Here is a 70543-nt window from a genome sequence, read left to right on the forward strand (position 1 = left end):
TCCGAATGATTCTAACAGATGTCGATACCTTTCGACTGGGTTGAGTAAGTAATCAATGGATGGCGCTGCTATGGTAAATCTACGAACGTGTCATATAAGCTACATTTTAACAGCATAACTAGCAACCCATCCCGGCTTCGCACGGGCATATAATAATATAATAAAAGAAAATACACAATGTTTACAGTGAGTTTCTAGAAAAATAGCATTTATATTATTACTTAATATTATTATATGCCCGTGCGAAGCCGGGATGGGCTGCTAGTATATTAATAGATTTTGTCAACATACGGTAAGACATGCATATGCGGTATTAGTTTACAGGTGAAACAAAAGTACGGAGCAAAACGCATACCGATATTTTATTGCGGAACGCAGCCGGACAATGATGGGGAATACCGAGACCGCTTCCAGCTCGAGCAATTTGCGAATAAATTAACGCAAACGGGGGATCGCGGGGTTGGGGGAGGGAATCGACGACGGGACACCCACGCCTGCACGGTCCTGCGCCCGTGTACCTCCCCGATTTTTACCTCCGATAATTACAGCTAATGGCACTGTGGTAGTCGCATTGCGAATGCGCGATCCTTGCTACGGCTCCGGTACACGGCACATGTTGCGGGTTACGGGACACAAGTCGCAGAGGGTAGACATTCGAGCCCTGCATCGAACCGTGATGCATCGCTGCTCTTCGGTCCAGCCATTTACCGGGTATGGTGCTCCTTGAATTATACGGATACGTCGATGATGTATCATTCGTTCGCGAATCGCCGGGCTGATCAGCGCGTCGTAATTTTACTGATCGCCTTGCACTTAATGCACTGTATACAATTGACGGTGTTAAAATTGACCCCAAAGTGACCGATATGGACTACTATAGGACAATTCTTGCGGTCGATTCAGAATTTGAACATCAGATAGTGTCAAATTGACGACAGGTAGTATTGGATTGACAATGAAAAATATTCTTTAGCAGTCTGCATCGCATTTTTTTTTTTTTTTTTATAGATTGCATATTCACACGCGCGAAGTAAAATACGATCGAACATGTCTAATACGAAATTTCAGGATCAGGTTGAGATGTTTCACCGGATGATTAGGGAAAATTCGTTGTATGATCGTGGAGATATCCCCGCACGCATCTACATAAACGCTACCGTGCATGTATCGCTACCACCCCGCGTACTACAATATTACTTACAATTAGGTGTTAGTTGAATCGTTTCCCACGGTTGGACGTACTTTACCGTGTAACATCAGGATTGCAACAGCGGAGAGTAAATAACTGGCATAGATCTCGCGCTGTATCGTAATTATACCTTTTAAGTCCCAACCTCGGAAGCTGTGAATACCTAATATCAAGAAAACGATGAGAAAGAAAGAGAGAGAATGCGGCCCCGGAGCAAACGTCGGCTTCTACGATAAATGCAAGAGATGTGAAACAAGACGAATAACCAGCACATGCCAAGTTTCCTTTTTTGAGACGTATATTCGCAATTACCATTACTAAAATTTTCAATGTTTTGTCCATCAGTCCACATTAAGCGAGGACTCCGGTGAAATTTTAATAATACCGAGTTTTTAGTTTTTGATATGACTAAAAACGATGTAATAAAAATTTCTTATAACAAGGTTTAGATTATGGTACCATTCCTAATAACATTTATAATACCATCGTGCCATAATCGAATTCTTGTTGGGAGGAATTTTTGATTACATATTTTTTAGTCATTTCAAAAACGAACAAGTCGGTACTATCAAAATTTCACTGGATTCCCGTGTTAAAATGAAAAAGAGTGACAAAAAAATTAACATTATTGATCTTCAAAATTTCATTCCCACGTAAAGGAAGAAAATTTTCTTCCATCTGCATACATTTTTTATTTTCCGAGCTTTTTTTCTAATTTACCCAGATTCTCAAAACTCTATAGATCGTAATCGGCAGATTTAAGTATATTTGAACCGTTGACATCCGTTTTATGCGATACGCTTATCATTTATAGGTTTAGTCGAGTTCAAGGGTCATTATAGAGTCGCGTGTTCCGCGCACCGATAACGTCTGTGTACAACATCTCCGCGTATGATAAGTCGGCGGGACGAGAGGAGGGAAGCTTCGAGCGGCGGGAGATCTGAGGCTAAATAATAACGCAGGAGCAAAAGGTAGAAAACACCGGTAGGAAGTTTTGTAGCTGTTTTTATCTGCTTCTGGGGATCAGCGTTCCGCGGTGGGCCTGCGATCTCGTGGTCCTGAATGCGCGCCGGGACGCATCTTGGGGGTTCGTGTGGGAACGAACGTCTCTTTAGTCCCCCGATGCTGGATCGCGCGGGGCTTCGCCTCGCGTTTCTCCTTTTGCTTCATTTATCCCCGCGCGGTTCGACTGCTCGCCTGGCTGCGATACTTGTTGCTTTCCTTCGCGGGGCGAGGTCACCCGGGTCACCGACGCTCCGCTGCTCTCGGCGATACACGGTGCCCTATATTTACGCACGGCATCGCGCCCGACCCCCCGGGACGTCCTGGGGAACTCGAGGGGCACGGATCGCCCGCGCTCCCCGGGTTCCATTATTTGGTTGGGCATACCCCGAGTCGAAATTTAGCGCCTACATTTGACCCTACCAAGGTTCATATAAGCCTACTTTGAAGGAATCTGAACCCAGAAATCCTACATTGATCCTCTAACTCCTAAAAATTTAAGAACAAACGCTATATTGAACCTCCAACTCCTAAAAATTAAAGTACCAAACCCTATTTTAACGCTCTCAGTAGACGATTGAACCTATTTTGATGCTATTCAGTCTACAGCTCCTCCATTGGACCTGTAACTCCTTCTCTATACAGGGTGTCCTATTTAAGCTTACACAGCTGGATAACTCAAGAAATTTGAATAGCCAATCATAAAATGTTTAAAATAAAAGTTGTTGGCTATCGGGGGGCTGACCCAACTATGTCCTTTGCTTTAGCATTGACCCTCATTTTTAAGGTTATTTGAAGGTCAACTTGAGTTCTTCAAACAAAAACCCCTATCTTTGACCTCGTATTCCGAACAAGCACGAAATTCCACGTTCAGATAAGTATCCATGCTAGGGGTCAAAATGACTACTAGGAGTCATTTGAACGTTAAATTTTCGCTTGATGTAGGAAAGTTGGTAAATCGTTATATTGCTGTTTGAGTTAAAAAATGCCATACATCGGTGACTTTGACCAATGATGCGTATTTTTGTTATGGGTCGAAATGGCCCTAAAAGCTAAATTAATGTATTAAATGACACATTTCGTTACTCGGCCACTTGAGGCACTAGTTCGTACAGCGACAAAGATTTATTAATAAGGAGACCCCTTCTCCGCGATGCTTACTCACGCATATTTTCATGCCACGTGTAAGCATCCTCGGAGCCGACGTGGAGAACGTAAGGTGCTTTCCGGCTCCATTTCTCCAAATTTGACCTTTAAATGACTCGTAGAGGTCACTTTGACCCGTAACACGGATACCTATCTGAACGAAAAATTTCGTGCTCTTTCGGAATCGTAACTCAAAAATAGGGGATTTTATTTGAAAAACACAAGTTGACCTTTAAATTACCTTAAAAATGAATGTCAATGCCAAAGCGAAGCTCATCCTTTCGAACGATACCCAACAACTTTTATTCAAAACGTTTTTTAATTGGCATGCAATTTTTTAGTTATTCAGCTGTGTAAGTTTAAATGGGACACCCTGTAGATATATTATTACAGCAACATTCAAGTCTTCACAATAAATAATCTAAGGGCTATCACACAAAATTTTGATAAGTTTCAATGACATTTGAAAATTAAGTATTGCATTTCAACTGTATTTAATCAACGTTCTTACGAATACAAAAACCCTTACTGATTGAATATACAGAAAATACGATTAAACACATGTGTAAATCAAATTGCATTTATTGGGATTTTAATTTTAACTCATAAGTTGTATTCGTATTTCTTGTATTCCAATCATAATCAATCGGAATCGATGGACTTTTAATCAGCAGAGTAGGATTTTGCGCGTTAAAGGAAGGTTACAAACAAGCAGGTTCTGGAGCGTTAAAGGAGGTTCTACCTGATCCTACTTTGAGCCTAAACTTGGTTAATCGAGAAATTTCGGACATTTTGAGCGTTAAAGTAGGATCTGATATTGCATTGAAATAAAACCTACTTTAGGTACTATCTTTAAACCCTAGGTAGGAGCTCCTACGTAGGGTTTAAAGTAGGCGCTAAATTACAACTCGGAACCATTCCACCGCGATATTCACTACTTGTTTCATTTTTTCAATTTCCGCAAGCATTATGCATGAGAAGGCTAACGAACACTATTTTTCCACTGACGATATTGTTTCGATTCGATTTTCCTTCATCGTCGATTGACCGACTCCGGAAGCAAAATGTTCGCGTGATCATCGTAACTGCAGGATACACAGAGAATCTCAGCTCCTTACGGCGCAGCAGGTAGATAAACGACGGGAACGATCTTTGGATTCTACAGCGGCAAACAGATTCTTCGGACAATGGGGAAGACCTCAGTGGTTGCGGGATAAGCTTGATACGTCCGAATAAATAATTATACTCAAGTAAGCAAACGCCAGTTATCTACACTGTTAAAAATTATTGTGAATTTACTACACATTTACTGTACAAAAGAGTTGTCAATTTACGAAAGCAGGCTGCAAATTTACAAATTCGGTGCAGCGACGCAAATTACTATGTATTTGTCGTAAATTTGCAATGAAAATTTTTGACTTTACTAAAATTTATAGGAAAAACACAAGAAAGTAATTTGAATTTACTAAATTGTGTAGTAAATTTATTGTACTTGCAAATTGAATCGACAGTAAATGTAGGTTAATTTACTGTTCCGTATCCGAATAAAACTTCAAATACAGGGTGGGAAGTGCGAAACAAAAATTTGTAACAGTGTACCTCGGATCACCATCCATCCGCGGTCCGATCACTGTAGCAAGATATACTTATTATTTTTTGAAAGGAGCTTATTTCATCGCGCAAGGCTTTTTCTTGCATTATACTTAAAGCCCTTTTGAAAATTCTTGGTATATATATGCGCTTTCACTGCCGGGAAATTGGAGTAACAATAATCAGTCGTGAAAACCGTGACGTGCGTCATACGACTGTACGCGTTATGCGTACTACGAGGCAAAGCTTGACTGGAAAAAAAAAGAGGAAGAGTGGGGAGTCAAATGTGAAACTGGGCCTCCAGTCACACGCGTTTAAGCGTGTATTAACTTTTTTACTATCACACTTTACTCTTCTTCGTAGCTCAGTTTTTTTACGGACGAGTTTCACCCCAAATCCTGCAGCACAACCCCCTTCGACAGACAAACGAGATAAAACATTAGTGCGTCACCACGCAGCGTCTTGTATTTCATTTTAATGTCTCACGACTTCGAAGCCTCGCCCGTTACGTAAGTAACAGATTAGAAGAAACGTGTTCATTCATAACTACGCGTCGGTTCTTCAATGATTAAGCTCCTGCTGCTTACGCGCATTCGCATGGTATAAGTATGTATGCCTAGTATATCATACGTAGTATACCACTTTCCATTTTCCCCGTGTTACTTACTGCAGCCGCCGACACTCATGCATCCCGATTACTGATCTTTTTACACACTGATCACCCATAAGCGGGAAATATAAATTTTCTCTGGTGCCAGTCTAGGACGAACTGTTACATTTCCAGAATGCAGTCGTGAATCTCGAAAATTATTCTGCATATAAAGATCATGCGAGGCAGAGAGCGGAGGGCGAGCGGAAGGAAAACATGTATTTGGATTTACATGCGACTTCTGATACTGAAATATAGATCGACAGTCACCATTATCCAGATGTGCCAGAGCTCTACAGGCATATTACGTACGATTCTTTACGAATTCAAAGAATTGTTGAGGATAATTTATTCGCTTCTTCTTAAAGCCACAGAACCAACGCGCGCAAGCTACGAGCGATAAGTGCACCACGTGGTTACGGCCAGAATGATAGATATGGTGGCAATGACGACGGAAAGGTGGTCGGAAGTAGCGCGATTACAGGGTAACGCCCACTGTGCAAGCTATTTTATCCGTATAAAGAAAACCGGCCCTTTCTTCCACGACGCGCCTTTTGTGAATGACGCGCAACTGTAAAAATTTGAAATTGTGGAATCTCTAGCTGTAGGGTAAGCTCTCGCTGCTGACTTTTGTCATGGTGACAAAAATCTCTTCGCGCGCTTTCTATAGAGAAACCTGTGAAGCTGTACTAGTTACGGTGATATGACAGCTTATAAAGCACCGTGACAAAAGACACCAGTGAGCGCCTACCCTTACACCTTGCACGGAGATAAAGTTTAGAAAATTTGACACTGCTTATAGGCTGGAGCTCCGAGTGAAAGCGTGTAGAATAATCTCATCGTCAATAGTATAGGTACACGAACAAAGCAAGCCTATAGGTTGCAAATCTCGCACGGTCAAAAACACCGCGTACCGTAACTTTAATAATCTTCCAATTCCTGTACCATGTCGTGTAGTCTTTAGAATGTGTGCCGTCTCCCAAAAAACGGATATGGTATTTCGCTGTGGCGTAATCCGTATAACCATGCACGTAATATCGCGCCGATCGAATGAAAGTTACGGAACTATAATACGATTCGCCGACTGGCTGGAACACTAATATAAATGTACAATTGTCCGTAAAATGGTAAAGGAAAAAGAAATAAATGAAACACAAAAAGCAGGAAAAACTGTCGGAGAATATTTACGTGTACGTATATACTATGTCAGATCCGGATATGTATCTCGGGCTCATTTATAATTAGGTTCACCGATCTAATCCCCCCCCCCCAGCCTTCTTAACTACCGCAATCCAACAGTTTTTCTCGTTGGCATCGACCATTTTATACCAGGCAGGATTTGCGCCCCGCGCGCAAAAACTTTTCCTACCATTTCCTTACTTTTTTATTTACTTTCATTACGGCCTTTTCTTTACTACTGAAAGTTATTTGTATTATACAGTGACTAATCCCGCGTAGATCAGTCTTTTCATTATTTATGGTTATCGTCGTTATTCTTGTAATTACTAACATTTTATTTGACAACCTGAGGTAAGAATATCTGCATAATTAAGAATCAATGGAATTGTGAAATAAATTTACGAAATAATCGAGCGTAACATTTTTTCACAACAACCGCGAACAAGGATGTAGATCAATTTTGCACAACCACAATCAGAGCAGGATAATATCCCGTGACGCGACCAATAATTCCAATGCTAATAAATTTTACAATACATCGGCGAAACCCTGCGGTATGTCGGTATATCACACATCTAATAATTTATCGTCAGTACAAGACTGCATATACTCGGTAGCACGCGTCGCCTTATGATAATTCTGACGAAGGTGTGTCTAACAGCTGCATGTGTATGTAATAAAGCGCGTGTACCTTTACTATGTGTAAGTAGATATTATGCTAATTCGGTCAACATTCTACGAAGTGTTTGTTCGGATTTATTATATATCCAGCAATGTACCGTGTATCTTAACTTATGATCTAGCAAATTGGAAAATCCAACCTAGACAAACTTAGATGTACGATATATAAAATATCGTGTGGGTGTGGGTATAACGCTTCGAGTGATCGTCACTTAACAAAAGCGTGATAATTAATTACGGAATTTTCAGTGGCGTAAATCTATTTTTAATGCCCCGCCAAGCGCCATGTTACTAATTTCTTTCTTATTGCACATGCGCACAAAATGCTTGACGTCGGCCATAGCCACTTAGCGTGTGACGGAGATTTCGGGTTTTCCTCTCATTGCCGCGTCACTTCCCTTCCCTTTGCGACACGTATTATTTCTACGCGTATAGAATACCCCCGTTACACACACACACCGCGATTCAACGAAATCCACTTGCGCGTATGCGGCGTACGTAAATAAGTTTCTTACATTGCGGGACGATAATGGGACATTCCTCACCAATTTACTTATCCTTGGAATTAGTTCGAGGCGTTAGCTGGGGGTGTTATTACCATTATCATTATAGCTCCGCATAATAACGCTAATATGAATGTTGAATTAGAAAGAAAGAACGCACTTTTCATTCGAAATTCCGCAAATAACTATTGGCAATTGCACACTCGTAATTACGGAAGATGGTACCTACAGGTCAAACGGTAATGCCTCTCAAGCCAACATTCGGGCTATAACGCCACAATCAGCCCACCGTGAACCAATGCAACAGTTTCATAATTTACCTACCTTCCAACGCGGATCTAATAAGTACTAACCGCCCACAGGAATAACTCGTTCCTCATTATACATTTATTACACGTATTGTGTTTGCCGGTTGCGAGTGATACATTAATAATCTATAATGCTGCATCATTCACGATAACATGCAACCGACAATCTCCCATACGTCTTGTTTATGTCCATGCAATATTGTCAGTTAATTACATATCTCGCGGGTCATTGGTTTCAAATTCCACGTATACACACCTTTATATTATACAACATGTATACTATACCCCGAGGAACGGAGAACTCGAGTTATGTCGCGACTTTTGAATGACGTACATTTTTCAACAAGTGCATCCTCAATTCTTTTTGCCTAGGCATACACGAGGTATGTACGAAGCATTAGAACAATTGATTAGAGGGTTCGATTCACGTGTAAAATTTCTTCGCGTACGCATACATATAAATTAAGTCATAATTCGGTACGGTACCTCCAACTTTGATAACACTATAATTATCGTTGCGAAAAGGTTAGGCAGCTTGGCGAATCGCTGCTGATCATCTACATACATCCACCGCGTTGAAATATATCTTGCAGAGCGAGATACGCGCGTCTCTATACCTGTGGATCGGAACACGCAGACTCGTCACACCTTTGATGTTTTGATTACGGATTGTAATTGTTAACCATTTCGAACGAAATTAACGAACCAGCAATCGTCTCTAGTGAAAATTTCAACGAGATACACATACATATCTGCGGTGATATAATTCGAAGTTGCCGAGGAAAATTAGCTTTACAACACGGTAATCGGTCGGTGGATTTAAAAATCGAAACTGTAACCACGCTGGAAAGTTACGTAACGCGCGATGGTGTGCAGAAAATTTTCGCCTGTTTACACGGTCAATTGGACAAACCCCTCCCCCGCGACCGACCCGCAACATTTACGTAAGAGTAAAACTCCGAGTAAACAATTATATCTTGATCTGGGGTGCCCGCTTTGCCGAGATTGCCGCACGGCGCATGCGCGGACACTAGTTTGTAGGTCGAGCGATCGTCGTCGCTGGCGCGATGCTTTGCGAGTTTGGCGCGCGCTGTTCGCCGCGCTGCGAGTCGACGGCTGTACCGCGAGCGGGCTGATTCAGTTACGCCGAGACCTCTCGAGACGCAACAGATGTATAGGGATAGGCCATTCATGTTTTGACCAACGAGTGCGCGATTCTATTTTTATTGTTTATTTATTATTTCTTACGTGCGTGCAAGCCGCCCACGTTTCGACCTCTCCGATCCCCCCTCTCTGCGGGACCCGCATTTATTTATTTATTTATTTATTTATGTATTTATTCATTCATTCGTTCGTCCGTGTTCAGACATTCGCGAGTGATACATAAATCTTGAATCACCCAACTGTTTGTACGCGCCCTACACGATCATCAGTGACAGATCTCGTCATGGTGTACGGCAGTAGCTTCGACATGGATTCGGTAAGTCTTTGGTCTGGTTCTTTTTTTCTTTTTCTCTTCTTTTTGACCAATTTACGCATGTCGGTCTCCGAGCGTAGAAATCCCGCGCCGACGCAATCACTGGGGATAAGGAGTCAATGATCTACAGGTATCTTTCATCGATCGCAACATGCAATGCAGACTATTGTCGTTGCATATCGGCCATTTGTTTTCTCCAAACTATTCTTGGATTGTACGTATTTCATATACTACAGTATCGCGCGTACTTGCGAACGTAAAGATCTGCTTTAATCGTTATCATTTCTGAGGGACAGAAAGAAAACATTTGTGCCAAATGTCCGAATATATCGATCCAACATGCCTCACGGTTCAAGATAACTTTTTACTCTTCCGCAAATATTTTCACGGCAGCAAGAGAAAACCTCGAGGGACGAACAATTTATTATGCTTACCTTATACGTAGCCTAGTTCCTGGAAATTGACTTGGATGAAGTGAGGCAACGCGAGTTGCGGTCACGAGAAATCTACTTACCGTTCCTTTGGCGCTATCGTTTGATTGCGAGTCGAGCATCGCTCGGAGTAGCTGCCCAATTCCATTTTATTCTTTTACATAATTTGAACTAAAAGAGAAATCAAAAACTCGACTATTCGTTCTCGAACACGTGAGACAAGCCATAGTAAGTTGAACGTGATTGTTTCGCATCTTTCGCAGAAACAACGACGTTCTTCCTCATCTCCTGCGGAAGTTAGCGAAGTTAACGATTCTCTCGTAATCGTCTTCCGAATTATAGGATGTTGCGCCTTGTTCAAGGATTACGGAAGAGGGACGCTGGCTGAACTACAAAACCAACGAAAGCGAAGGGAAGATCAGTCGGCGAAGAGTCAGCGACGTTTGTTCGGCTCTATCTCCGAAAGCAGCATCTTTTTTCTGTAATTAAGCGCGCCGCTTACGTGTTTGGATGATATAGGTATATGGTATAACATACGTGTAATAGCTGGCACAGGGTTCAGCACGAGTAAATACGCCCCTGTCATAGAAAGACCGGCCTAGCTGCCAGCGCGTCAGCACACTTTCGAATCGACTACTTCTTCGCGTCGCCGAGCGTGTGTCTAGAAATTCAATCGAGACTAAGAACGTGTACTGGTACAAGTATCAGCGTATGCGTGGATGGAAAATTTTGCGAGGTAAAACTTCACTTCTTTCTTGCTACGGACCATTTTCTTTTTTGCACGAGGTTTTGTATTCTTGTCCCGACATTTCGTACCCACAGAATCCGAACTCCTCACTCATTTCCTTCATTGATACGAACAATCCGCCAACAAACCGTTAGTGTCCCGTTTATCACATTACATTTCACATAAAAGCTACGGTATTTGCGAGCCTTTTATTAGGCGCTTTTTTGCCTGCCAATCGGCTTGCTATTACGTGAACAGGTATGTACATACATGCGAGTTAGTTCGGAGAAATAATTAATCGTCAATTGTAACGGAAAATTGTTCTGTTCATCCGAGTCCGAAAATGTAAAGTGTCGGTACGAGTACGAAGGCGAATTTTTATGGAAACTATGCAGAGTCCACGCCGTTGCGTCATGAAAATCGGTTGCGAAAATCTAAATAGTAGACAAATCCCCCGCTCCCGTCCCTCGCCCCATGTGACAGGCCTCTGCTCTTAATCGCTGTACGCGTGAACAAATGATGAAGTGCGGGTGATTGTCGGTCGGACTTGTTCCTCGGACATGCTTTCGCGAATGGTACAGCAAGCGATCAGTAGAAAAAGACATGCTTTGTGCCGACACGCTGGTTATCCCTGCTGCACGTAGGTGTATGGGCATCTATGTAGTTGACGTCCTTGCCGGCGTTCGTATAATGACCCAGTGTGCATATTACATTGTAAACGTACCCTGCACAAATTCGAATTCCCGGCTCAAGGGCGTGATCAATTTTCTACCAGCCTCTCCTCCGTCATTCTGCAAAACACTTTCAAGTCAATAATTTATCTATCCTACCGCAGGCGTATAAAAATGTATACGCTGTTTGTCTTTAATGCGCATTGCGATGCGATTTCAAGGGTGGAGTGAGAGGACTCGGCTGGAGAACCGCTTAATCGGCTAGCTATTGGAATGGTTGCTTTCTTACGACTTTGACTTTCGATGCAGCTGTAGCTCTAACTTGAGACGGCGTTGATCGAGAAATCAGAGAATCAGAGAAGCGTGGAACGAGAGCAGCTACCTGTATATGAAGCCTTCCGTGTACAGTGGACACTGCCTCAAAGAAGAACGAATCTTATACCGATTGTAAGATGGCGGCCCGGATACCTGGTAGGAAGACGAGAAATTTTGGTGAAAGTGGTTACATGATCGCGTGGTGCGTTCGTTGAGGTTTTTGTTCCACGAAATACCGCCGCGACGGCGTTGACCGCTCTACCCGTCACTCGTTGTCTTTTTACGTGCACCGGCTTGGATGTACCTAAGTTCCTATTACATCGACCTCTATAAAACGGCGAGAATTTTATTGTTCCCGACGAGAGCGCAGAGCGATACTTTTCGGAATCCCTATCTCGGTTGGAAAAATTACACCGTCGAAGGGTCGATTTGCGCCGCTCAAGTACTCCGCCAATTTCTCTGCCGCAATTCGCCGTATTTATTTCACTTGTATGACCAGCGCTTTATCGACTGGTTCGCGGAGAGTAATCGCGGGCGCGGGTAGGATATCCCACGAAGCTGGACAATGGAGAAGAAGAGCTTTTAAGCAGACTTTTATGCCCCGTGCGGTACCGAGCTCGACTGTCCGAAAGCAGTCCGCGTATTACCTGGTTGCCTGCCTCTTGGTTCGACCTTCTGCCTTTTCTCGGAATGAGAATGAACTGCTCGACGATGCTGGATGAGGACGACGGCCTGTGCTCTGATCCGCATCCTTCTGCCGTGCAGGAGGAACATCGGCGACACACCGCCAGCCATCCCCGAGGCATGTTCCTGGGGGAACATCCGAATCCTGTACACGCGAATCGCGTTATGTACCATTTGATACATGCGTGTACTCGATACTCATACTGGTACTTCCGTATAAGATTAAGGCGGTCCTCATGCATCGCGACGTCGCTGCCGCTACGGATCAGCGCTACGTATAATCATTTCCTAATTCGAAAGTCCTTCACGCGCGCTCGCCCGAGTTGATATACCGGTATATAAATATAGTTCACCTTGATATATCAGAGTAACATGTATAATATGTGCATATTATATACATGTATATTGTAATATACCTATACCAGCAGTGTATATGCTTGATACTCGCGCATGTATCCCGCGTTGAATGAATTATTGACTCTCGCATTATTGCGTCATTCCCGTGTTGGGTGGCTCGATCTTTTGCTCCTATGTACACCTATCTACATACTTATACCTACGTATTACAAAATGCCAGGTTTATATTTTGGCGCGATATTAATCACGGTGATCTGTCCCCTCTCATCCCCGGACCCTGACGCCGGGAGAGAAAGAGAGGTAGAAAAATCTTATTAAATGAACACACTTTTATTATCCATACAGTCGTCATACTTGTCCGTAACAATACCCGAGCCCGACGGACGAGACATGTATACATCACCTACACGCGTAATATGCATACAGAAAGATCGCAGTATAAATAGCCGCGTACGTATAATCTTAATATTCCTGTCATCTTCCTCGTTGGTATTAAGCAATAAACGCAGTGCAGACCTGGCGGCCTGTGGACTATTCCTCCACGTACTGCAGGCCACTCGATATGACTTTCACTGGAAGACTACTCACGTTCCCCCGGGATAGGTTGTATTATAGATACATACGTTGCATACTTCATATACATACTTTACTTTATCGGTAGTTAGTGAGTACATTTAACGAAGTTCAGTTGTTATGCAGCGAACAAGCACAGCAAAAAATAACATTGGCAAATAAAAATTGTGAGACAGGAAAGAAAGGTTTTTGATGCTGTTGTCTATTAATCTTATTGGCATTTGCAAATGTCCCGCACATTTTTAACCATGTTCAAATGTTCTCGCAGTTTCTGCGTATATTCTACACGATCCGCTATATCGTTGTTTGCGAGAAAAAATCATTTATATGAAGCGAGCACATTTTACGCGTTTTTCCATGTATATTAATTGCACACAAAGTACCCGTTTCTATGACGGTCGCGTGAGTCTGCAAATGCGCATGAGCGAAGTACCGAAAACATCACTTTTAAGTCCTAGGAGGTAAAAGTGGTCTTTTCTACACTGCGCGCATGCGCTGTCGCGAACAAATCTGACATTACGTGACTCTTCTCCTCAATTTCGTGCTTAGTGGAAAAACGCGTAACATATTCTTGATGTATGAAGAATCGTGTGAGACAAGGAAGCAACGGTCTTTTCACCTAGCTTATTTGCAATATTCGTCTTCGGCTCACCTACGACTCGTATCGTAATCTTACGCTCGGCCCGAAAAGACCGAATTTTCCTCCTTGTTACATAGTATAATATTTTATTTTCCCGTAAATGAAACCTTTTTTTCTCACTTATGATCGAGCAAGAGGCAATCAGACCAGTGTAGGACAACACGCTGCGACGTAGAAACAGGCTTATATGTATTCGCTTATGTTAGAGCAAGGAGGATTGGGTAAAACGGGCAAATCGTTTTGTGGCAAAGAATTCGGTGTACCCGCAGTATCAGTGAATTGCGACGAACAACGCTGTGCAGTTCCCTGAAGCAACGAGCAAGCGCCGTAGCCCGCGTTTTATACACATACACACAAACGCACGCGCACATGCGCGCCTAAGCATATACGTATAATAGAAAGTAGAGACGTATACGTGTGCACAAGGCATAGGTAAGTTACTGGAGCTCTTGGCAAAAGCGCGCTTGAGAGACAAGACAAAGAATGAGCGTATAATGGCCGTTGTAAATTTAACTTGAAGTCGTATTTCTACCCCGGAGGCATTCAATTTCGAAACTGCAATGTCTTGACCACGTCGCCCTGCAGCGAAATTCATTAAACAAAACGATGGAGGGAAAATGAAAACAGAAGATAGTGGGTAATTATATCGAAGGAGAACAAGCTGTATAAATGATCGACATTTTCATCCCCATTTCGTTTATCCACGCAAGGGTCGCGGCAAATATTTCATATTTTTTCTTTTCAATCCTCTGTTACCTGAAATCTTGCGTTTATGAACATTTGTACACGCACACGAAGATGAAGCTACACACGATGCAATCGACATGTGCATAACGCATCTCTGTACCCGCGACGATGCGTCGAATATTTGAAAATGTATCATTAAAATTTGTCACTTGTTTCATTTTCGTTCGGACAGCTGCGAGGCTTCTGAATTTCTTGTCCATTTTTTTCGGCTCAACTTCGTTCCTTTTATTGTCGTGTACATTCATCACACTTCCATGATATTCCACCCGGGTCATATATGTACCCACACCTTCAACATTCCCGATAATGAAGATCTGAAATATATGTATTCATACTAGAGAATGAGCAGAACTTGTGTGTCCTTTAATTCCCTATCTTTGTCTTAAATAAGTCAGTATTATCAAATTAAAGTTGTAAAATTCATTGGTAAATCATGGTGGCATTTAAAAAAAATTGTAGGTATGAGAGGGACGGGCTCTAAGGTGTGTCACGTATACGTGCACGCGTGTCTTCATGTGTAACGTCATACAAGAACAGCAACACGGTACGTTTAACCGTTATTGACTACGCGTGGAATGATCCTTCTCTGCAACTTTACACGTGCGTGCAGACTACACGTACAAAGTCAGTCGCCAAGCTAATGGGCGAGTTGAGAGAGATAAAAATTTTCTAAAATTAACTAGGGGCATTAGATACATGTATATGTATAATATATGGAATGCGCATCATCCCTTATTCTGTTATTCCTTTATCCGATTCTTAAATCATGATCCGATTCGCATCTCATGCTCTTTGCCCCTTTCCTCGTTTTCTTGTGTTGTGGGGAAAAACATGGCGGTTCACGATACGAGTCAAATACCTTAGGAAATCAGCATGTGCAGTTTGTCAAATGTTTTTTTTCTTTTTTTCTTTTATATCATTCATGTTTTTACCTTCTAATATAACATATACAACTATTGAAACTTGAAACATCGGTAAAGTGAATAATGACGATATCACGAGGCATTTCAGCTTGTGAAACATGTCTTGTTGACGATAAAAATCACCTCCCTGTTCCGAATCTATAGTGCGGTGCATCTTTTTTCCACTCTTTCGTACTCCTAGCAGGCACATCTATAAATACATATTGTTGTACAAATCTATATTATACTCATGTTCGCGGTTTTATAGTATTCCGTTAGGAATCAAGTTTCGCGTACCCGTATACTCTGTACTTCTGTGTACACAATATTTATTGTTAACGCCTGTATCTGTAACTCCAGCGATACGATAGCAGATTCCTTTTTCCTCTTATATTATTGGCTATCTTATGTTCAATTCAGTGGCATGTCTACATGCATGCTACTGTGCGGTATGCAGCGGGTGGCGATACATAGGTATAGCTGTCGTTGGATGCACTCGAACAAAAGTGTTAAAAGATTGCAGGGCGATGAATGAAATTCTTTCTTATCATCTTGTGCATTATAAGAATCATACTTTCGAGGAAACTTTAACGGTTTCACCTTCACCGCACAGACGCTACTGTTCGGATATATCATTTTTTGTAAAATACGAATGGTAAATTTCGTTAAAAAGAAAATTATTCTACGTTTATGATCATATCTCATTCACACGCCGATTACTTCGGAATTATAGTGATACCTTATACCAAGGCCAGTGACATGGCTATCAAAATTGGTCCAGACCATAAATATTGCGCGTTGGCGTACGTATAACAATGGTGTTTGTTGTACCTTTTACATTATACATCATATTATTATTTGATGGTGAGGTAATAATTATGGTACAAGGACAGAGAGAATTTCTACAGTTAGGCCCGTTGACTTGAAGGGAAAACCGGTAATACACCCAACTTCGGGTCTGACGCATCTCTTCGAAATTCGGATACTCGAATAGGTAGAAAGAAAGGAAAAATTTCACACCTTACGAAATCTCGAATTGTGAACGTTCCTCCCGCGGCTCCAATAGTACCCACACATGTTATGTACAGCCATGCCTGTCGGTACTGCAGATGAAAGTAGTTCCCGCCGTATATATGCATGTCATACATGCACGAGTATAACACCTAGGCGCATAGCTGGGACCGAGTCGTACTAGTCGTATGGTTCGGCAGTTCGGTATTATAATAGATTCGAGCCGAAGGGTTCGCGTATTGAGATATCAGTCGGTCGTGGAGTAAGTAGGTATAAGGTAAGCACATCGCGGCACATACTGCAATGGCCTCCTCTTCTCTTCCGAGAATCACCCGGTCACACATTCACAAACGTCGTATCGTATTTGCATTATACATACGTATGTAAATCTCATACCCTGCGAAGCTCCGAGATGCGGAGGAGGGAGTTATACGTGCCACACACGGTATTATCCGCATAGCTCAAAGCGTGGATACACGGAATGTGCGGTATCTTACAAGTATTAGGTGAGGAACGCTTCACACCCGCAACTGCACGCATGCACGTATCGCGGGGTGGGAGGCTCACATGTATATGTATATGTAGGGTGTCCCATATTTAGCGTGCTGACGAATTTTTTCAAGCGTACCACCCAAATAAATTTCAAATAATTCAAAAACAATTACCCAATATTTTTCACATTTTCATCTCAACTCTAACCTGTGCCGACAACAGGGTGGATTACACCGTTCAAGATACATTCAAGATACTCGTGTTGCGTACACGTTCTCAGCATATATTTTATTACAAAAGTAATAATGTTAAAAAAAATCTGTACCTGCGAGATCTTAATGGTCATTAGTGCTTCTATATGAGAAAAAATTCATATCATCATACCATGCAATCTCGACGAATTGCACTTCCTTTAAACGCAATGCGGCAGATTTCGAAGGTGTGCAATTCGTCGCGATTTCATGGTATGATGATGTGAATTTTTTCTCAGATTGTAGGACTAATGACCACTAAAACCTCGCAGTTACACGTTTTTTTGAACATTATTACTTTTATAATAAAGTATATTCTGAGAACGTGTCCAAAACACGTGTATTTTCAACGGGGAAATTCACCATGCTGTGTATATATATATATATATATATATATATATATATAAATGTAAATGTACACATACAATATAAATACATATATATACTATATATACAAAAGTGTGTACGTACGGCATGCATTAGTGCACCTACCTCCAATTATAAGATCTATGAGCAGCAGAAACCCCGTTGCATTCGTTATACTTGATACAGATACTGCAGGCGCGAAGTTGAGCGTACCTACATACTAGTATCGTAATGTGCTCTCTTTAGCGGTCAGATTTATAATTGCGCGTTATTGCACAAATGGTAGGATGTAATGAAAGTCTGAAAATCTTTCAAGTGCTGTGTTATACCTGCTTACATCCTATGAGGAAGTTACAGGCGGTAAGTATCGAATCCATTTTGCGCCGCATTTTGGATGTATCGTAATAATTATGATATTAGGTACGATATTTGCGTCGGCTCGGTACAGGTCTGCTTGCAGCAGACGATACGGATAGCGAACTTGAACGTGTATGGTGCAGGGGAATAGTCAGGGCATGTGTAACGTTGTGCTATAGGTGCAGCCACCGACCAGGGTACGACGGGGAATTCCCGAGAATATTTGATTGCTTCCATACCGTTTGGAGAATCCGAGTTAGCCTAGGCTAGTCCAGTCGAAGCGCCGCGGTACATACGTGCGTTATTATATACGCGTTTAATTATATTCCCAGTAGTAATTTTGTAGTGAATTGGAGGCCGCTTTGCCCCCCAGGACAGACTCAGCAGCAACGCGGTATTCGTACCAAAACATCGGAAAACTACCGCCAGGCTTGTCGTCGTATAGGTATATATATATACCTACAGGTGATATGTTATTGTATAGTCGCGTGAAAATTAACCGATTGCGCACTTGTCAGGTTTAATGGAACCGCGATAGCCGTTATGAATTTTATTTTTAGTTCAAGCCTTTCTTTCGCGATTTAACCATTTATGTAATTCTTTGTTACAAGCGTTAGTAACCGTGTAGCGGGTAGTATCCAATATTGAAAGAACTGCTTTGCTCACAAAGTTAATATCATGTGACGCAATTTGAGGTTTTTTCTTTTTTTTCTCTTCTTTCATTAAGGCGGATTTTTTCAGCAAGCATGTAAGTGATTTCATTCCTACATGTGAGTGGGTATTATATGCTATAACAATAAACACAACGCTGGGAACAATATACAAGCGATACGTAATTTTCGTGATTTATAGTAACGGGTGTCCGTGTATGATGTATGTATACGTATGTAACGCATAAGCGTGTATATTATACACACGTACGCGAGCCTCGTAAATAAATTAGATCATCGACGGTTAAAAATTCAGGCGAATTGTACTGGCGTTCGTTTTTTTTTTTTTTCTTTTTACCAGCCCGATCGCCTTGCTGTCAATTATTTCATTATTATTAACGCGCACAAGATAGTGATAATTTTATTATTTTGGTTTTCGTCTTTTTTTTTCTGATCGCGCTACGCGTTTTTTAGTGAGCTGAAGATCGGAATGCGGTAGGATTGCTTTATCCACACAAACGCAACTCGATTATGAGTGTGTAGATACACATACTACGCACAGGTGTACAATAATGAAACTAAATTTATCTTGTCCAAGGTACCATCTGTGTACTTATAAATGCGCACAGCTCAAAAGCGTTTCGCGGATACCTTGATACAGCAAAGCGACTGGAAATGTCCAATTCGCAAGTAGAATGATATGGTTATGCAGGACGGCGAACGTCCGTTACCTTTCCGTGATGTTTCTGCGGCGCCATTCGGCTCGTTTCACCCACAAGTCTAATGCTTAAGCAATATATAATCAAAAGAAGAGCAAATTCTAAATCCATGCTAATCGCGGCTCGCCTTTTTTTGATCGACGTCCCCGCGAAATCGGTATACCTTATACGTAATACATACTGGAAGTGCTTTATACAAATGTGTATAATAGGCGGTGAGTGTGAGTACTAGTAGTAGTAGTAGTAGTAGTAGTATTAGTATTAGTAGTAGTAGTAGTAGTGGAAGTAGTAGTACTAGTACTAGTTCCCCGTCGCTGATCAGAAGCTCGCGCCGCGTCTGTCTCTGCACGTTACTTTTTTTCTCTCCTCCTTCTTCATGTTTATTTTGTACGACGAAGACGGAGATAGGAAGTAGTTGGCCGTAGGGACCCGCGAGCACGGTTTGGAAAACCCAACGGCGTGGACGGCCTTGAATTCAATGTGCCGTGGGCCCCTTCTCTCTCCCCATGATGACGGCGACGACGACGACCACCAACAAGAAGACGATGATCGCGACCAGAGGAGATGGAAGCGGACAATCTCATTTCAATTTAAAACATTATGCTCCGAGCTGCCAGCTGCACGTGCAGGCCGTGATCGTTCATCCTCCGAACCCATACGATGACTGACTCACTGACTGACTGACTGACTGACTGACTGACTGATTGACAGAATCCCGGCAGTGTACACGATGTACAAACTCGATTCCTGTACATACGATTGAATTCCGTGACGGAGAGACGCGATTGGGCCTAGCTTTTCATGACGTTCGTAGCACTTCACGGTGAAGCTTCCTGTGCAGCTACTGCTGTTGCTGTTGCTGATACAGACTGCAGAAAGAGGAGGTTTGATGTAGATCGCGGCGGTTTAAAGGTGAAGCGAGACTCTACGTGCAGGCTAGTCACTCTTACTTGTTAGCTTGGGGGGCTAACACACGTCTGCATTTCATGAACGGTGAATGTCTCTGAACGCGAGGCAGTCGAGGGCCATGCCTCCGAGTCGGCCACTCTCGGAGATATTCACCTTATACCTGTGTAGGTGTCGACGGGCGGAGTGAGGTAATGCGGCGTAACGCCTAACTTCACACACCGTAGCGCACCTACTGACGCATTTCTATTACCATTATACCTTTATGCACCTTGTAAGAGTTGATTCCCATTATTATACCACGGCCCGGCTTACACGGATAATTATTAATTGTTCACGCAACTCGGATACCGCAATTGGGAAATTGTACAAATATGAAAATTTGCACAGCGAGAAACGTTCGTACTTACGCACATATTCTCAACCGTGAGTACATCGGTGCCGCGGTACTTTTTTATCTCTGCGAACGTAAGGTCAAAGTCAAAACGATTATGCTAGATGCAGAGAAAAGGAGGGTGCGGCCGCTGCACCGAAGGGAATTCGAGGAAGACGAATAAACGACACGGATGTTGTACAATATGCCGCAGAGAGAATTGCCCGATATGGCGTAAAAGTAGTAATACAATTTAATCCTCCCATAATGGGAGCATATTGAGGCTTCGGGTAGGTAGCTACCCTACATCTCGCTCCTCTACGAGCTGGAAGAGGAGAATTAGGATCACTGCTCGAACCTCTCGGCGAGCTTTTGCCGTTATTAAATATTTTACAGTCTTACGAAACGCTTTGGTACATCTCTCGGGTAATTTTTGAACGCGTTTCGATGGATGACTCCCTCCACCTCCGTTGGCGTCCTTACTTTAACTGTTTGTTCAAACTTTGTCTTTCAACACTCATACACCTGTAACATGTTTCTACGCTGCATATACGCGTCTCGGTATCTCGGTTCTCTCGCATATAATTAAGAAGACGCAAACACCTTACGCAAGCGTATGACTCGCAAATCGCCGCCACGCGTTCCTTCCGAAATAAAATGATGAGTTGGAAAAACCGACGCATCGTACATATTTATCGCTCGATCGGTTCCCTGAGCCTGAACCTTGGAACGCGAACCTATTATAATACGATTGAATTCAACGATTATTATTGTTATTATTAATATTATTTTCTTGAAACCATATCAAGTTCTTTTTGTTTTCATTCGACAATTATAACTGAGGAAACCTGTGCCTGGTTCTAAGTCTGAAACGAACGATTGAAAAAATGTTTTCAATTTCGATAACAGTATAATTATGAATAATCGTCGTCGGTTCGGACTTAAACTGAAATACGAGCAAGCACGGCGGGGATACCCTGCCGGACAACGTCGTTCATATACGTGGGCAGTAGATACACTGTTTCATACGTATAATAGTACATACCCCTATGCTTTTGCACTATCGAAATTCAAGGATTTTGTACGCACCCATACCTCTCTCGACCGTCTCGTGTACCTGTGACATTTTTGAACAATCCTCCGTGAGTATATCTTGTTACACACCTATATTACAAAATATGAATCGGCGAGGGGCCCGCTTCGTCACGTGATACCGGAAACTGGCGCAAACACGAAATGCGAATGAAATTATGAACGTGAAAAAAAAAAATTGCATGGGTCAAGGCCCAGTGATCAATCGCCGTTTAATCAACGCCATCATCTACCGGTGGGACGTACGACTTGTTCAAATCGAAAAGGAAAAGGGAATCACAAATACAACCATAGCTGTCGAACGAATCAAAATGTATGGATATAATCGCAACGGCGAAATCTGTATGGACGGATAGAAGTGGTGGTGTAAAATTGCCGTACTTACGCCTCCACATCGGCGCACCTCTCGATCTGAAAATGAGAGACAAAGACGAAAACGAGATACGCTGACCGCGGCGCGAAGTCGAGCGGGGAATTGGTCAGGGACAGTTTCTTTCACGTACCGGTCCGCTGGACCACGTTGTCGGTAGAATTTGCTCGAGGGACGGTGACGACGCAAAGAGACGAAGGGGGGATCGGGGGGAGAATTTTGGCTATGAGAGGAGGACGAGTCGCTGGTTTACCTGAGAGAAGGAAAGAGAAAGAGAGCGATAGATAGATATAGAGATTGGTGCGATCCTTCAATTTTAAATCGGAGGGAGAGAAGAAGCTGAAACTAACCCACACCACTCTCCTCGAGCCATAAGACACGCAACTGTCATGGCGGCCACACGTGACGCCGGAGAGTTGAACGTCGACGTCGTTTTATAAGTTGCTTATTTATTTATTATTTATTTATTTATTTATTTATTTATTATTTATTTATTTATTTATTCACTCATTCACTCATTCCAAGGGAAGTAAGAACGAGAAAAAAATAGCTTTCCTTTAGTGTAGTTTGTAACGTGTGATATACCGCGGTTTTTATTAAAGAAAAATGTTTCTAATTCTGTAATATGTGTTATGCGTGTAATATTTATCGCGTAACTTTATCGGACTAGATAAATAATTTAATTATTAAACTGAAATAAATTGAACGTTAAAACCTGCAGCTTTTAAATGGATCTTTACGAAATTCAACTTGGTGTAAAATAAACTTGAACAAAATCAATCAGCTGAAAAAATCCTTCTTCGCACATTTGTTGGAGCGCGTATCAACCTCATGAGACCAAAACCTACTCTGTGATAACAGTAAGAAAAGAAATTCTATGACAAATAAGACGACCAGGGGCTAAACAAAACTAAATGAATACAAAAATCAAAGTCCTAAAATACACATATATTTGTGACTATTTGTTTAAATTATTTATTTTTCTTTGTACAATTATTCGTCTGCTTTAAATTTTAATGCTCGAAGATAACGTTTGTTCAATCAGTCACGTGTCCACGTGTGTATACATATATAGTTGTATATGTGATAGATGCAATAACCATATCTGGTTACATCATCGACAGTGATTCGCAGTATGAAATTTGATCGGTTTGTGCAATCAACGACAATAGCTGTTACGGTAATCCTACATGATGTCGTGCGTGAAGAAGAAGCAAATATTGTACGTGTGTTAAAGGTACCTGAGCTTGTGAAATTCGGTTAAGAAATTCTTTATCTTTTATTATACGTAATAATACGGGTGTATCCCCGTCTTTTCGAATTCGCACGGAGTTGGCTCGCTGAAATAAAAGTGGCAAACTCAAAGTCGGGGTTAGAGATTGCAGATCTAATTTGGTACGTATTATACCCGTTTACTTACTTCAGCTGCAATATAATTTGTTTCGCGTTCAAAATGTAAATGCATAAAAAATTTTCATCTGCAAGTTTTTACCTGTATCACGTGTCAATTGGTATAAAAGCTAGAGTCAAAATCATTAGCGGTCCACGACATAATATCAATTTCACTTTGAACATCTTTTATTTGCTGCGATGCTCGAGTGAATACCAGCTGCCAGAGATCAGAGGCGTGAAGAAAATACTTCTATTTAATTAATGCCTGCACGAAGGTTCATATTTAAGATCATTATTTCTATTACGTTACATTAATTTATCTGTTTGTTATTTCTTCTTCCCTCATAAGTTGAACATATTATCGTCAAAATTTTATGATGTCACTACGTAGGTTATCGTGACAATTAAATTCAAGTAATGGTAGGTTTTATAGGTTTGTTTTGTCGAATGGAGTTTTCGGTATTTTCTCTTGTCCCACAAGTCTCTCGGGGATTGCGGTTTAATCTGGTTTCAAACATCTTTCATACATATGTACACACGTGCAAACAAAAACTTGATCTTGCGTCTCGATTCTCATTTTTTCCCTATGTTCGAAAAACTTGCTCGCGCATGGATCTCGATGTGTATAAGGACGTACACCTTTATACCTGTAACATAGATTGACGGGCATTGGCGGTGTACACATATCATAATATCATACGGACGTCAAATACCGTCATTACCGTCCAAAGCTGTTGACGTCATTCAAATTTACCCACCTGAATTATTGGCGAATCTTCGTATTGATGTCACGCGGATATTCCGCAGATAGTTGAAATGAACTCTCCTAGAGGATGTTCCACTCGTTTACGCATTCGTTTATATATTATAGTATAATCTGGTGACACATCGGCCGCGGTATTGTGTAATATAATCCAATTGTAAGGTGGACGCGGATTTGAAGGAGGTCCACGTGCCGCTGCCTAAACAAAGCGCTCGTGACGCAATTAAGTTTAGAAAGGAATCTGTCCATTGCTACGTCACATCCAGTAGAAGCCGGTACAAGTCATCGTCCTTGAACTTTTTTTTTTCTTCCCTCTCCCCACTCGATTTCTTTTTCGGCTTGCTCGTTTTTTTTTTCTTACCTTTTTCTGTTTCAATTTTTATTAAACCGCGGGTCGACGAACGCCGTAAAGCCATGAGGCAGCCAGCAGCCCACGAACAACCGCGTCGCAGTCCTTAGTGTTTGTTACACGCTATAATAAACGCCACTGCCTCCCTCCGCACGCCATCTTGTTTTGGTCTACTTTTACAGGCGTGGCTGGTTTTTGCTTCCTATTCAGTTTATTACCAAGTTTTTTTCGTTTGTTACATTTTTTGTCCCTGCCTTGTCTCGAATCCGCCGTACATAACAGCTCACCGATTCCGATACGAATACTAATACCAATACCGATCTCAATCTCTGCCTCCTCCCCCGCCGTTTTCTCTTCATCGTTGATCTCCTTCTCTGTACCAGCTTCATCTGTAGTCCGGTAGAGTGCGTATACAATAGCGTTATACGGCAATTTCTTATTTAATGCAACGAATTGAATCAAACGTCTTTATGCAGCCTTATTGGGATAACCCTCGTTGCGATTCGCTTATTTCACTCATTTGGTGATATACTTATCACACAGAGTATGCTCACTTTTCGTTGGTGTGGCGGTACGGAATGAACATTTCTTTGCGTGTAGCAGGTATACGTTACGTATGATACACGTATTATATTTGGAAGCTGCCAGATGTTTCACGTCTAGATTCATTCATCTCTATACTACCGCACCCCTACACAGTATACTGATGAATATGTGTACGTACCCATAGGTATACATGAATGCGAATTCTTAGTGGCTGAACGTTGGTGTGACAAAATTGATGGTCGGGTGCGCGAAACTTGGCACGCAGTTTAAATACAACCGTGAGAAGCCGCGCGTTACTCTATTTATAAAGCTTGGAAGAAAACAAATATCGCCTGAAATAGATTATCATTCACAACGTTCGACTTATACACCTACGCGAGCTTGCGGTGATATCACCAAGTATAATTTGTTCGATGCCACGAAACTTTACAAATTCGAAAGGTACATAGATTGGTATAAAAATAAAAAGATAAAAATTATATCGAAAGGTAATGAAAATATTTTTCACACACTGCGTGCAGTTGCCGCTTGGTGTGTATGTAGGTATATATACCCATATACAATACATGTAATAGGTTGTCATGCTGCTACGTAGAATAATTAATACCCTGCGTTTATTAAGCCTCTCTTGAGAGGCGAAATGAATTGCACGTGGAGCGTAAGAATGATTGTAGGCGGAGAAAGGCGGAACAGAAACAAATGTGATCATAGCGTATGCAGTTGACGTTGTGTCAAGAGATTTTCAGGATACAAGTGAATCTCGTGACGTCAGAGGCGTGTGAAGCACGTGTGAAGGAGATGGTCGACCGGCAACGAGATGTTGCTGTGAGAGCGGGGGAGATGCTGAAGCATCTAAAAGAACTATGAAAAACTGGTCAATGGGATTCACGCGTCGCGTCGATACAGATACAGCGATTTGCCGTGATATCTCTGAAATTAATTACGCTTCGTACATATTCTATTACACGGGATACATGCCGTCGATAAGTAATCCCGGAAATGGATTTCATATTTCGTACGTTAAGCAGCAGCTCGTTTTCAAAAAACCATCTCTCGTAACTCTTGTTGTTTCTCTAACGTACTAGACGACGAGAATGAGCTCCGCGAAGAATGAAGATTATACCTATGTTCATAATTATATCACAGAATAATGCATATCAGTGAATATAGTGCACTCGTAATTTTATCTTTCTCGTTTCACTACGGTTGAAATTTCTATTTGTAATGGTATTTAAAAATCTGCACTCACATGAATTTCCCTTTTTCAATTCAATTTCATTATCATGATTGTTGTTATTAATGATGGTATTGTCAATGAGTAAAAAATTATCTCGATACCACAAGCGTGCGTTTAGTGTGCGTGGTATACACATAGTTGTAATTCACCCAGGTGCAAGGTATACTATCGTTTATTTCGCCTCGATCTTTGCTGTGCACTACGTCAAGATGTCAGAGCCGACCCGATCCGACCCGAGCCGATCCTATTATCCGGGGTAGAGTTGGTAGTTGGACGTGTACTCTCGCTGCAGGGGAACGTATAGCCGTAATGGGGCTCACAAAGCAAAACAAAGTGAAGTCAGGTCAAATACAAGACAGGCAATAAACACGGAGCGAGATAAACGGAGTGTTGTACCCGATCCTCGAGTAGAACGCGCAATGTGGAGAAGTATGGAAGGAGAGGGCAGACTTGAGATTTATCCTTAAATACCTATAAGGTGCGTCGTCAACCCTTACTTCCTTCCTTCCTTTCTCGTCGTCTGATCTCTGTCAATAATATTTATTACAGCATACACGTACATGCATCATCAAGTTACGGGAATATCGAGAAACATGCAGCGTACCGTAAAATTACTTGTCGAGAATCGAGGATAATTAACCAAATGTTGTACTCATTTTCACTGTTCTCAGATGCCACAGACAGTACCGTCCGCGGCTGGGTTCTCGTCGTCTTTCGACTATAGCCCGTTCGCCTTCGACCTCTCACTACTTCCCGAGGACCAAGACTCCCTGAACTCCCAGAGCAGCCTGCTGAAACCACCCCAGATAAAGCGGGAGGCTTGCTCGCCCCGACCGGGATCACCGAATACCTACCCGAGCCCACCCTATCCCGGGCTCTGCGGAGAACTCTCCCCAAACTATTCGGTCGGCGACGGATCACCAGGATATCCCACCAGCCCGTACTACGTGCCCCAGAGTCCTCTCAGCGCCCAGTTTTACCCGACGAGTCCCGAACCTGCCTCCAAGCAGCCTGCCAAGAGAGAAAAGAGCTTGGACCTCCTGGCCATCCTTCAAGAGTCTAGGTAAGTTTTCTACGCTACGAGGCAACTGGTCTACCAATTCGATCAAAATTGACTTTTTATACCTGACCGGAATGGTTTAAGAAGTAGGCGGATGTAATAAGACACCTAGCAATTCCCGCGTCTTTTCTAGGCTTCTTGCCGAAAGTCTTGGGTACAAGGATCAGGACTCAACGGACTGCACGGTGCCCTGTACCCCACCTCGTACCGAGGAGGACATATACAACACGCTGGACACGGACTTTTTCGCCAAGAAGGAGGAAGAGTCGAACCCGCTCTTGAAGGAAATACTCTTCAAGGAGGAACCGCTTTCGGCGGATTCATCCTCGCCGTTATCCCATAACACTACTGCGCTAGAATTCGAGAATTCTCCGCTTCGTGAACTACTCTTCAGAAGTACGACTGGTAGTCATCATCACCATCAGCAGCAGCAGCACCACCACCACCATCACCACCAAAATAAACCAGGTGATATAAACGGAAATTTGACTGGCGGAAGGCTCGAGGAGGAGCAACATCACCACCTCGCCTCGCCTGCGGGTAGCGATCTCCAGTTAAGGGAGGAGGCGATATTTAAAGAACACTCGAAGAACGATCACCAGCTTCTCAGGGAGGTTCTCAGGGACACAAGCTTTCAGAGAAAGTACAACCTGAGACCCGTAGATCTTGGAGGTGTTGGGACGGGTTTCGTCGAGAACATGGAGGGCAGCGAGTGCGTCGGTGACTTGGCCAGAGAGCAAATCGAACCGGTACTAAGCCTCGCTATGCAGCAGCTTCAGAAGGACTTTGACAACACTTGCGTCGCTCTAGGCATCCATCCTGGTGAGTTGCGAAAGGAGAAAACTTTTTTTTTTTTACTGGTACGAAAAATTGGACGTCCCGCCAATCGTTGAGCTTCCGTTTATTACGGAACGCATGCAGCCGACATACATCTGCTTGCAGACACGCGGTACGACGATGTAATTTTTTCACATTCATCTCTCTACTCGTACGTTCATACCTATGACTACCTTGCCCCGAGCCAAGTAGCTATGCCTCTATGCCTACCTATGTAGGTATAGGTACATACGTGCTGCTGCTTCTAGTGGCGATGAGACCGGTTCTCATCTATTGGTTTAAGCGGTGACGTCACACCTTGGGATATAACCTACGCACCAATACCCGTGTCTAGTGTAATTGGCTTCTTCAATTTATACGTATAAGTATGCATAGATGATCCCCATTTTCTTTCAATCCTACCTGGAAGATTTTATAAGAGCAAAAAAATCGGTTTTTCAAACGACGCATCGCCATGCTCTTGCTGTCATTTGTATTTTTGCATTCGTCCTCCTTTAGAGCCGAGGCGGTGGAGCGCTGCTGATGTTGCTGCATGGGTCCAGTGGGCTCGTAGACAGCTCCAGTTACCTTCGGTACCGCTCGAGAGTTTCAACATCGATGGTGCCACCCTCACGTCCCTCACCGAGGAAGAATTTTGTCAAAGGGCTCCGCAGGTGAGAATAGCGAATTGACTTTCAGATGCGAACAATTCCACAGTTTCTTCGATTGACGAATCGAATACACGGATATAGGTGTATAGATGTCATCGCTACAGGCTACTTACACCAGCAGTGATTCCATATTCGTCCGACAAGGAAAGAAACAGCGATCGTGTCACAGAACTTCGGAGAGTGAGATATTTACTCGACTCGTGTCTCAAAGTCGGAGTCAGAGTCTGTATAAGTATACATAGATGCGCAGCATCATCCGTAGACGCGCGATGTTCAGTAAAGTATGCTAATATTTGTCAGAAGCGACGCTTAGATAAACGCGTTCTTACGTAACCAACGACTTGCGCGATTAAAAGTTTTGTAGTAATTTTAGTATTATAATGGGGCGCAAGAGATACACGGATATACCTATATACCACGGATATGTGGTCTGTACAACACATTTTAAGAATCTGCTCTTCTCCCTGCTTTCTGTGTAGTTTTCCTGTATACATTCAAGGAAGAAGACAAAGAATCTGAGATTATGAATATTGTTCGTTTGAAAAATTCTCTTCTTCTCGAGCCGTAGACATTCATGCGAAATAAAATTGACTCGTTATCAAACCATAATCGAGTGTGAATCTTGGTTTGAATTACCCACCACATAATATACCGATTTTAATGTTTTCCGAAAATTCGATACTTCATTTTCGACTTGATAGAACAATGATTTATTTCTACCGCAAACTACGTTAATTTTCTACGATTTTGTACGTCATTTAGAACACTTCGTAGTTTTGTCGTGGAATTTTTCGTAGATTATTGTACTTATTGATAGAGCTTGTTACTTTTTCGTTAAAAATAGTACATTTACATCAAATACGTAGCCCTTTCCTATTCACTTACACGTAAAACACCATACTTTGTCGTAGATTCTTGAACTTTTGGGTAAGGTAAAAAATCGTATGTACGATTCCCGTACTTTTATAGGAATTATAATTCAACATAATTTTTAGTTGATTCTCGCTGTGTTCTACGGAATTCTACGAACAAAGAAATTAAATCTACTACAAGTCATAAATTTTAAGGGGACCTTGCGGTCTAGCGGGTGAGAATTTGACTGCTATTCAACATTTTTTTTTTAATGAAAGAAATGAACAACGTTATTTAAATTTTGTAGGTATGTTGCATTACTTGTAAATTTAACGAAATTGGAAATTAAAAAAAAAACAAAATTTTTTTATTATTTTACAACCGGTGCTGAAGTCGTCCCTTCGAAAAATGTTGACGTTGCTGCTGTTAATGGATTTGGTTCTCCACTTATCCGAAATCAAAAAATTAAAAATGATCCGTAATTATTATGAGTATATCTATCGCAGGAACTATAATGAGGAAAAAAAAATGACAACATGGCGTATTGTCAAACTCAGAAGTCGGAACACAGCCTGATTTTAACAACGTTTTGCTTACAAAAAAATTATAAATACTTGATGGAAAATTTTTAGTCCCTGCGATAGCTGCCAGTGTACTTAATAACATATTTTAATTTGAGATGAATCGGTCGAGTAGTTTTTTTTCATTCATTAACACAAGACAGAAAAAAGTAGTTTCGAGATAAACGCGTTTAAAATTTAAAATAAGTATTTCCTCAAAAAAATTAGATTTAAACGTGTACTTACATTAATCTGAATTGAATAATAGAATAACTCATACTAGATTCGACATTTAATTCTAATTCGACACTACTTTTTAGTTTATTTGCAGAGGTACCAGTGTATTCTGGTGCATTTTCATATGTATATCTATTAACTTTGAACGATTTTTTTTGCTTTGAAGCTTGGTCTTCTACTAGTACCGCTACCTTGTTTACGATCCATTTTTTTTTTTTTAATATATTTTTTTAACAATAATAATTTTACTCGATGTTATTCTGTCTGTAGACCGAGTTATAGTAACCGATTTAACTCTCAAAACTAAAATATTTTCACTGCAACTCTGGTAAACAACTCAGGTGCGTTTTTACGAACAATAGAACTATTCAATGAGCGGACCGCCCGGGCGCCCCTTCTACTTACTTTCGCGCCGACCTTCAATGCGCTGTAAAACTTAAAATACTGTGAATATCATTACCGAATTTTTACAGTATATTCTTAAGATACTATACTTTCGAAATATTGAAAAAAAAAATCGATTTTTTGAAAATTCTAGACCGCAAGGTCCCCTTAAAATGATTTTTTGTAGAAAGTCGTAAATTTTCAAAACTCGCCGCAGAAACTCGTAGATTTTTACAAAATTAAACGCGGTTCTACGAAGAATAAATTTCATAATGTTTGGGACCGAAATTGAAATTATCTATCATAAAAAGTCGTAGATATTCATAATTAATCGTATAAAAAAAAAAAAATTAAATCTACTTCCAACATGTCATTTTTATAATTTTTCGGAGAAAGACTTGGATTTTTATAATTTTTCGTAGAAATTTGTACTTTTCTGTGAAAAATACTACACTTTTTCGCGATTATTTTCAATCTTTGACGCATTTATACGATGTTTTGCTATTTTTTACGATTTCATACGACCCGCAATTTTTCGTAATTTGATGTAAAAATTGTTTTCCCCAGAGTTATCACGCGAGCAATAACGTGATGCGGCAATAACTTTGACGTCAAGCGGTTAACAAACTTGTAAACACGCAGGGAATATAATAAGATATTTGCTGGAGAATTCCCTTTACAGTTTGTAATAAGAAATCTGATAATTACGGGAAAGGATATCTCGGAACTGATGTATAAACCCTGAGCAAAAGTGATATGCTATTAGAAGTGAAAGTGAGTTTCTGGGAAATTGTACTCGTTCTCTGCTGCACGTAACCTGATACTTACAACGTAAATTTAAAAGAACGAAAATCTGTTTTCTCTTACCTCAATTATATTCAGGCGGTGGAACGATTTCCTGGTAGAACTACCCCCCACCGCAGCTTCCCGTCATATGATTTTTCCATATAGTTATACAATGTTTCTACCCGTGACACGTTCAAAGATATTGTACACGATGAAATGGGATGAGTAAAAAGTAAAATGTATTTCCACCATAATATGCGCGTAATAATAATTTTTGTATTGCATTCCGCATAAACTTGCTTCAATGTAATTATTATGTGTAACTGTACACCTGCACGATCGGAGAAAGTCGGTGCTGTAATACTTCCTTGAACTGACAAGCCGACACGCGACTGAAATTCAAAAATATGTATTTTTTTTACAATAATTTGCGGAACAGGTCTTGAAATCGCAGACTTGACGCCTTTTTATAATTTGTCCCGCGCATACATTTGATACAGTGCGTAATCATCGAACTTTCTGTGCCATTGCCAAAACATTTACACAACGTTAATTCGCTGTACAGTTTCTGAATATTCTGCAAAAAAAAAAAAAGGAGAGGAAAACGAGGCATTAATAAAGAACAAATCATTTGCAACTATTGTTGTTGCAAAAATAATTTACGATTAAATTCTATACAAATTCTCATTTCATCCATCCAGCGGTGCGGAATGATTTTCTTTGGAACTAGACATGAAAAAAGGCTGCCCCGTGAAACAAATATATTATGACTAGGTATGAGAATATACAAAGGAAGAAAAAAAAAGTTAAAAAAGTAACGTAGCTACGACTTGCACGCACAGTCGCTCGTTGTTGGAGTGGTAACGTTTTTTCGCGGAACGATTAGAAGATCGAATCGAAACACTGCTCAGGGCCCCGCAATGGAGAATAGATCACGCCTTGTGATTCATTCGAATAGTTGTACCTGGCTGTAGGTCTATATGTATTTAAAATGAAAGAACAATACCTATGAATACTTCAGAAATGACAAAAAAAAGTATAAGGAGAATTTTTCCACGGGGGTAAATGGCAATTTGTTGCCAAGGACATGTCTGTCGTGACACACGCGGATATCACAATGTTACGCAATCGGATTCATTTGATTTCATCAACAGTTATAATTAAGAAAAAGCAAGAGAGAGAGAGAGAGAGAGAGAACAGGAAGAACAATTCTGTACACGTATATACTTATTTATATACATAAACATTGTTCGTCCAACTCTCACGTGATTGCTCATTCAGTGAATAATAAACTGAGAAAATTATTCAAATTGTTCCGGCTACTCGAGATTGGTCAATTGATGAACTTTCCGACTCCCCGATTGGCCAGACCGACGCCATAACGCACAGCACGCCGAAGTGGGTCGCACACACGCGTTGCGCATTATTGCCGACAGCTTTCTCTTTGGCATCGCGAGTCACTCGACGTCTATTTACCACCAGCCTGTATAATATACAAAGAAGAACACCTCAAATTGCAATTTTTATATACTAGTATTTTCTTTTAATAATCGAGGGGGGGGGGGGGGGGGGGGGAGTCATTGGTAGTCTGAAACGAGAATTTCGTCCGTATTCTGCAGTAGCTTTGGCCGCCATCTTCAATTTACGGTTCAAGTCGGTAAACATCGGTCGTAGACAAAAACTTGTTATGACCAGAGATGTAGAGAATTAAATTGCCTACAAGTTTAATCGTTACCATTTATAGTCAAAAGTTAAAGATGGGTGAATTATTTAGACAAAAACAAATTCCCTCATAAATTTAAGATATTGGCTGAAACTACTGCAGAATCTGGTTGAAATTCTGAATATATATACCTATGACCCTCCGCTACGATTAAAAAAAGGAAAGAGTGGTATCGAAAAATTGCAATTTTAATTTTATTTATATTCCGAATGGACGAGTATTATTATACCAGCTCTCCGCTATATGCAAAAGTATATCTACAATGTTCCTCCGAACCGAGGAAGCAAGAAAGCAACAAAGCAAAAATAACAAAAATAAATATAATGCACGAACTGTATGCATATGACAGTTGTTGATCGATCGTGTTATCTGTTTCACAGTGCGGCAGCATGCTTCACGCGCAACTGGAGATCTGGAAGGCGGCGGTCGAGGAATCCCCGAGAAACACCCTCGCGGCCTCTTGGAGCCCTCCTGGAACCGTTCCAGCGACACCTGCGAGCAGCGCCAGCGACGCTTCCTCGATGCCCGCTTCGGTCAACACCGCTGGACCAGCGTCCGCGGGCAGCGGTTCGGGATGCGCGATGCAGGAATATTCGGAAGGTAAGCAGGGATACTGAAATTACGTAATTATCCTCTTGATCCCAACTTACGACCCTCTAACATGCCTTCGGAAACTGCATTCTCTCAACAGACGAGGAGGAAGATCCGATCCCCGCGCAGAACGCCGGTGGAAAGATCCGCAACGGTGGATCTCACATTCATCTCTGGCAGTTCTTGAAGGAACTCCTGCAGAACCCGGGAGTACACGGATCCTGCATCCGGTGGCTGGACCGAAGCAAAGGGGTCTTCAAGATCGAGGATTCCGTGCGGGTCGCGAGACTCTGGGGTAAGCGGAAGAATCGCCCTGCTATGAACTACGACAAGCTCAGCCGTAGCATAAGGCAGTACTACAAGAAGGGAATCATGAAGAAAACGGAACGCAGTCAGAGACTCGTTTATCAATTTTGCCATCCCTACTGCCTCTAGGCGAACAAGATGCGTGAAAGAGGGAAAATCTTACGGATACTTTGGCCTAGTTGTGTTGAGTATGCGTAAGTCAAACCATTGCACTTCCGTCCTCACATTAATTCGTATACTGTATAATACATTTCTTAGACTTATTGCGTAGAATACAGGTACCGTATCAAGGTATACCGTGCCGAATCACCGATGAAATTTGTGCTCGACTTACGATCGGACGAATCTTCGTTGCGCGGTTATTTTAATTTTTATGCATATTCTCAACTTTATTATTATTATTAGTATTATTATTATTTTTGTTATTATCGTCATCATCGTCATTGGCAAAGAAGCTGATACGTGCAGAAACGTAGATGTATGTTCGATATTCGACCGGAGTCGAGCAAAATTATAATCGGGTTGACTTCCAACTCTTTCCGATCACGTATGGATGAAGGTGGTAACGAGGGGTAAAGAGTTTAAAACCGGAAGTCCTTACATAATGATCCATCAAACGTTACGGTTATTGTTTGTCGGACAATAATTTGAAACGTGTCGAGGTGGGTGTGTTTATTGAATCAGTGTACGCCAATTACGGCGATTAATTAAGATATTACTGTTCTTTTTATCGCATATACTGTAGCTTCGTCTTCTATTTGTATTTCCTTGCACGTCAATATGACGGTATTTTTTCCTCATTCTCTTGCCTTCTTATTTGCATATGAATTGGGCGATTTCTGAGTAATCTCTTATATAAGTACAATAAGCATCGCCCGGGAGGTAACGTCCCGCGAATGTGATGTCTTACATATGTAGCAATATTCACTTTCTCTCTTCATTCTACGTCTTACTTTTTATTCTCTTCTTACTACGGTAGCTTCAAGTTCTTTTCTTAGAAAAAAGGGAGAGAAAAAAAAGAAAAAAATTAAACGTAAAAACGTACGTACGTATACTTAAGCCTCCTCTTGTATTTGCTTGCTGGTCTCAATCGTTGGTTGTTATGTCACTATAGGCTAGTCTTAGCGCGTGGAACTGTTCGCTGCTGCTTGACTGGTCTCGCTGTCCTCCTCAAAAAAGTTTTAAAAAAAGTTGAAAAAGCTCATGCAATAAAAAGTAAAAAATACAAGCAGACAATTCTAGACGCGGCACGTTGTTGCAGGTACGTGTTCTCCTTGGAACACTAGTCGAGCCTCAAAACTGACTTACGTGTGGCCCGTTTAAATCGGTGAACCGTGACAAATTGTTCACGCGTTTCCCGGTAAAAGGAAAAATTTCGTTGCATAATCGATTATACTTGGTTATAAAGTAGTCATGAAATACGGTACTAAAGAAATAAAATAAATATCGAAATCAATGTTACATCCGTGATTAACGGTGTCCACAGTCCGATGTTTGCATTTTTTGACATCTTTCACTTCAAAATTGTTGGAAACGTTGAAATGATGTAGAAGGGGTTGAACAGCAGGTGACATAATACAGCTATGAATACGATTCAGACTGGTGATTTTGGTCCCATATATCTATGATATATTCAACATTGTATGTTCCATGAACGATTAGGATTTAAGGATTTATAAATTAAGGATATAGGCTCACGTGGGCTGACATTGAAAGTTAGATTATATTAATGTAAAAATAAGATGCGCGCGCATCTGAGTTTAAATTTATACATGCAAGTATATATATATTTATACACACACACACACACACACACACATATATATATATACACATATATATATATATATATAATATAACAATTTTCGATCGGAGAATATCTATTCTGCCAGTAATTATAAATATATCTTTATTAATAGTTATGGACGTATTGATCGTACCTTTGAAAAAACACAGTTGTTTTTTTTTTCAATATACTTAATGTTACGGATCCCTAATTTGGTTTTACCGTGGCGTAACGCGGTAATAACAAAGTTCTAGAGATATAGAGGTATATCATTTCGATATACCTCTCCAGTTTCGTTCAATCATTTTATATAGCTGTAAATGTAAGTGTTATACATGATGTATACACTGGCAAAATTATATTTATTATCCTGCTTTTTACATGTACATAGCTCCTTGTTACGCTTTATCAATCTTTACTATCGCAATTATATGATCTTTACTCAATTTATATCTATACAATAATTATGATTGCGTATTTAGTTACACATTTGTGACCAACTTGTGTACTTTAAGAGATATTATAAATTTTATCGATAACTTTTTTATCGACAAGTTATTTAATCAAGTATAGGTTTATAATGTGTTGTCTATGGGTATGCCATGAAACATGCCGAATAGATGTTACTATGTTAAAGTGAAAATAAATTTTCACGTTATTGATGCAATATCCGATTGTTAACATCCTATCAGAACAACCCAAATATCGATTAAAGAAACAAGCTTTTCTTTACGCGATATTTAACGACTGACAATGAGTTTCTTGGCATAATGTTGCGAATGTATATGTATATATACATGTCTTTTTATAATTACTACAGTTGTACCCACTGCAAGCAGTTAAATCTTTGCGACGGTTAAATACTATCTATATACGTACTCACAAATAATTAAATTCTTAATTATTCATACATATATGAAAATATATATATTTATAGACACCTATGTATTTTATAAAATGTATTCGATTGAGATTATTATTTTTACTAATACACACATTAATCTTGAATATTGTTAAATATTTATAATGAATACTAACTCAAGGAAAATAAACCAGCGAAATATGGTTCTGTAGTTTTTTTTTTTTGTTGGAGTCCACTAATATCCTATAGTAAAAAACTTGGGTCTCATACCAGACCCGTAAATTATTTGTTTATAGTCCATGTGTGCAAATACAAAATTGATTCGAAAATATTACAAAAGTATGACGTTTAATAGATATTGAAATAGGGAGTGAAAGTCTGAATAGCTGGAACTGTTTCAAGTGAAAGTAAGGATGAATCATAATCGTTCTATAGGATATAACGACGTAGATACGCACGCACACGATGGAGCGTGTCCTCGAATGCGTGAATCACCGCCGTCGTCTCACGTATACGCGTCTTTTTAGCCTTGACGTAAAACATTCTTCTTCCTCTTGCTCTCGTTGCAAAATCAAACCTTGCCTCATCAAATTCTTGCTAATTGTCACACCAGTTGCCATTAAAAATTTTTAATCAATTATTATGGGTAGGCATATACGCTGTAATTAAATGAGAAACAAACTGCGTCGGTGAAAAAAGCTCCAAGGCGCTGTTCGTATTCTGAGGAATTCAACAGAATATAGTTACACAGACTGCGAGGAGAATGAGATATTAATCGCGATGAAAAAGAAAAAGGTTGAAAAAATGAAACGAATAAAAGAATCGAGTTTATAGCCATAACTCTGCAGTGCGATTTGTGGGCGGTTTCGGTACGTAGATACCATCCCGGGATTTACGAGAATTTAATCGGACAATTAATCTAATAGCTTGTTGCAACAACACCTCTCGACCGCGCAACGATGATCGAAGCGAAATAATCCCAGGAACAAGACTTGAACCGGTATTACAAATACATACAATATATCCTGGGCTTGCACGCGAAGACCCGCCATCAACAGCGAGCACAACACAGAATAAAGATGCAAAGGAGATGCCGTCGACGGAGAGATAAGTCGTGAAATGCGCAAAAGGAGACACTTATGATTGTCTTCGTTTCTCAAAGAATATTCATAATTATACCGTGTAGGTACGTTCGTTTGCTTAATTCGAATGCGCGAAACTAGTTCGACGTGTATGAGATTTGATCAACGAGTAAAATTCCCGTCCATTCGACTTTGCTAATGGATTCCCAGTCCCAGTTTCCAGGTGACGTTTGCACCATAGAGACATATGATATACAGTAAACGTCCCGTGAGCGTGATAATAATTCTCCCGTCGTCCTCTCTGTCGCTTTTTCCATGGAGTACGGGCGACGAGCTCTATGAAGTAACTAGGCAGGCGGACGCAGCTACCCCTCTCGTGGCCCCCACTCCATGGGAAGAGCGACAGAGAGGACGGGTGAGTTATTAATTATCATCTGTCCTTCAGAGAACTGCTTCAAAGCCGTTCACGGGACGCTTACTCTATTTTATATATCTCTATGGTTTGCACCCGGGTCATACCTACCGGCAGGCGGATGGCGAGTGCCGAAGGCACCTACGTGTGGAGTTACACCCCCGCGATACCGACATCCATTCCACCAAGGACGACAACATTCTCCACGAAACTAATTGCCAGCTATAGTTATATCAGTATACCTACGCACAAGGCGTGCATACGTACACGTATCTTTCTATAATCGGCGCTGTATGCAGGATCGACATTACAGCCCTCCTGCACTCACTGCAAAGCCGACACAGGCACAATACCTCCGCCATTTATCTACATTCTGCGGTGTATGCCTCCTAGTGTGCGTCGATCTACACGTGGAGTATAGGCATGCATACCATACGTGTGTGCAACGTGCAACCGTATAGTCACCGTTCTGCAGCCATTACCTCACCACTACACATCTGCATCGTTATCTCTATCTACGACACGCTAAATTTATTACCGCGCGGCTTTTGCAATTTATACTTTCATTGCTCGCGAGACGCAGAGATTCGAGGTCTCAACTTGGCTTTATCGACACTCGGTTTTATGCTGCCATACCTATACCTCCACAATCCACCCTTTGTACGTTGTACATATATACTTATATATACATTATACATATGGCTATCGGTTTGAAACCTGCCATTCGGGGCTTCTGACTGTTTAATTATGACTGTTATCCAACCTGGGAGCTAAAATAAGAAAGACAAATGTTCGTTAGATAAAATAAATAAGTGAACTCACAGTAATTGCATTGCAGGTGGCTCGGAAGAATTTTAAAGTAACACCTTATTCACATGCCCAAAACAGTCGTGAGGGTCTCAAAAGATTATGGCAAAGTGGAATTGAAAAAAAAAAAAAATAATGGATCGCCATGAGGGAGTAAAGATACAGATACATTTATTTCAAAAAGTTGTCTCGTTTGGGAAAAAGGAAACAAGCAAACTGCTGCTAGGAAATCTACATCCCAATAAACATTGACATCGGCGGTTCCAGCCACTCTGTATAAGTACCACAATTGCAAGGCAAGAAATCCTAACTGAACCGATAGGCAGCAGAATATAAATCCAAATCAGCACCTAAACACCACGTTCGCCGCAAAGTCCTTTTGTAATATCTGGATGCAACGAGGAAACTCCCAGTGCTACAAGCAGCGGAATAGTAACGCAAAATCGTATCACAATTTGGTCAGAAATGACAATTCAATCATTTCGACTCGAAGGTTATCGACTGACACTGCGCCAAAACTTATGTGCCTGCAGGTTTCAATCTCCGGCACAGTTCTAAACCGTTTGTAAGACTTGAACCCAGCTTATCGAGCGTTGTTAAGCATGGTGAAATCCACAACATAGCCAGCGCCTCGTTGCTAACGACACCGTCAAATGTCGATCGGGATGTGAGGCAGCTACATAGTGAAGGTGCCCGTATTTTACATTACAAATTTTGTGAATTTTCTAACCATTGAACCTCACTATTCTTATCTTTCATCTGAGAATAAACACTGGACCAAATAGTGATTACTCTGTGTTCAGGTAACGTATGCAATAGCTTTTTCTTTCGCTGGTATCCAGTACCCACGATTCCTTACTGACGCAAGACAACGTCGCGTATACAGAGCAAATTGCTAACGACTGCATGGTCCGTCGTCTAATACGCACGCGCTACAATACGAGAGCGGCTATTTTCAGTACGACTAGCCGTCATAAATTTATTTTATACAACAACTGTTGTCGTTAAGTACAACTGCCAGCGACAACTGTCAACATTTTCAGGTTAGGTTCATGATGGTTGGTCACTCTGGGAAACTAACTCGGATTTTTAGCAGACGACGGATCATGCAGTTGTTAGCGTTTCACGCTGTATATGAGTAATCTAGTTAGGCAGTGAATGAAACATGTTGCGCTGGGAAATCGATAGAGATCTTAACTCGTGACTCTCCGTGGCTGCTGCAACACTTTTAACGTTTAGGAGGTGATCGCTTCGTGTTAATTCCTTAGGCATGTCGCTGATTGAGTATTTCTATTCCAGATCCCTCATGGGTATCAAGGACTGGCGACTTTCACGAGATAGAAATTATGAAGCGAGAAAATGTCTGTAAGAGAGCAAAGATACAGTTCCGAAATCAGGTATGAAACCGGTGACGACAGATCAACAAACTTCGATGAGTCGGATTCCGACATCAAGTATACCAGCACCCCACTGAAAAAAATTGATCTAGTACATCTTCGACAAAATATATCGGCCCCTCTGAATTGTGACTCGGAAGAATCGACGGATGTCAAGACCTCCGTAACGAGACCTTTACCCAAACGGAGAAGCGCCCAAGTTTTGAAGAAGCAAGGGGTTCCCAGAACTCGTAGAACTGGGATCGAGAAACAGACGGGGAAAAGACAAATACGGTCGAAGAGGCGAAGACCAGAAGAAAGCAGAAACGATGATCGCGAGAAAGTCGACGAAAGAACGACGACAAGGAGATCTCGTTCCACAGACGGAAATGCGGATTCAGAAAGCCGTAGGAGGGCGGAAAATCTACAGAGACAAAGTGAGTACTCTGATGACACATTTTTTCAGTAAACCCAACAACGGCGATTCAACTTCTCGGGTACAGATTCGTTCTCTTTACGTTGAAACATTCCAGAAAAAGCAGCTGATGAACTACCGATTGCGGAACTATTGCGAAATGCGCAGGAAAATCAAAAAAACAAAACAAGGTATGAGGAGCCATCGCCCATGCTGGAGTTGACAACTGACACCATTTACGTTCAGGGGAGAAACGGGTTCAGTGCAGTGAAAATTAGGAAAAGCAACAAGGTAGAAAACGCCACTGAAAGGTTTTCGAAGCCTATACACGTCGCAATCAAAATGCACAATCTATCCAAATGTGTGATGATCTGGTGCCAGGGTCTTCTCGGCGGTATCGCCTTGACTCAGATCCTCTTGGTGAGTACGGAAGTTGATCAAAGTTTATTTACCGTTAGGGGGCCGTTCGTACTACACGTGATGCTGTTGGGGGGGCGGATGATCTGTGCTATCGTCACGATTGCTGACGAGGGTAAGGAATATCCCGTAAGTGAGCGTCACGGGGGGGGGGGGAGGGGTTAAAATTCCGAAAATGAGCGTCACGTGTTTTATGAATGGCCCCGAGGTATGAACTTTTTCAGATATGAATAAAAGGAATTAACTTTAAGGCTGATCTGATAATTCTAGGTAGCAAAAATGGAAGCTGATCCCAGTCTACTCGCGCTAATAAATGCCACTAACTACCCCCAGATAATATCAGGGATATTTTTATTTCTCGTCACAATAAGTCTTCTCTCTGCGATGGACAGGTACGAAAGTGTATAACAATATTCATTACGTATATTCGCTGTATAAATTGACTTATGCTCCACGTCGATCTTCATTTCTGCAGCGTGCATGATGTTGTAATACTTGTGAATTTTAGAATTGATTTTGGACATTTCGACCTGGACCAATTTTGCATGATTTCTTACCGCCGTTGCTTGGCAATAGTTATACTTCTGCTGTACCTTGTAGCGATCTGTATTCACTTGACGGCGACAGACCAATATAAAAATTCAACAACTCTTGATCAAGGAACACGGCAAATTGACACGGTGAGCCTTAGCGTAGTTTACAAAGTTCACATCGAGTTATAAATATTTCGTGTTACCACGAGCATAACTGAAATTCCTTAAAAGATTTAGCGATCTTTTTGCATGTCACTTGACGAAAATTTTCCGGTCTATTTTCACCTCAGATCCGAACCGTCGATGATGAATACACCGTCCAAAGTAATATGTACACTTGGAAATACGCACTTTGCATCGTGGCCTGGGTCTGCATTGCATTTGGGCCGACTGACGACATGACCACAACGCATTTGGAAGCTCTACTGGAATATGCCAAGTAACATGCAGATCGAAGCTTCCCAAGGTTGAACAAGCAATTGAGCTGAAACGTTCAACTATCATCTATAGCACAGTAGTTTCTAGTTTATACATGAATATAAATAAATGTTGTGATGCTATGGTCAACACTAGATTCTGCATTGACGTCAGATGAGGCGGTAACCCAATGCAGAGTAGAGCAACAATACAAAAGAGCTAATACCAATTATTAGAGTTTCTCATGGCGAACAGTAAGTTGAGGCAGTCCATGACTGTGCTCAGCTCAAGACAGTTATACCGATTTCATGATGAGTTACTTGTGCACACCCAAAAAATTGAACGTAACGTGATAACGGTTTACTAAAAAATGAACGCAGCAGCCGTATACACTGTATAACATTTTTCGATGCGTACTTATATAGACTACAATTTGGTGTCAATTTAAGACTATCTCCGGTAAATTTTCAAATTGACCCCAAAAATCGGTCGATAAACGTTCACACCAGCCAATTTGAACAATAAAATTTGTACATTGCTCGTTATATATTACTGTATCCTACTGAATAAAATGACCAGTCGAAAGTTCTCACAATTTCACAGTCAACATTTGTAATGTAAAAGCAGGTGAGTTACTAAGCGAGTGCAATCTCTAGCCGTGTGAAATCAAATGCAGTAAAAGTGTACAACCCATCACCATATCTCTAATTGAAGGACATCAACTATTGATGAAACACGAAAATTAGTTTTTGCACAAGCTTTGGTATAAGCTAATAGAGGAATTACAATGTTATGTATATATATATATATATACATATATAACGTAAGCGTTCTAGCGTAACACTAGAAACACGTGAACCAGATTTGAGAATAGGAATTTGGAAATATAGAGATAAATAAATAAGTAAACCCTGTGTATTTTTATCGCGGGACTTTAAGCCAATTCTCCAGCTAGATTCAGTTGATTCGTTGGAGGAAAGTCAAACTAAAATAGACGTTGGGGGTGCCGGCTATAATAGTAATAAATATATTCAGAAACTATCGGTATTCGAATTATGACTACAAACGTTATTCAAAGTAAACAAGTAAAGTAAATACACTAGCACTAATATGACTAAAATTTATAAAATTAATCGCACTTACTAATAAATATTATCATTTATGGGTCATAGGGGTCATCTGAATTATATAAAAATGGTGACTTAAGTTTCATACACCAGCGGGAACATACATACACATTACTGTTCCTTACATACACACAGTCATACGTAGTTCAACATCGCAATATATAAAGTGATCTTTAACACAATTCAAGCGTATTTCTAGCGAAAAGCAATTGCATGTAGTCTGAAGACGCTGAAAGCAACGAATCAAATATTACAGACGCAAAACAGTAGAAATGTCGTATAGTTTCAGAGCTGTGAATTCCACGAGGTTCTATGTATATCGTATATAATATGATGTTTATTTGCTCCCTTATCAGGGGTACATCTGCGGACCCCCGTTCCGCTTACACATCCTCTCTTAACCTCTACTTCACTTATATTCTATACTTATAAACTATGTAACAATTTTGTTTTACACATTTGTTTTTTTTCCTTCTTTTGCCTCCCCTTTCTCTTCTCTTCTCCCACTTCACTCTCTCACACTCAGGCTCTCACACACTACCCGCTATCTCCTCACTCACTCTTGCATCCTTCATCTTTCATCCCAGGACCTCCGTTTCCTCTACACTTTTCTATTTTCCCTATTACTCTGCTTTTTCTTCCACCCCTCCTCTTATCTTCTCTATTATTTTCAACCATCTTTCTCCTTGTCCCTCCTCCCCCAAAACTTCCCCCCCTCATCTCTTGCCAGCCTCTCTCTATCCCTAGCCCCGAGCATCCTTCCCACACATGTTCCCATTTCTCCTGCTCCATCCCACATATACCGCACACCTTATTTTCTCTCTTCTCCCAATACCTATATCCCTTCAGCTCATCTCCTAGTCTATATTTTGCTATCCTTCCCCACCTTTCCTCACTCCACCCTTTTTTAAGGTATCCTGGCACTCCCTTTCCCTTAACAAACTTATATTCCTTGTTACTTCTCGACCCTACAATTCTTTCCCATCTCTCTTCCTCCTGCCTCCTTCTTTCTGCTTTTACTAAATCCTCGCCTCTCATTGCACCCATCTCCGATCTTCTCTCCACCTCCACCATTTCCCATCCTCTATCTTCGAAGAAGTCTCTTCTCTCCGCTTCCCACCCCATTGATCCTCTCCCCGCTCTCACCCTTTTCCTCATTTCCATTCTACATCTCCATGCTAACTCCCCACCTTTTCCTTCCTCTAACCTCTTTTCATAATGCCATGCTCTCATTCCTGCTCTTCCTTCCAACATATCGCTTTGTAATTCCTCCCTTACCATGTACCCTGCCACCCTCCTGGACACTCCAAGAACCCATCTTAAATATCTTTCCTGCATACCTCTACTTCTTTTCTTCTTTTTCACCCCCAAATTTCAACTCCATAACTAATCACAGACCATACCAACTTATCAAACAACCATATTCTTCTACCCCAGTCCTTTCCAAATTTTCTTTTTCCTATTCCCCATACCTGCCCCATTACTTTTGCTCCTTTCCTAACCCTTTCCTTAACATGCTCACCTTGTTCCCCATTTGCTTTCATCACATACCCTAGGTAGTTATACTTACCCACCTCTTCTATTTCCCTACGCTGCCGATTCCAAAACACTTTCCTTTTCCTCCCTCCCCCCTTCCTGCACCTCATTATTTTCGTTTTCCCCGTATTAACCTCCAACCCTTTCCTACTAACATACCTTTCCAATGTCCTAATCATACTTTTCATATCATCCTCATCCTTTGCCAGCAACGCCACGTCATCCGCGTACGCCAATGCATATACCTTCTTCCCCCCCGATAAATCTATTCTACCCCACCTTCCTTTCTCTAGTTCGTCCTCCATATCCGCTAAAAACAGCACGAATAACAATTGACTCAGTGAGTAGCCCTGCCTTACTCCCTTTTCCGTCCAAAATTTTTCCCCTACCTGTTTCCCCACTCTTACCCTTCCCCACGTTTCTTTTAGCACCTCCTCACATCTTCTTACCAATCCTTCCCTCACCCCTCTCTTCCTCATGTCTTCCACTAACTTCCCGCGGTCGACCGAGTCAAAAGCCGCCTTGAAATCCACGTACATTATTATTAATTTCCCTTTACTTTTAGCTATTTCCCTACTTATCAAATAATTTATCACGTATATGTTATTTATCGTTCCCCTTCCTGCTCTGAATCCCGCCTGACTTTCCGGCAACAACTTTTTGCTCTCCACCTCTTCCTTTAACCTTTTTTCCAATATTCCCACATATATTTTATACGCCGTCGGTATTAATATAACTCCTCTATATTCTTCTACACTTTTCCCTTCCCCCTTTTTTACTATTGGTACAACCACCACTTCTTTCCAGTCCTCTGGCCACCCTTCTCCTCTCCATACCCTCTGGCACACTCCCCACAACTCCCTTGTAATTTCTGCACCCCCATACTTCCAAGCTTCATTAGGAATCCCATCTCGAGGTTCTATGTATCTTCTCCGTATTCCTGAGCGTCGAATTGATAATGAACAGATCCTGCTAATCTATTCTAACAATAAGACGAAAAGTTAAAGGACTCTATGTATTGCGAAAAAGAAGATTATCTCCTTGGTATTTTTTGATGGTATTTCTCACGGATTATGAAAAACGCTGGTATGAATTTATCGAGACGCTATTCCGACGTAATTTCACACGAGGGAACGATCGCGCTTAATCGCGTCTAAATTTTCTGGGATCAAGTCAGAAGCCGCAAAAGAAAAAGTGACAATTTATCATTACTAGCAGGATTACGGTATCAAGCTAAAGCTTGTCTGACTAATTCAGTCTTCTTGAGGACGCGTATAGAAAGAAGCATCCAGCCTGTTGTTAAATTGATTGATTGTGCATGCATCAATGACTGCATTTGGAAGTGAATCTCACACTGCCACCACTCTGTTACTAATAAAGTTTTCCAGTGAGTTTCTATTGAATGGACTGCGCTCGAGCTTTAGATGGCCCCGTTACTGCGTATTCCTTGATAGCCTGAAGAACTCCTCCCCATTCATATCACACGGTCCGGTTAGTTAATTTCTCTCTTCAGTCTTAATGTTACTGATAGTAGATTCAATTTTTACAACCTTTCATTATAATCCAGGTGTCTCAGATCTATTGGTAGTTCCGTTGCTGTTCTCTGGGCTTTTTCTAGAAGTTCGATATCCGCGCAAAGTAGAGTGTCGATATTATGTTTGCGGAACCCAGTGATGGCCGGACGTAGGTCTTGTAAATTTTCATGAACAAATCCGATATCATGCATGTGAAGGCTTTCTTTATCCTGGAACTTACAATTAGTTGAACTTATTGGCCACGCTATTTATGTATTCTCACCATTTGAGATCACAGGTGATCGTTTTACCAAGGTCCTTTTGAGAGGTCCTTATTGCCATATGGTTGCATCCAAGAAAGTTTACAATATGTGGGTTATCTTAACCCAGATGCATCATAATTCACAACACACTTGTCTTCATTCGGCATAAGAGCAGCCACTTAGATGGCTGCTGATGCAGTTTGTATAGAATTTCCTGTAGATCTTGGGCTTCGTCGGCATAGTCTTGGGGACTCTTGGGTGAGTGGGTTTCCGTAGAACTGTTACGTCCCAGCCGGTAATCACGGCGGCGTCCTCTCCGCATTATAAATTACCGACGTGCAGTTTACCGTAATAGCATCTTACACACTGTTAAGTTCTTAGATCTGTATCGATCCACACAGTTACCATCATAGTGTACAAGGAACACCCTTGTAATGATCATTTTCACGCATATACCATCAGTTATTTAGTAAAACCAAGCTCGTAGCTATGCAATGCTGAGCAGCATATACCATGAGTATCTCCAGATGCAGAACGATGTGTGCGCCTTATTCAAACAACCTTAGTTCTCTTATTTCTGGTTGAGCACCAAGGTTTCTCTCTGAGCACCATATCCCACCACGGCCATCCCAAACATCAAGGATTATCTATCGAATTTTGGTACCCTTAAAAACTAATGTTTGACGTTTGGGATGGCCATAGCAGGAAACGAGGCTGAACATGAGCGGTAACTCCATAGTTGCTTCAATAAGGCGCAAGTATCGTTCTGCGTCTAGGGGTATGTATTTTCACATTTGAACGTCATATGTTTCAACATTAGCATGCACACAGAATGCGTAATCCAAGATTCGGAATAATAAACGCAATAAGACAAATATGCCTGCTAACTGAAACATGAAAAACGTGAAAAAGAAAAACCATGACCAGTTCACAAACCCTCTATTCCTAGAAGCGGGAATCTACAAGGCTCCCTTTCAGCACCAGCTGATCGGCCCTCCTAGGCAAATCGTCTTGTGCTGATTTACCTAAGAACCTAAATCACCAATAAAAAGTCCCTTCTCAAAATTCAGCTCCTACTTCTACCTTTCCAGAAATCTCGAAAAACAGAAAGCTGAACAAAATTAAATATCTATTTGTAGAAAACTAAATAAAACTTCGAATACAATTATACTTCAACCACAACAAAACCAATTTCAAAATTTACGTACAGTACAAATCAACTAAAATCAAACAACTCTTAGTTTCAGAAACTCCATACTCAAGTATTGTTACTACAACTGCAATTAAGGAATTTTCCGAGTTTTCAGATTTCGTTAAAACCTAACCTCCAAGAATTGTTCGAAATGACTTGTTCCTTATCAAAAAATGTGTATTTTAACCAAGTATATGTGGAAACTTTTAGTACTTTTCGTATCTGGAGTGTAAAACACGTTTCTACACCCCGAGTGTACAAAGGTTTTTAGCTAAACAAAAAAAAATAAACTGATATCGGCCTCTCCTGAAGAACAATATTAGTTGATTGTTAGAAAGTATAAAAGAACAATAACTCTCCTAACGATCAACTGAACCGATTATTCTAAGAATCAACCTAACCTCAACTATGAATGCGAGTGATAACGATTCCGGGAATTTAGGTCCTTTTTCATTTTACACATACCGGTGTGAAAAACGGGATTTTACACCCGCAAAACGGACCGTAAAATCCCATCAAGATTTGCGGCAGCAATCTAATTGTTTAATATTATTTATTAATCCACTTATTTCGTTAAATGGTGATTTTTTACTTTAAGACACAACTTTGATGCGCTGGTACTTTGTTAATTTCATCGTTGTAAATCGCCCAATTTTTTGTAAAATATCTATGAATACAGGAAACACATATGCCAAGTTTCAAATTTCTCAAACTACGATTTAGGCGTGGCCGAAAAAAATAGTGCAGTAAGTCCGAATTCCCATTGAAATTACATGGGAAAATTCATAGCCTTGGCGGGAGTACTTAGGGTTGGCTTACAGGCTCCCGGTTTCGCGTACTTTTTTATTGATTTATTTGCGAACTTTTTCCGCCTTGTCCGCAGGAAAATTCAAAAACATCCCAAATAAGGACCAGCCTAATACACATATGCAAAATCATTTATGGTGCCTTTGGGGTCCCAAATTTCTGAAATTTTCTTTGACGAGAACATGTGCAGAACATTAATTCTTGGGTATCAAAGACTGATTCAGTTGTAACGATGTATAGTTTTTTTGCTTTTATTTCTGTACTGTTTTCCGGAACAGAAAACTACTTCATTTCTAATCAACGTATGTAACAGCTTGTTCAATTCAAAGAACAAGTCAATAACAAACTTTATGATTCATAGTAATAATTGCTTACACTAAGATATGTCATTATTTGACATAATAACGTATCCTTACATTGATCTTTAAAAAGAATAGGATTACCAAATAAATCGATTAATATTTTGAAATAGAACAGAAGTACGCATTTATGTTAGTATCGAAATATACAGGATAATTACTTGTAATTTTTTTATTCCACTTACCGTTAGTTACAAAATTTGCAAAAAATGTTTTCAAAAATAGTTCGACACAAATATCACATATCATTAGAGTGGTCTTTAGAAAGCTTATCTGGAAAAGATCTGAAGATTGGCTACAAAAAAAAATTAGAAAATTCTCCGAATCTTGCAGATGAACAAAAACACTCGATGACGATGATCGATTGCGAACTTCAAGTAATGAATAATGAGTGCGAATTAGGAATAATTACTGGTCGATTTGTGATTAAATTATAAATGATTCATCTTTTTTGTACCTTCAATATTTCAAGAATTTTTCTGCCATGGTTTGAATTGTTTCAGGAGTGTCAACGTACAAAGCCATGATTTTGTCCTCATTTCCCCGCTACAATGGAAATACTTTTCAAATAGCTGATGTAGTTCATTTTTCACATACATTTTTCATCATCAGTGATTATTAGTGGTTCCAGCCCAAATTAAAAACTCAAAATGAATTTATGCTCACAGGCACCCGTTTTAGTTGAACTAAGTAGAATGCTGAAATTTTGGACCAATTTTTTCTAATTTTTTTTCAACCGATCTAGGGGGTGCTGAGTCGGTTCAAATACAAAAATGACGTTTTTAAGGATCAGTCAAATAATTATACTAAACAATGCTACATGCGTTGCTTCTTGTATTGTCAAACTGATGGCCCTCTCAAAATCAAGCGTGTAACCGACGCATCAATCAACCTTCAGCATCAGAGGTTCTGTGAAATAAAAAACGATTATTTCGAAAATTGCTTTCCAATATCTCATATGAGTTGTAATTTGAGAAAATGAGATACAGAAAATCATGTGCAAGTTATGCGTAGTCATAGTTTGCACGATCCAAAACAGAACAATTCACAGATGGTGACGAGCTGAACGAAAATCCCGAACGAAACGACATCAGAGTTTGCACACACGGACATCATACGGTTTGTGAGTCGAATTGAAATCTGAAAATGAATCACGCAGCGAATTGAAGATCTCTCCCAGCGCTCTTCCTAGAACGTAACAGAACTTCGTTAAGATTATTCTTTGAAGAAATTATTCTTCTTTTTCTCCTTTTGATTGGTGCACGTTAAACCTTAATTATACGTGGGATGAAGTGAAAGTTGTTATTGGCCATTCTACCAAATCCTGTACGCAAATCCGGCCTCCAAGTTTTTGATTTTTTTTTTATGTGTTCTTCGCATTATTTAAATGTCAACAAAGAGATTTCTCGAGTGTGAAAGATCTCTGAGTTCAGTTTTCGTAATTATCGGATTCTTCGAAATTTATCAATGTATTAAACGGTTCAAAAAATGCCTTAAAGAAAAAATTGAAAATGCGATTTTCGATCAGAAATTTTCAGAATTTTTCGAAGATGATTATAATTTTTTCTCACTCGTCATTTTTTACCCAAAATTCAAAAAATAAACCTTAAAATGTCAATTGAAAATTAAATTTTTTCTCTCAAAATTCAAGAAATTTCTGATGAAAATCACTTCTAAAAATTTTCGGATCGTTTAACTCCAAGGCACAGTTTATAATATCAGTGAAAAATGGTGAAAATAAGCACAAAAATTTTATTTAAACCGAAACCGGAACATCAGAAATTTCCCGAACCTTCAGAAAAAGGAATCCGATTTTCAAAAAACGATGGAGAACATGGCAGAATTGACTTTTTATGTTTTATTTTTTTTAATTTCACCCTTTAAATGAAAAGTGAAAGAAATGATCATCATTTTCTGAACCGTTTAATAACTGTAAAATCAATAACCTTATGTATTGTCCTTTTCTCCCATTCGATATACTCCCTCAACGAGGTATTTGTGCTTTAGTACTTCCACGTCCAACCATATCGCTTCCAGTTCCTAATCAAGTAGTTCCACACTAGGCGTCGTTGGGATATGATTATCTCTTATCATCTCCTTAGCTAATACAGTTGGGTCTGCCATTAGTGCTGCCCACAATAGCGCCACTTCCCCAGTTATATGCGTAAACCCTTTCCCCCCACTTCTCAGAAAATTATCGCTAGCTATGATTTCTCATATGATTCTCTTAATGGTGCCGTCAAGTAAAACTTCTTTTCGTCCATATATATGTAGTTCGGACAAAAAAATTATATTCAACACGAAGCGAACAACAAAACCGCCGGGGAGCGCGGAGGTCGAAGGTGGGGGAACGCCGATTCGCCGAAAAACTCTTCCCCTTTCATCCCTGCTCGGCACTAATGTGAAACCTAACTGTGATGCAACTCCACCTCCTCGCTTCCCTTCTCTATCCTTCCGAAACAGCTGGTAATCTGGTATACTAACTAACCCGTTTGGTAGATGCTGTTTCAACCATGTCTCCATTACCACTGTAACTGTAGGGTCTACATTATTTACAACCCGTCGGAAATTATCCATTTTTACGATCATCGACGCCGGATTGGCATTTAGGACATCGATGTGGAGAAGTGGTCCTATTAGTTTTTTGTTTGGTTGGATAGACTTTGACCACCGACACTATTCGTTAGTGGTGGGGGTAGCCTGACCTTGATGTTTTCAATTTAAAAAATCTGAGGTCTGTTATTTATGAACTTGATATTCATGTCCGTTTCTCCGGCAGCCGCTCTCCGGGCCAGCTCCACTCTTAGATTATCCAGTTGGGCTCTCTGTTTGACTGTTATATCATTTCTGAATCTTATCGCATTGAGCAGTTCCTGAGATGAGATAAGAGCTTGCTTTGCTATCTCCATCGCAGGTAAAATTACCAACATGATCCTGTTCTTTTTAGATATTTCCCGTCCTTGCCGCAGTACCTTAATTAATCTTTCTTATAGGCACCTGCAAGTTACCGAGAATAGTGACAACCTGCACAGTATCTGAAGTTCGCTTCTCATCCGTACTTGTGCGGTCTTCAGTAATCCCTAGAATTATGATGTTCCTAGCACATCTTTGCTTTTCGGCTACTTTTTCAATAAATTCCTTCTCATTAATACTACCTCCTGGGTCTGCTATCACCGATTTAAGTTCTTCATAATCCACTGCCTTGGGTAGTATATCCATACCGTAGTCTAATCTCATCCAATTCTCTCTTTATATCAGTGATTTCGTCGAGCTCCTGCTAGTTCCTCTCCGAATCCTATTTAATAGCTTCCAGAGCTTGTGAGTACTTTCCAAAGCTACGGAATCACCTGCGAGTCTTCCTACCGTCTTAATTGGGTATTTGCATGATTTTTATATTTCTTAACTTTTGATGTTTTTCGATTCTATACATTTTTTTAGAATTTTTGAAAAAAAAATATTTTGTTTTTGTTTATAAGTATTTAAATAATTTAATAAATAAAAAAAAGGCAATATTTAAATGAATAAGTAGCTCCATCTCGCGTATGTGACGTCACAATGCTGAATTTTTTTGAAATTTTTAGCGCCAAGTTCTCCTGTAAGCACGCCGTACGTGTAATCAGCTGTTGCTCTGTGTTGTGATTGATGAAAAGAACGTCTGATAGTGCTGTTTATTATAAACTAAAGTTATTAAATTATTTAATATGTCATTAAAAAACGATTTTTGTTGGTGTATAGTACCAACTTGTAAAAATACTCAAACTAATGCTTGCTTAACATTCTTAGTATAATACATTGACGTGATCATAACCTCCACACAATTATCCGTGTGAGTTCAAAAAAAAAAACACCACACAAAAATTGATTTCTATTTTAATTATTTTCACCGAAGTCTGACATTAATTATACAATGTATCAAACTTAAAATTTAAAAAATGTACTTAAAATTTTTTTAGCGCTAGAAAATATTGTACATTACTCTTTGTGGATTCAAATAAACGCGCCAGTAGCAGCACAATGACGTCAAACCAATCACATTCCGTTTTATGTCACGTGACTTTTATGTGATTTAGGACCACTTTTATTTATTAAATTATTTAAATATTTATAAACAAAAACAAAATATTTTTTTTTCAAAAATTCTAAAAAAATTTATAGAATCGAAAAACATCAAAAGTCAAGAAATATAAAAATCATGCAAATACCCAATTTGTCGAACTTTCCTTGCAGACTATTCAGAAACTTATATCAGCATCTCCGGAAGAATTCCTACATTCCCGGCAGTTCATCATCAGCGTTCTCTTCTTTATCTGCATGAAGCAAGTCTCAGTGGCGGATATTGAGGTACATTCACCGCAGTATTGGGACCGGCATATCTCACAACAGCTAGTGTACGTCTACTGAATGTACGCCATCTACATAACCTCATAAGTCAGGCGGATTTTCGACGTAGACATAGTAGTACGCAGTTAGCCCTGCTCTAACTAAATGATGATGTCAAACAAGCAATTGCTTCTCGTATGGTCACACTCTAACAGTATTTTTTTTCTATTGCCGTAAGGTTTGACACCATCTGTCATGCAAAGCTACAGGGCAAATTGAAAAATCTTGGCTATACTGCCTACGTCCTCGAGTGGTTTTGTCGATATTTGTGTAGTCGTCAACAGGCCGTTCGAGTTGCCGGTGGTTCTGTTTCTTCCTTGGATGAAATTAACTCGGCGGTTCCGCAGCAGTCTGTGCTTGGCATATTATTGCTTTCTATTTTTGTAAATGATCTTTCAGTAGTGATTCGTAATTGTAAGTACATTCTTTATGCGGACGACCTTCAAATTTATTTCTCGTTTCTCCGACGGATATCAATACAGGTATCAGATGAGTTTCTGAGGTTGTACAGGCCATTTCTGATTGGGCTACAAATAACTGTCGAAAAATCAACTTCCACAAGACTAAGGCGCTACTATGTCGTACTGCTAGGTTTATAAATCAGCTTAATGCCACCCCCCCCCCCCCCCCCCCTAGCTCATATTATAGACGGAAATCATTGTATAAATTATGTTAATAAAGTTCGGGATCTTGATCTCGTGATGATACCTACCCTCTTCTAAAATGAAGATGTTACAAAAGTCTGCAATAAGGTTAACGGCGTATTATATCAAATACAAATTCAATAGGGTGACGTTTTCAGTTACACTTTGCAAACATCTAATGACTGCATTTATATTCCCGTACGCCTCGACTACTGTGCAGCTGTATAGGTACAACAATTTGTCATGCATGGTTCATAATAGGCTTCCGCGTTTCAAGAAGTTCTAACACTTTTTTTACATGGGTTGTGACAACCTAAAAAATCCATTGTCACATCTTCACTAGCTTAATCATTTTAATCACACGTTATTGTGCCAAGTTAACTTTTATACCAAGATAGCATCCTATAATTTTTGGGGTAGCTGATTAAGGATCTGAAATTAAATTTAAAAAATTCAAAATGGTGGATCCAATACGACGGACAAAAATTTCAAATATGATCGAATCCGCTCAAAAAACTCTATGCAAGGGTTTTCGGTGTAGTTGATTGCAAATCTGAAATGAAGTTTTGAAAATTCAAGATGGCGGATCCAGTATAGTGGACGGAAATTTCGAATTAGATCAAATACGATTAAAAAACTCTGTGCAGGACTTTTCGGAGTCGCTGATTGGATTCGCAATACTGAATATTCGAAATCTGTTTTCAGATTCGTAATCAGCAACCCCAAAAACCCATGGACAGAGTTTCCTCTCCGATTTCGATCAGATTTCAAATTTTCTAAAATCCAATTTCAGATTCGTAATCATCAGCCCCAAAAACTTATAATTCATGGAAAGCATGTTTATGTGTAGAGAGGTAACTTTCGCGGAAATGAATTATTTCTTCGATTATCGCGATTTTTTTCAATCAATTTGTTTCTAACAATAATAATTTACTTTATATCTAAATAAACACTCTAGAATATTCAAAACCCATTAATATCATACTATCAGAATAGCAAAAAACCGTAAAGAAATATTTTTAAAAAGTTCTCTAAATATACAAAAAATGGGTATAAAATGGATGGTAAGAATACTTACCACAATGACTCAAAGGGTTAAAGTCGCTCCAAATTATGAGCATTTAAAGTTGTACTTTTTTAAAAAAAATATCAGTATTTTACCCTTTTGCAAATGCTGGTATTGTGGAGATTTCTATGCTGGTGCATAAATTTCGGCTAGTGCGAGCGATAGGAAATTTCGCCTTCCAAAAATGGGGTACACTCCACTACCCCTCGGTATACAAAAATGGATTTTTCTAATCTAACGTCACGAGGTTAAACATTTCATCCAAATTACAGCAAGAGGAAGCTGTCGAATTTTCCACACTCAAGCTTACGAATTAGAAAAATTTTATTACAATCCCTAAATATATTGACAATTAGGCATCGAGATTAAGTATTGATGTGATAAAATTACTTTTCAAATTACACGGAAAACAAGCATATTGCAACAGAAGGCTTTTTATTTGGAACCCAGCATTGCATATTAAATCGGGACTGATGAATGAAAATATACCTCACGAAGCATGCTTTTCTGCGTTGTACATATTTTCTTGTGTCAAGCTAAAAATAATCGCCAGACGCGTAAACTTTTTAGTAGAATAATTGTTTGAAGCCCATCTAATAGGTCAATCTTCTTTCGTGTAAAATATACCTCAGAAATTTTTCACACTTACGTTTCTAGGGCACGTTAAAATGCTTTCTTATAAATTATAACGATTATTTCGACAATTTAACTCTCATAACATTAAAATTGGCGGCATCATTGTTCGCCAAAGCGAAGCTATTGTTGGCGTAGTATGTGCCGCAATATTTGTGCATTGTAGATCAAAATCGATGTAAGTGATGTTCAACGATATGTCATTATCCATTGCATTCACACACTTTTAAACAATGATACTGATTTTGCTTCCCTACCGTTCATTCGCATCGTATGCCATGCAGCTGATGGATTGTTTACAAAATTGAATCATGTATCGTACTACAGCGTGATTATAGCTAGACGGGTATATCTCCTCATTTACATCTCTACGTAAGTTTCGTATGGATCGATCAACTTTCCATCTCACTTTTATACTCATACAAATCTCTTATACCATCGACCAAATATAGCGAAATCGATCCTCGCTCTTATTTCTGTCTCCGTCATCTTCTCACTGATCTATACAATACATCAGCGTAACTTCTGCATAAAACGTTGCCCCCGTATGTTATATTTATATTCATACAACTTTCAATCGAATGTTATATATCTGTAGTCTGAAAGTCTGATAACGATCTGGAGATGGAGCCGAAAATTGTGGAACGAACAGACGATTTCGTCAAGGTTATAAATACAACAAATTATGTATCTCAGCTCTCCGTTCACTGACTGCATAGAAACAGAGCTTAAATGAAAAATTTTCAAATCTACATCAGAAATAAAATTCTTGAATGTCGCATTCAATCGTGAATGGAAAAAAATATGTGATAATATTTTCACCGTATAGGCGAACGGCTTCTCTTTATGGTAGACTGCGTCGATTCATACGTGAAATTTTTTATCGGTACACCTGGCACGAAACTACTGGGTCTCTTTACGTTATGATAATTTTCAACTTGACCTATACCGCGCAATACGCCTGACAAGCTGTCGTAAGGCAACGCAACACACGAAATAGTATGGACGGATAGTTTCACAGCCAGAGCACAGGCGCACACTTTACGTCTTGTCACGGAGTAGAATACTGCTCCAATTTGTTCCACCTAATAGAATTATCACTCGCTTCGCACATATTGGTTACATATCGGGTCCAGCTATCGGTACACCTGTCGAGTAGTACAAATTCCACGAATCTACGTAGCGGCAAAGACACAAACTAATTCGTTCATTGTCAATAAATGGATACGAAAATGATCAGCAGCAGATAGAAAACTGACAGAAAATAGCAAATACATTGAAATTTAATTTTACGGCTGATCGTCGAGAGGTTATTAATTGTTAGATTGGAGTTCTAGTAACATGAGGAAACGGTTATGATATGTTAAATGTTATCTGACCTTAACTTAGAGTAGATGATAAACGTAATATAAAACTCGAAATAAATCATAGCTTCTGATTTATTCAACTTTCTTGTTCAGCTTATCTTTAACCTTACGATAATACGTAATAACATGATAATCAGTGGCGTAGCTAGACTTTTAGCGCCTCGGAGCGGTGTGCATCAAATATGAGTCCCTTACCCTTTGACAGTGACAAGTCAAACGGTCTAAAACTGCAACTCATCGAAAAACGGCCTAATACGTCGTACTCACTTTCCGGGAAAAGTGGGCTCAATTTTCCATGTTTTTGACAACTCAATCGCATCGGTCTTTACGAAGTCCCAATCATTTCTCTTGTTTGTGAAATAATGACGGTTGGAAATTTTTTGAAATATTGAATTAAACTCCTAGCTTCTCGTTATTCCTCGGAATTCTTACCGTTTAATGACAGATATGTCAACAATTTGATAATGTCGAAGTAACGATAGCGTAATGCATCGAGCGCTTGAATTTGCGAAGACCATCGCGCTGGACAAACCTTTTTTAATGTCTTAACCAAATTGGTTTCATTCGAATCCATTCACATAGCCTATCATGTGACAGAACTGGAAAAAATATATTCAGCGGATCAATTCCTTTTTTTATACGAGCTTGAAGTCCGAAACAAGTAGCACTCATATTTTCAGCACCGTCAAAGGCTCGACTACATAATTTTTAGGTAATTGTAAAATCATGAATAATTTTCAAAACGGTTGCTTCTACTGCTCAAGCCGTTTGATCACTGATTTTTATGAAGCCACAGAAAGTTTCTTTTACCTCTAGCTTACGTGTCCTATCATTTTCATCATTTTGTATCGATACGTAACGGATGACAGTATTGAGTTGATCAATCTTTACGATATCTTGAGTTGTATCTGATATGATAGTCTCGCATGCAGCCTCTTCTAATTCTCTTTTGATCCCAAGATTGATCTGATTTGCAATCAAATTGATTACCACGTTTTATATGTCAGGACTTGGGTAATTGACCATGCCTTTAGAACGCGCTAATAAATCTGCCAATACTTCATCATACCGAGAAAATAAATGTATTACTTCTAGGAAATTCCCTTGTAAATTTAAATTATCCTGCGGGCTCGTAACTTTATGACCTCCAAAGGGTAAATTATTTGCAGCCAACGTACTAATGAATCAGTCTGCTAACGATGGTAAATTTCACAAGAAATTCCGTGCTGCTTTGATTCCTCATGAGATTCAATATTGTGACCTAAATGAGCCAGTCTGCTGTTTCTTTTACAAATTTCGGATCTGAAATGAATTATCAAAAAGCCAAATATTTCTTGTCGTCAAATAATATAACCATTGTCTTTTGATCTTCATTGGCTCTCTACTTGTATAAAAATTCGCGCTGAACCCTCTGTTCTTGTTACGACCAATTGTGTCCTTAGCAAAACTGCCCATTGGTTGACACAGGCCGAGTTTAATAAACAGTCGTTTTTCTTCAGATGTCAGAACATCGGGATAATTAGCTCTATCTAATGAAAATATGATATCGGCAATGTTGCCATTAAAACTCGCATCAAGTTGTTCATCAGCCGAATTTGATATTGAATCTACGTTTGGTAACGGTGAATTATGTTGATCTGATATTTTATTATGTGTGGAGACGAGCCCTGACGCAGCATTTTATGATGATAATGGAACAGAAAAATTTTTACCGGCAGTTTCATTAGCGCAGAAGATGTAGACAGCCCCCCCTCCCCCCAATCAAAATTTCGTCACTTTGCCAAGACTTTTTCGATACCTTATTTTGGGTCGCTTCATTTTCTAACCCTTCCTTTATACTGCAGCGCTGCCTTGTTTATTGTCGATTCCACCGTGACCATGTACCTTTTTCCTAAATGTTGGATATCTGTCATTATAAAACTCTTTCCCAATGAGTCAAGTGCTGTTCCATCTACGATACAATGTTTCGTGGTGTCAATATTTTGACATAGACAATCAATCATCGTACTACCATCGTTATACGGCGATGCGCAGCAGTCAAAGTCAAGTACTCGCCCAGCCACATTTCATCTGCGAGTGAAGTTACGAAATGCCGCTACCTGGCGGTGAACTTGAGCATTCGGTCGCCAGGCACAGACCACTCCACCGCAATGGCCTACCCTCGCGGCCGAGCGCCTGAATCATCCTGCTCCAACTGCTCGATGGTAACTACGACAATGATAACAATAATGATATAATAAATTAATCGTAATAAATCCAAAATGTGCCATCTCAATGACAGGTAGAAAAAAATTGACGAGTAACTACAGTACCTTTCTCTCTTCACTTGCTTCATTTTTTATTTATTTTTTTACCTTTAGATTGATTGATTCAAAACCATCACATTACAGAGACCACGAGCCCAGTCACGAGTTATTCACCCATGCGCCCCATTGAATTATGTATCTATGAACTGAGTGCCAAAACATTATATGTTGTTGCTACTGTATCTTTTGAAAATTTGGGTACCCTCTTGAGTACAGGAGCAGACTGGCGAATTTGAACCAGCCTGGTAATTTTAGTAGCGGAACGGTTCATAACCCAAAAACAGCGAAAGGCGGAAGGTAGGGGCGGGGAGATTGTTACTTTTTTAGAATAATGAACTGATCAGCTCTAATCTTATCAAATTCAGGTATCTATCCTGAGTACATAAACGATCGGATATAAAAATGAATCATTCAGGTCTAGTGCAACGAGCAAACGGCCTTCATCAATTGTTTGTTTCACGGAAGACTGTTTTCGATTTCGTATTGTTTAGTCTATTTGTACGAAGTCAACAGTCTTTGTTAATTTATCGTCAATACTTTCTATGAAACCCGCCAAATGATTGTGATTCTTCGTCACACGATTATTTTACTTCGCTAATACAAATACTATATTATTATATCTGTTCTAATCTTCATTCGAGTTCAGATTATCCTGTCAAAATATTATATGACACAATATTTTTATTAAAGATTTGAAACCTTTCTCAAAAATATATAGTAACTCGACCGGTTCAAATTCGCATCGGCCCATTGGCGATTACACCGAATGACTAATATGGCCAGTCCACGTCTGCTTAGCAATTTTTAATAAATAAATAGATTTTAAATTAATAATTTAAATTAATAAATATTCGTTCTGAGCAGGGCTTCCACTCCGGTCAAAACATTAACAGACAATGTGAAGACCTTTATGAACAAAAACTAGGAATTCAACATTCAAATGAGGCCAAGATAAGAAGCTATTTAATAATATATTGCTGTCGTTTATTTTTCTATACCTATATCTCGAAAATCCGAAAAATGTTACATATAACTCACAGGCCTTATCGAGTTATCATGATAAAAAATCCAATTAAACACAACCCCAGTTATTTAATACTTGATCCTAATATTTTTTATCTCATTTTTCAGTTCCTTGGATCCCTATAATCAGGATAAAGCAACTAGGAATGGTTTTTAGTGCTCTTTTCTCATCGTAGTAGAAAAACGTTGTAAGCTGTATTTACCTGGGTTAATTAATAGCATTGTTAACTGCCATTTTGAGATTCACGTCGTCTTCATGGTGAAAGTGTATTTAATATGAACAATATGTCCAGTTGCTCCTTAAAGCACATGCATATGTATGTATCTATTTTATTCCTGTTATATAATTAATCTATTCTTATAAAATACGCATGTGTTTGTTGGTCCGATTCGAAATTAATCAACCACATTAATAAGTATTGAGATAAGAGTTTAATAAATTATATTTATGCACTTATGCTAGGTATCACTTGTGACAAATATATCTACGTTTCAGATTCAAAGTAAATATACTAATTTAAATCAACTCTTATATGTTGCGCATATTCACGCCCAATTGCCGTGATGCATCATATACCATATATAAATAAGTTATAACAATTTAACGATAACAAATAAATATTCCGAATACCAATTGGATTCCTTATGGACGACAAACTGTTCCCAAGTGTAGGTATACATACCTAGTAAGGGTACTCTGTACACATCAATATGTATACGAAACACTTAATTGTATATTTATTCATTTCATTCTTACCTAATACTGATCAGCTAAAAAATTAACAGGATTCCACGAACGGGTCGTTTCAATGATCGGCGGTCAACATTACTGCATATTAAAATTACTTGACGGTCTTTGTATTTTTGTAGTAAAATTCGAGAGTGGCGGTTGTCAATATTTCCGTGAAAATAATCGTATCGTTCCGTTAAAAGTCAAACGCTAGGTTTCTTTCTGTAATCAAAAATTATTACCACGCCAAACGTTGCGGATCACGTGACGAATAAAATCTCTTATCGTACAGAACTTTTTGTTCCACAAGGACAGTATAGATCTATATGCTCAAGGAGAATGTCCGACGATGCTTGAGCGGGCAACCCTGTTGCATCTAGAAAAATTCTTACAAGTATTTCCGCAGCCCGTGGTGAAAAACCTAAAAGATATAGGCTACAAACTGCGTACGATATTATGCAAGTGGATAAACACCACGATTAATGTGCGCGGTGGTAAAATGTTGACAATGAGACGAGATCACATGGTAAATTTTTTCTGTCATACGTAGACATGCTCGTAGCTGGAAGCTGCGTTGACCTGCCCACCTTCTACCGATATCTTTCGGTTACTGGGCTCACCACTGTCCAAGATAGATTGAACTTTCCCATGTTCCTCCTTGATTTTCTTAGGATTATCAAGGGTGACGTCGAGCCCGAGATTGTCATACGCAAAGACGTTCCTCCAGTGGGCGCTACTTTGAATACCGACGGGATCACCGTGTGATCTGTCCTCGGAAACGGACCTGAACCTCGGAAGGCTGTTGTTTCTTATCCGAGATTGCACATCGACGGTGGTTACCTCGGATTGGGTGTTCTTGGCGAATTCGTTCTCGATTTGATTAAGACTTCGACCCTTCGTTTCGGGCAATATCGTCATCGCAAATATCGCACCGATTAGTCCCGAAGTGCTGAATATCCACATGGTCATCTCAAGGCCAATCGCTGTCCGCAAGTCGGGGTACGTCTTGACAGCAGCGAAGGTCATCATCTGGGCGAGTCCCGTCGTCAGGCCACTCAGAGGACCCCGGAAACGGAGCAGGTAAAGCTCCGAGGTCATCACCCAAGGCAGTGTGAGGTAGCCGATCATTGAAAAACCAACGTGGCCCCCGATGCACATCAGGGGGACCCAGGAGGGCATGGCGTACCTCATCGAAAGGGCGACGCCTGCGGCGAACACCGCCATTCCCAGGCCGCTGACGCAGGCGAGCTTCTTTCGCCCCACGGACCTGGCGAGGCCCGCGCCAAGTATCGCCGAGAAGAGCCGGACTCCCCCGATCGCGACGCTCGCCGCATACTCGTCAATGCTCACGCCGATGTCTTGGAGGACCGTGACCGCGTAGAAGAGGATCACGTATATTCCTGACAACTGTTGGAGGGCGAAGAAGAAGAATAAGGTCAGAAACGGTTTCCACACGTTCGGCTTGTAGAGCGCCTTCAGGAGGCCGCCTCCTGCCCTTCGCTGATTCTCCACGTTAGACTTGCAGAGCTCGCTGTGTTCCGCTTCCGTCAAAACCCCCGGACCCCTCAGCCACAGCAACGACTTTCTCGCGTCGGCCGTTCGACCCTTCGCTGCTAACCAGGCCGGCGTTTCCGGAAGGAGTCTGGAGGAGATTTTCAATTTCATTCTTATCTATCTCATTATCCCCTCTTCTCAACTATCCCGTCACCGCACAGTGCTTCGATTGAAATTGACCTACCTCACCAGAGCAAGCGACACAATCGCTGGGGCGATACTGATCGCAGCAGCCCTTTGCCACGTGGTCAAGGCACCCAGACTGTAGGCCATCAGGACTCCAAGGGAGACGACCGCCGGCCCGGAACTCGCCAGCCAACCGCGTTGTTCAGGCGCTGCGACCTACCGACAAAATTATATAAGATTAGACACATATTAACCCTTCAATACACGCTGAAACGCTCAGCACCCCACTTTTTTTTTTCTTTTGCAGATTTTTATGTATTAATCTACTGTTTCGGTAACAACTGCCAAGTCTTCTGATTCTACATGGCTCCTGAAATATTTCTAAGTGTAAAAAAAATAAAAATTTTATTTATTTGTTTATTGCGAAAATAGCACGTGTAAACAAATGGACGAAATTCGTACTTTTCTCCGATAAAAGCACATTCTGCTAATCTATCATGAAATTTCCCGATGCCAATTTTTACATAAACTTAATATACACCAATAAGTTTTACCGAATTTTCTCAAAATTTTTCTTCTTGTTCTTTTTGTTTGTCCGCCATATTAGATCATCCATTATGAATTTTCGATTTTCGAGTTCCAATTCGTAATCAGCGACCTCAAAAGCCAATATATGAAAAATTTCGAGTGCTTCGCATGTAAAGAAAAATGTATGCATAAAAGGATTAAATGACGTAACATTTTCTACAACGTATTTAATCGAACGTTTGGTACGTACACTCGGGGACAATGAATCTGAGGATGGCTAATCTTTTACACTAGACAGTTGGCAACATAGAGAAATTTACAGCGCCATAGCCGGCCAAGCGCGGAACAAACTCAATCTCAATAAACATAACGTAACCCGTGACCGTCGAATCTAACCTTAGAATAACGCGGCGATGATGACATGTTGGATTGACACGTATTCTAAGGTTAGATTCGACGGTCATGGGTTACGTTACGTTTATCGAGATTGAGTTTGTTTCGCGCTCGGCCAACTGTGGCGCTGTAGGTTTTTCTGTGTTGCCAACATGACTGTCTAGTGTAAAAAATTAGCCGTCTCAGATTCATTGTCCCCAAGTGTACATTATAAGTCGAAATGCGAGGCCGAGTTCGCAACAGTTTTTACCAAGTAAATGTATAACTGTCGCTTGGATCGTTATAAATTAAATTATACGTATACCGACAGGAATAAAAAATATATGTCGAAGTGGTTTATACCTCGCTGACGTAGAGGTACAGCCCGTTGGCCATCCCGGCGCCCAGGCCGCTGACGAAACGGCCGGTGTAGAGGAGCGGGACGTTGGTCGCCAGGGCGATGAAGAGCCATCCAGCGGCATGGGGGAGCGTCGCCAAGGCGACGACGGCGCGACGGCCGAAGAGCTCCGCCGCGATGCCAGCGGCCAGGGCGCCGATTGGATTTGAAACGATGCCGAGGGAGGCGACCCAGGAGGCTTCGGACTCGGTTGCGAAACCGGACTCGAGGAGCTTCGGAATCAGGACGGCGCTGAACCCCTGGGAAAGCCCAACCGATATTTGCCCGGAGTGAGCGGCCAGCGCGGCGAGGATCTGCAAAAATTAGCAAAACGATTCTAATTTATACGCCTGTTGCATATATATTTACACATATCTGCATTACTCATGGAGATTTATGGCGACGACGGGAATCACGCTTGTTCGTTACACGGACGACATTGACATTGAATTTGGCAGTCGTGACGGCCAGAGACATTTGCCGTACAAGAATCCTCTGTTCGGCTTTGAATATACATCGCTAAATACTGCTAATATTTGCGGCTTATATAACTCACTCGCTGTAAACAGTGGTTAAACATGAGCGGTTGAAATTTCCGCACGATCATTATTACGTCATAAAAAAACGTTCCCAAATTTGTTCTAGCTATAAAAATGGAGGTGGAAAAACATTTTTTTAGACAAGTGACTTCTGCCCCAGAAGGAGATTATTTGTATGAAACGACATTGATGCGGATACGTACCCGGGATGACTTTGTGGTGTTGCATGAAATGCCGATGGGAATGACAGAAAATACAATTCAGACTGATGATTCGTTTGGAAAATTATATTCATGTAGAACTCAGTTTTCGACTTACTGCCGGAAAATGGTGACGCCAATTCTTTGAGATTTTACAAATTCCGAGATTCGATTAGTGAAATGATAATTGGCATCTTGACACGTATGCTACCTACGACACGTATTGCGCATCAGGCCAGATGCCAAGTGCTAGAAATAATTCGATTGTATATGCATGTATCTCTGACGTATGTGTGAACATGTGTGCTTCTCTGTTTACCTTATACTTTCGAGGATGAGCAAATGGCTAATTACTTCGAAGAAAACTACATATATTGACTCTGCAGTGTACGTACATACACTGAGAATATGAAACACCTGACGACGTAAATTATCCAAAAATATTTATTTTACTTTAATTTACCGTAATCCGTATAAAAAGAGAGACAAAGACAATTCTGTGCCCAAAATCTACGTTCCCAGTATACCTATGCACACGTACACATCAGAATATATTTCATATAAGTGTATAGGCAAGTAAGTATCGTATATTATAAGAATCATTTTAATGTATTGTAATATAATTTAACATAAGAATTATTTATATATTATTAATCGTTAATATAAGATTTTATCTCAAGTCTGAGAGATGCCTTATAGAATAGGACTTTTTCCATTCGAATGACACGTAAAAACATGCCTACTTGTACCAGTTTCTCCGCCGAATTTTCCAAATCAATCTTGAGTATGATCTTATATATTAAATGAATGTATATGGCCTTATATTACGTGGATATAATAATCGTATGCATAATCAAATCGTTTGCAAAAATCATAATAGTTCTTTTGTACATTGGAGCAACCGGAAACAAGATATAACCAAAGTCGGGACATTTCACGTATTTCGGGAGAATTTTTAGTTCGTCAAAAACTTACGTTTACACCTTGTTCCAGTAGAGAAAAAAAAATCATTGTCCCAATCTGAAACAATCTATAGGGTAGGTATATACTAGCCTTACAAAGTCACTTACGGTTGCTAACAGACGTGGACTGTGCATGGTGTCAAACAATCATGAAATTAGTGAAAACCTCCCTCGCTTATATATTTATACAAATTCGATCTGGATTTACAATAAATATAGATTAGCTTGATGTTTGAGTTAATCAATTATTGAAGCTACAAAGAATTACACACTGAAAACCCTATATTTTCAAAGATTTGATACGACGGGCGAAATGCCTCGTGCCTTACTCTCAGGTAGTCGTCACCAGATCGACGTTTCCAACTGAACTAATCGATTGTGATATCTGCTCAACGCCACCGCGAGCTGAACTCTCCACTTACCAGACAATTGCGAAAAATCACTTTGATAAGATGTTGATGGAATCAACCAAATTGCGTCGTTGTAAAACAATCAACGCTGCACGAGATATCGACAGAAGAGCGTATCTCGTATTGTTAGCGCTATTATCGTGAGGTCTACTCAGAACAAATTGAATTTCATACATTTTTTCTCTAATGAAGGTCTATGCCTGTCAGAATTTATCAATCTCACCATTCTGATCGTAACAGCTCTGTCCCTAAGTTCGTTTGACATCAGTCTCCTCAGATATATTCGACTTCAAACTATTTACCGCGCTCGATGAACGTTTATGATACGACGCTGAAGCTAGCAGTCAAAATTACAAGCTAAACCTTTTAAACTTTTTCGAATTAAAAGTATGCTGCTCGATTTTATCCTCATAATTCTATAAAGGTATTGGGGGTTCAAGGTATTACACAAAATTTTGATTTTCGCACTTTACTACTTTACGCGAATGAACGTAAGAACGTCTGACTGCTAATTCTGGCTACTAGCTTCATCCTCGCATGGAAAGAAATATATCGTAGATTTTGCATCTGCTATGGTGAATATATGGACAGCACTTTTTTGAAGTTAAATATACAGCAATTGTGCCAAGATTTACAAATCTGATAAAAAGAGTTGTCATATGCTTAGCTAGATCAACCATAATTAATGTAGATTTGACTCCAAGAAAGTGCTGTCCATATTTTCACCACACCAGATGTAAAATCTACATTATATTTTATTCCATGCGTGTTTATGACCTCATTAACTGTACACGTACGTTGCCGATATTGTCTGTAGATGATCGTATGGGTTGTTTTAAAGCAGTATACTTATACGCGAATGATTGTCTTTTTTCCCTTCATTTTAGAAAACCTGTAGGATATAATTATACGGAGACAGTGAATATTTTGACGAGGCCAGTAGTTTCTGCGTCAACGCGCCCGTTATAACTTTACCATTATAACTATTATACGAATTGATTAGATCTATGATTATACATACATACATCATATTATACATATGTATAATATAATATGCCATACCCTTTCTTCACTTCATCTGATAGCTCGAAGGTCAAGCGAACCTCGGTACAATATCACTCAAGCGATCTACTGGTTCACATATTATAAACTGAACAACAAAGTACATTAAAATATATCAACGCGGATTTTGGAAAGTTGAGCTTCAATCGATTTCGTATTGAGTTTGCGCGTGATATCACCGCATGGATCTCTTTAGTAGTTGTTTTCGACCACGGTTTTCTCTTATCATTACAGATCAGGTATCATGTTTCTGTTTTCTCGCAAACAAAACAATGGAAACGCGTTTCTAGTGTTTGTCGAATTTTTTCATACACACGATTATCATCGCAGGAATGTTTCTCAAGCAGGTATAGAATGAAAGTGGCGCAAAAGGAGGGGAGGTGGTATCGACTTGATTATCTGGAGCAATAACATCGGCAAATTGTCCAATTGATCACGATCGGAACGAGGAACTTGAATTCAGGGAATCAGTATTATTATATTTTTACAACTAACGAAAGAAAAAAAACTTTATCAAGGTGAGAAACATTGCAAAGACAGCTGCTCGTATGTTATGTGATATTAATTTACTTTTTGACTCAGTGTTTATTCATCTGTGGCGCATTACACCTTACCGGAGTCATCGCTGCATCGAACGTGCGCTGATTGTGAGTGAGCGAAAATGAAAAGTTGAAAATATATAATCGCAGTACGTGACCGCAGGTCTTTGTCTTTGCGAAACATCTTGCCTCGACACCTGAAAAGTACGTTGCTGCAATTTCATGGTGATGCGAAAAACGAGCGTTACCAATGCTTTCTTATACATGCGCGTAAATATTGACAATATCATTCATGACTACGACAGACATTTGCCAATTACAGACTATATACCGAACACTGGATTGACTCGCTTCGGAGCGCATGGATATCGAGGATCTGTATCGATCGACGACAGGAGTTGAACAAACATGCGCCGAAAGGAACCCAATTCATTCCTAGCTATTGCTGCACGATAAGTATCAAAACGGAATTTTTTCGTTACATTTCGACGCTCTCTTTGGCCTCGTGCTACGTTTTATTATGCAATCACGGATAAACAACGAAGTATTATACGATAAACACGTGAGTATACAATTGAAATTAAATGAATGAACAATCGGATGTACGAATAAATTATTAAATAAGTATATAAATGAGTTCACGGAATACTTACAGATTTATATTCATTGACGTGAAATATCTTCCACCAATATTTCGCTTCGGCTATCATATCAACGGAGACTCACGTCTGTAAGAGTGAATCTGTAAAGACCAATTCGGTTATTCAAATGTAAGAACACGTCTAACATCAGATGCATACACTTATTATAAGCATTCATGACAGATGAAACTGCCATTGAATACACGCAAAATGAATAATAAACGTTTTTTAGAGACATAATAAACAAATCATTGAATGCGGCGGAAAATTTTTTTCGCGTCGCAGTTATTGCCTTATTTAGACTAAGTACAGTATCTTTCGCGACAGGTGACAGGACAATATTTAACTACTACAATATACGTATCATCAAGTCCAACTTTCACGAAAGCCTGCGAAATTAAGGAATACACAATCCTGTATGGCTAGTTTGCCACAGCAATTAAAGTGACAGTAGAATATTCGTGAGCCAGTCACGAGAAACGTAATTCATAAAGCGATGAGCCTAATTTCCAAATTGAATAATGGTCCGGCTTAAGCCGCTGCGCTCGTTCGCCACTTTGAGGTGCGTTTAGGAAGTAATCAGTGGAAAAAAGAGCCTCATAACAAGTCACGAGTCACTCACCGTCCGTCACGTGCAGCTCGGGGATATAATGACCAACGTACCGGGTGACCTGCAGAGCAGACGACGGAAGTACGGACGTGCATTTCTGTACCACCGCACTTCCACGCTCAATTTTCATTTTATCGTTTTTCCACCTGCCGCGTGTGTCAGTCGAACCCGATTCTAATTCGTACCATGGAAATGGTTTCAAACGTAGCACCGTGGGTTAGAAGCGTAAATTGACGAATCTTTTTCCTACAAATCACCACGATCCACCGCGCAACGGCATAGGTAGAATCGAACTTTCAAATCTGACGGTTTCCGGTTGCCACGTTAGTTTCGCGCGCACCGCGCACGCAACCGGAAACGTAGGGAAGCGTCGCGGGTTGTGTGCGAGCAGGCGAACCGCCGGAATCATCGCGGAGGTAATAAAGCTGTAACTTCGTTATATCGGGCAAGTCGGGTGAAATTGCGAGTGAATTCGAGAAACAAAGTGATACCAGGCGTCGAACGGCTCATGTTCTATTGAGTGTACTTCGACGAGTGATTGTATAATGACTCGTAATGACAATGGGCGAAAAAAGGAGTTCTCAAATCAAAGGATTTACAGTAGTGAGGTCAAAAGAGACGCACAATGTTCACCGTGAAATAATTAATATTCCATTTATCAGAGATGCGGCTCACGTATAAGCTTCGATTGTAATGGCAGTAAAACAATGCGGGGATAAATCATGAGAGCAAATTCCAAGACGTGCAAAGTACTTGTATGTACGTTTATACCACGAAACGCGAGCTGCGAAGCTATCAAGAGTTCTGCGAGCATCGACGAGTGAATCATTCGGAACGTTCAAATTAAATACTGAACTTAATAACACCAGGTTTCGCCGTTGCTGAATTTCATACCATGCATAGGTAGTTTGTACCAAA

The 70543-nt window shown here is 40.2% G+C and overlaps 3 protein-coding genes and 1 long non-coding RNA gene across 12 annotated transcripts in view; 3 read left to right on the top strand and 1 right to left on the bottom strand.

Moving 5' to 3' along the window:
* The first annotated feature begins 9351 nt into the window (after positions 1 to 9351).
* On the top strand, positions 9352 to 37482 carry LOC124302180 (uncharacterized). Of its 3 annotated transcripts, none has more exons than XM_046758031.1 (6): positions 9352 to 9727; positions 27317 to 27708; positions 27839 to 28527; positions 29041 to 29195; positions 34115 to 34334; positions 34426 to 37482. In XM_046758031.1, the coding sequence occupies exons 1-6, from the start codon at positions 9695 to 9697 to the stop codon at positions 34758 to 34760; spliced, it is 1824 nt and encodes a 607-aa protein (XP_046613987.1). In that variant the 5' UTR covers positions 9352 to 9694; the 3' UTR covers positions 34761 to 37482. The 3 variants fall into 3 exon arrangements, with proteins under 3 accessions (XP_046613987.1, XP_046613989.1, XP_046613988.1); XM_046758032.1 differs by lacking the exon at positions 9352 to 9727 and adding an exon at positions 22287 to 23753; XM_046758033.1 differs by lacking the exons at positions 34115 to 34334; positions 34426 to 37482 and adding an exon at positions 29274 to 30061.
* A 2428-nt stretch (positions 37483 to 39910) lies between these two features.
* On the top strand, positions 39911 to 43285 carry LOC124302182 (uncharacterized). Of its 4 annotated transcripts, none has more exons than XM_046758038.1 (6): positions 39911 to 40269; positions 40880 to 41393; positions 41490 to 41791; positions 42059 to 42180; positions 42297 to 42468; positions 42612 to 43285. In XM_046758038.1, exons 2-6 carry the CDS (start codon positions 40940 to 40942, stop codon positions 42762 to 42764), a joined length of 1203 nt encoding a protein of 400 aa, XP_046613994.1. In that variant the 5' UTR covers positions 39911 to 40269; positions 40880 to 40939; the 3' UTR covers positions 42765 to 43285. The 4 variants fall into 4 exon arrangements, with proteins under 4 accessions (XP_046613994.1, XP_046613990.1, XP_046613991.1 ...); XM_046758034.1 differs by having other exon boundaries at positions 39914 to 40383; XM_046758035.1 differs by lacking the exon at positions 39911 to 40269 and adding an exon at positions 40556 to 40623.
* Positions 43286 to 61368: 18083 nt separating this feature from the next.
* Positions 61369 to 70543, bottom strand: part of LOC124302188 (facilitated trehalose transporter Tret1-like) — a 14733-nt gene continuing 5558 nt past the window's right edge. Inside the window, exons 1-5 of one of the 4 annotated variants that reach the window (XM_046758051.1) lie at positions 69638 to 69851; positions 69028 to 69116; positions 64629 to 64976; positions 63424 to 63581; positions 61369 to 63327 (exon numbers count right to left, since the gene is read on the bottom strand). In XM_046758051.1, coding sequence (XP_046614007.1) covers positions 62226 to 63327; positions 63424 to 63581; positions 64629 to 64976; positions 69028 to 69084 — 1665 coding nt within the window. In that variant the 5' untranslated portion in view covers positions 69085 to 69116; positions 69638 to 69851 and the 3' untranslated portion in view covers positions 61369 to 62225. Of the gene's footprint in view, positions 63328 to 63423; positions 63582 to 64628; positions 64977 to 66471; positions 66712 to 69027; positions 69117 to 69637; positions 69852 to 70543 lie in introns of those variants that run through there. The other 3 variants (XM_046758050.1, XM_046758052.1, XM_046758053.1) reach the window with 3 other exon arrangements.
* Positions 68182 to 70543, top strand: part of LOC124302189 (uncharacterized) — an 8032-nt gene continuing 5670 nt past the window's right edge. Inside the window, exons 1-3 of the long non-coding RNA XR_006907653.1 lie at positions 68182 to 68353; positions 68418 to 68578; positions 68697 to 68936. This is a non-coding gene — a long non-coding RNA (uncharacterized LOC124302189). The remainder of the gene's footprint in view (positions 68354 to 68417; positions 68579 to 68696; positions 68937 to 70543) is intronic.

This window comes from Neodiprion virginianus, chromosome 4, assembly GCF_021901495.1.
Source record: "Neodiprion virginianus isolate iyNeoVirg1 chromosome 4, iyNeoVirg1.1, whole genome shotgun sequence".
In the NCBI taxonomy this organism is placed as follows: Eukaryota; Metazoa; Arthropoda; class Insecta; order Hymenoptera; family Diprionidae; genus Neodiprion; species Neodiprion virginianus.

Bases quoted from the DNA above. Each gene is read 5' to 3' on its own strand.
- LOC124302180 (XM_046758031.1), top strand. From the start codon at position 9,695: ATGGTGTACGGCAGTAGCTTCGACATGGATTCG. The intron at 28,528-29,040 runs GTGAGTTGCGAA...GTCCTCCTTTAG, and splicing joins CGCTCTAGGCATCCATCCTG to AGCCGAGGCGGTGGAGCGCT. The intron at 29,196-34,114 runs GTGAGAATAGCG...TCTGTTTCACAG, and splicing joins TTTGTCAAAGGGCTCCGCAG to TGCGGCAGCATGCTTCACGC.
- LOC124302182 (XM_046758038.1), top strand. From the start codon at position 40,940: ATGTCTGTAAGAGAGCAAAGATACAGTTCCGAAATCAGGTATGAAACC. The intron at 41,394-41,489 runs GTGAGTACTCTG...GAAACATTCCAG, and splicing joins GGAAAATCTACAGAGACAAA to AAAAAGCAGCTGATGAACTA. The intron at 42,469-42,611 runs GTGAGCCTTAGC...TTTTCACCTCAG, and splicing joins GAACACGGCAAATTGACACG to ATCCGAACCGTCGATGATGA.